The 50,718-nt window shown below is 37.9% G+C and overlaps 1 protein-coding gene across 1 annotated transcript; it reads left to right on the top strand.

Annotated features, from left to right (window-relative positions):
* Positions 1–7,567: 7,567 nt before the first annotated feature.
* On the top strand, positions 7,568–42,418 carry GAS2 (growth arrest-specific 2). The gene is made up of 6 exons (XM_009080393.1): positions 7,568–7,741; positions 15,664–15,788; positions 27,801–27,942; positions 36,374–36,437; positions 39,968–40,112; positions 42,233–42,418. The coding sequence occupies exons 1-6, from the start codon at positions 7,600–7,602 to the stop codon at positions 42,416–42,418; spliced, it is 804 nt and encodes a 267-aa protein (XP_009078641.1). The 5' UTR covers positions 7,568–7,599.
* The last annotated feature ends 8,300 nt before the right edge of the window (positions 42,419–50,718 follow it).

Raw genomic sequence — 50,718 nt, 5'->3', positions numbered from 1 at the left:
CGCTGCAGCTCCCTCCGCGCCCCAAGGGCAGCGGGACGAGACGCTTCTCGTGCCAAAAGCCACCCTCTCCCCGCTTCTTGCTCTCCTCTTCAAATCCCAGAGAGCAGAGTTTCACGTAGAGAGCGCTCTCTTTCTTCACCGTAAGGCATGAAGGTTGCGATCTCCCTTATCTGGGTTTGTCGGCATCCTGCTGCAGCGGCGTGTGTGAGCGGAGCCTGCTGGCTCTGCACGCACCTGGGGGAGAAGAGCTCGTGGGACACCAGCACGGATGCATTGCAGGCTCCCCAGTACAGTCCCAGCTTACTTCTGACGTTGGTTTGAAATTAAAAATGAACAAAGTATTATTCGTTTTCTATGTCCGTTAAATAATGGATTCTTATTCTTTTTTTTTTTTTTCCATCGCGAAGTAGATGCTCTGCCAAGTGTAATGGTTTTATGATGGTTTTGTGATGTGGATTGTGATTTAATAGGAAATTAGCTGACGTTCCTAAATTTGTATCATATGGTGCCATGGGCCATCTGATCAGCATTATCCTGTGGTACCACAGCCAAACCTAGATGGAGGTGGTGAGGTGCTGAAGAGTCACTACTATCCTCAAGTTCTAGCTCTCACTGACTTGAGCCTACTAGCTTATTTGGTCACTTTATTTATTTTACCCACAGTCTTATTTAAATTGGCACACTTAGTATCCAAAGTACCTCTTCAACTGCACTTTACACCTCTCAGTTAAACTTAACAGTAATTTCAGGACAGGATTTAGAAATGGAACATCATAATTAAAAGCAAAGCTGATGATTGGGAGGCAGCTTGTAATACTGTCTGCATAGTGTGCTTGCAGCAAGAGATGGTTCTACTCCTTGTGAGATGTGATATGTCAGTTTAAGTGTGTATTTTTTTCTAATTGGTGGAGTTTGAAACTTCTTTTGTATTAATTTTTCATAGCTATTTTGCTTAGACAGGGAGAAAAACATACAGTGAGTGAGTGCCAGGCAAAGAGGAATCAACCTAAAAGTTTTTGGACTGTGTTAGGATCAAGCTCAGTTTCCAGAAGTTATAATTTTATGAGCAAGTATATATTGAACATTCCTAAAGTTTTGGTTTGGTCTATGTGAGAAGGACTTTCAGATTTCTTTTTGGTAGAGGAGACATTATCAAGGCAATAAAATTGTTTCTACTAGGCATAGCCCTAAAAATATCTAGGCTTCCAATGATTAGATCAGATTTTTAAGTGCAGTTAACTTTGTTTTCATCTGGCCTCAGACCAAGGGCCTTACAGGTCTAAAGTATCAGTGAGTTGTTGTGCCAGGTTCTCTATCCTCCCCTCGAAGTTCTGCACACGTTTATAACACGTATATTCATAACGTAAAGGACAAAGGCTTCTTGTGATTAAAGTTTACTTTATCAGTGTAGATCACATTTTGATGTAAGCCCTGAAAAATTCTAATTGATTAATGAGTTTCAGATGGTGGTTCCCCTTCAGTGCCCCTCCCCCTGCTCCTAACATGTACAGTATGCTCCAAGTTAATCTGGGAAAGCTCCAGAAACCTTGGGCTAAATTGGTTGTGGTATAGTTTTATAAGGATAATAAAATAACTAGAGAAATTGAATTTCTTTATGAAGATATGCTTGCTGCATTTGTCAGCTGATGTTTTATTTGCTTGTTTGTGGTAGTGAGCAAACTAAAATTACAGGTATATGTATTTAGGATGATGTGGCCAAGAATGACCTGTTGTTTCTTACAGAAGGGAGAGCTCTGCAATAGCTCTTGAAGAGGAGCTATGCAAGGTAGCAGCAGAATCACTTTAAAAGTGATTGTGTATGTTTTTATGTATGTAGAAAGGGAAGATGAGAGTGTTTACTGTTTTGTAGTAAACTGGAAATTGCAGGTGGTAAAGACTGAGTAATATCTACCAGTGAGTGACAAGTCTGGGGTTTTTTTCCTGCTCCTTCTTTTAGTCTCTTTTAAGGATTTCAAGTAAGGGAGCTTTCACAGCTTCACTTGGGGAAATCATTCCACTGTCTAGCAGGTCTCACCATAGGGAACAGTTTCCTGACATTAAAAAGATCAATTACACAAGTTGTTAGTTACTTCTGTGGCTCTCAAAGGAAGGCATTCATATATCTTTTTTTCCCCTTTCTGCATATATGTGTGTGTGTATACACGTGTATATGGGCGAGAGGGTGGAAAAACAAGAGCAGTCTTTAGTCTGTAGACTACTAATGTTATACTCTTCAAATCTGAAAAACACTGAAACAGGAAAACTGAAATCAGTTTTAAAATATGAATGTATTTATGCTTGGTTGTGCTATGTCTGTGAAACTGGCACTTGATGATGTAAAAGTGATGATAGCAAGTATAGGTCCCAAATTGTGGGCAGCCTCATTTCTCCTTGCACAAATATGCATTTTGTTCTGCAACTTAATCTGTTATGAACACTGAATCTTTTACTTGTCTTTTTCACCCAACTTGCAGTTACAGTAAGTGAATGCTTTACACAGTCCACTTAAACTCCAGCAAAGTTTCAAAAGTTCTGTTCTTTTCCATCTGCTTGAGGTGATTAGAACTAGTAGGGAGATCCAGCAGAGACTCTTGCCAGATACTCATGAGCTCTGTTCTGGCTTTTGATCCTCTGTCTCCTCTCTTTCCAGGATGGCTGCTCTCCAATAGCATTACCTTCTCTCTAAGACAGCAGGAGATTGTCTGCAGTTAGAGCTGATACCCCTCTGTCAAATCCAATGTGCAGTCTAGTGCTCAAGTTCCAGTTCTTTCAGATAAAAACTTCTGCTGCTCTGGTTGCTGTATGCTCCCTGTACCCCTGACAGGAATGCTGTTGCACAGTTGTGTGCATGAGGTTTAGTTTCTTCTACAACTGATGGCTAATTTGCTTACTCAGTCATATTATTACAGTTGTCATTGCACAAGCTTAGAACCTGCATATTTAATTCTGTGAAGGTTTTATGAAAAAGTGTTTGAACCCAGGGTCTGAGGCAGAGTTTTGCCATCTTCTGTTCCAGTCATTCCAGCTTTGCAGAGCAGCTAGGCCACCGAACTGGCATATGTGCAAATCTTCAGTGCTGGATAACTCTGGTTTGGCTGCCAAATGCACAGAGCCAGTCAATGAAGTTGCCTGCTAGGCAGCAGTGCCTGGGTGGGCCAAACCAGATGTCTATGCACAGTGTCCCAGTCAAGCTGTCATGTTGCAAAGGGGACGTCATGTGGGACCTTTGCATCAGAGATGATTTGATTGATCACTGTGCAGAGTTCTGTCTTTGCTTTATGATGTATTTTTTCCCCTCCATAGATACTTTTAACATACTCTTTTCTAACTGAATCAAAATGCAAAGAAAAAGCGCTTGTTTTACTGGATACTTAATTTTTAAGGTCATAAAGAGCAAGTGAATGCAAGACTTCTTCCTCCCTGACCTGGAAGGATCGTATGTAGGAGCAAGTTAAAAGGAATGGTTCAGTCCTCCTTTTGTTTGAGAACGAATGCACAGCTGTAATTGGGAGCTAGGGTGAAGTGACAATGACACTCGTGTGATGCAGAGAGCACTGCATAGCCACCAGCTTCTCAGTCAAAGCTGTTAGGTATGTGTGCTGGAACTCAGTGGGTAATTTAGAGTAAAGACTTACTGCTTTATATGATTAGCTAACAGGGTGGAGCATGTCTGTTTTCTGTGCATCTATGCATACATGCACATTTCTAGATATAAATTTTTCCTATGTGGAATACTTTTTTCCTCCTGATTATGTTTGTTCTGTTTTCTGTGCATCTATGCATACATGCACATTTCTAGATATAAATTTTTCCTATGTGAAATACTTTTTTCCTCCTGATTGTACTTGGTTGAAGAAAATTATTGCCACAATTTTACAGGTAAGGAAGGTGGTTGGAATAGGAAAAGGACTTGAATCCTGTGATCTGCCACTGTGAGTGCTTCATTGTGCATCCAGTTTTTGTTTCTGGATTAAACAGTCTTTGCCTCCTGTGTGTTTTGAGTAGAGTGTATCATTCTTGATTCCTTTTGTTCTACCAGTTAAGCCCAACAAAAGCCAGTAGAATTACAGAAGGTCACTTGGTTGATTCTCACTGCTTTCACCTGGTGATCACTGACAACAATCAGCAGATAGTGTAAGTTACACTGCTGGCAAAATACAAGCACTGAGCTACAATACACAGACAACTAAATGCACTACTGTGAAGCAAAATAAAAACTTCACTGTTTGGTAGGAGCAAGCAGAGGGAAATAGGACTTTTTAGTGTGTTGAACCTGATACATGTCACTGGGTGTCCTGTAAACTATCCCACACTGAATTCTTAATCTAGACAATAAGTCTAAGAATTTGAGATGTCATCCTCTTTTTGAGAGAGGTGGAAAGAAAGGCTGTGCTGCATAAATATGACCTGTAACAAAACAGAATGGAAAGTAGTTCAAGACTGTTCCTTGTCTGCATTCCGAATAGTAGGGAGAAGAAGTTGCTTTAAAGCATTTAGAGGTAAGTTTTGAAAATGCTTCTGCATATCACGTCATCCTCAAGAGTTTATAGAGAAGTGTAACATTCTATAAAATATTTGACATGTTTGTGTTGGCTAGTTTTAAACAGCTGTATATATGATGATTTGATGTTGCTGTTGGAAATTAGTGAGATTAGGAAACCCAATATTTTTTGGCTACTTTGTTCATACTTTACGTCTGCCAAAAGAAAAGGATGAAATAGTTATTGGAGCCAGAGGTTTGCCTCAGCTGTGGTGATGTATCCCTAAAAGCTGCTGCCTACCTCTGAGGCAAGTTACTCCATCTCTCTGAGCAAATTCCTCAGTGATAATTGTCAATAAACTTTTCTGCAGTTTGCCAGAAAATAAATACGTTGAGACATTTGAAGGAGGAGAGTTGAAGGTATCTGAGTGGTGAATTGAGAGTCTTGACCACAGGTAGAATCTGCAAAGGGATTGAAGGAGCTCAGGACTCAGTTGCTGTTACCTTCACATAACTAACTCATTTCAGCTTCTTCACAGATCCCAGCTAGTATGTGATGAGTTCTGATAGTCTGTGTATGGAGTAGTGCAGTTGATGAAGTAGATGAACATTTTAATGAAACTCAGGTACTTCAGTACCGAAGTATTGTGGAGGCTTTAGTTAAATTTACAAGTTCAGTAGTGATCAGTGCTTGCATGAAGAATAATTGATAGTTTGAGGCTTGCAGTTTGATAATTGACCTCCAATATCACTTGTAGAGTTTGTGACAGGAGATACAAGTGACCAATTGTGCTCTGCTCCTTGACAGCTGATTTATTTAATTTTTTAATTTTTTAAAATTAATTTTAAAAATCCAAGGTAGGAATTTTGCAGTTTTGATTCTAACTTTTAAAAATCCAAGGTAGGAATTTTGCGGCTTTGATTCTAAACAGGATCTGTTTTTCTGAAGTGTAGGGCAGGTTTTCAGAGAAGTAGGGGGGAAAAGGAAAATTCATTTATTTCAGAAATGAAATTAACAAAAACTTACACAGAGGTAAGGTTGGATTGTATGTGGTTCATCTGTGATTCTTTAGGCTCTTTACTTTCTCATTCCACAGCCCTCACTGATATAATTTCAGAGATAATTCAGGAGAACTAACTAGTTTCAGCTCTGGGTCTCACTATCAAAGGTGTTTATAGACTCCAGAAATCAGACAAAAATTATTTGAAGGCTCTTTTTCTGGAAAATGTGTATATTTATACTTGATTTTTCCATAGACTCTTTGAAGACAATGTGGTGCCAGTTGTCTATCTTGCCTCTGTTTCCACCCAAAATGATTTGAGTGACTAATTTATGTGGTTCTGAGTGGCTTAGAGCAACCTTAAATATCCTGTCATTGAAATTCCTTATCAGTTAGTAGCTTCTAGTCTGAATCAATCTGTTTTGAGCGTGTCATTCCAGATTGATTTTTGCAGAGCAAACAGCTCAATTCTTCTCCCTCCCCTCCCTTGCACCCTGCCCCAAACGACCAGGTATGATTTGAATTTAATTAACCAGGAAACCATAAATCTAAGCTGACGTTTTTACAAAGTCAGTTTTCAGAGCTGTGCTTAAATTACATCTTTAAGTCTGCTCAAGCTCCTCTGCTTTCAAAGGAACTTTGATACGTGAGGAATTTATTTTTTGTTAGAAAAATTTTAAATCTATTCATAATTGAGAAATGTGTGTGTTTATACAAGAGAAAAAAAACTTTTTATGTCTATTTTCCCTTCTTCCCAGCTAGAAAAAGTCTAATTTCAGTAAGAAGTCTATTTGTAGTGAAAACTGTGTCTATCTCAAGGGCAAGTTAAACTTCAGGATTTGGGATGTGATACTGTCAACAAGAGCTTAAGTAGATATTTCTGTGAACATGGTAGGTTACTCAGAGTATGGTTAAAAAATACTGGAGTATTGTAATACAAGTACTAAAATATCCCATATAGCATCACATGTAATAGCATTACATAGATTTGGAAGTCAGTTAGAGCACAATTGTAAGGAAAGGCAATTGTTTTTTGCATTTAGTAAATATTCTCCTTTTTTTGGACAAAGTTTTCCGTTTTCTTGCTATTCCAGGCCACAATGGATGGTATAATGGACATACCATAATGAAGGGTGAGTTAGTTCTTCAGGAGCAGAGATACAGGTCTAGTGGTTCTAACATTTCTGGCTGCTGCAACTCACGATACTTGATATGTCCTGTGATAAATATTTGTTGTCTTAACATAAACTAAAGTTTCAGCAAGTTGTCACTGGAGCAGAGGAGTATTTGGGAAGTGGAAAGTGTGAGTGACCAGCACTAGCTGTCATGCTGCTTTCTGAGCACAGAATGCTATTCAGTCAGTATGTTTGGTGTAGGTTTTTTCTTTACTTACTCTGAAGCTGTAGATAACTGCTTCCATTTGGTTACAGCATTTATTAGTTGTTAGTAAGTTTGCTGCAGTAGTGTAATTTGGTCATTCCCATGTTTTTCTTGGGCCTGATCCAAAAATCTCTGAAGCTCTCCATTTAATTTCAGTGGGTATTGGATCAGGCACCACAGTGGGTTGTTAGCTTTGTGTTAAATGCTTACTTTGATCTGATTTTAATCATTCCTCGTGGAATATTTGCTTATGTGTTGGCAACATGTGTAGCTTGATGAGTGCAAATGAAGTTGACATCTATCTGTACAATTTGCAAAAGTGTACAATCTGTACACTTGCAAAAAATAAATCCGTTAACAAAACGAAGCTTCAGTCATTGATGTTTGCAACCATCAGTTAGATCCACATCCTTTGTCAGACATTGAATTTCTTGGAGTTGTAGTTACTGTTGTTACCATAGAATGGTTTGAGTTGGAAGGTGCCTTAAAGATCCTCTAGTTCCACACCCCACCCTGCCCTGCCATGGGCAGGAACACCTTCCACTAGACTGTGTTACTCAAAGCCCCATCCCACCTGGCCTTGAACACTTCTAGGGATGGGGACTACCTTCTGGATGGGATTATCTTCTACAATTCTAAAAGCCAAACTTGTGAAATTTTATTTGGTATAACGAAGTACATTTTTCTTTTTTTTTTTTCTTTTTCTGTAATGAAACAGGTACAGCAAGTGGCTAAGCAATGTGCACTGCCCTGAGCCCGAAGGCACGTGGGCCTGGCCTGTCCGACATGCATCAATACAGTCAGTGGCTTGCAAGTAGACACGAGGCCAACTTGCTGCCAATGAAAGAGGATTTGGCTCTGTGGCTCACAAACCTACTGGGTAAGGTACAACAAGATGGAATGCAGATACTGAGAACACTTTCCACTGTTAGCTGGGAAATTCAGTCCTTCAGATTTCTTTGTATTTCAAAAATAAAGGGAGTGATGATTAGGTAGCTACCTCCACACAGTGCAACTGTTAGCAAGGTCAGAAAAGCTAGTGAGTAATTTGCCTCTACAGTGTTTGTGTGAGTAGCATAATTGGATCTTATACATTTCATGTTGGGTTGGGTTTTTTTCAAATTTCCTTTGAATATTTTTTGGCATGTGTTTTCTGTATTAATACCATTAAGCTGAACAGTGCTAATTGCTACCATCACCTATATCTTCCATTTTTATTAGGCCTCCTAAAGAGTACAGGTGTACAACTGTCTTGACCAGAAAGAACCATTAAATAGTTCTTTGCTGACCAAGCAGTCTAGAAACTGGTAATTGTTGCCAAGGCAATGCATGTGAAGACTTGTGGAAGCTCATGCATAGAGGAGTCTGACCTAGTACAGCTGGGACCTGGGGATTTTCTGGTTGCAGCTGTACACCTTGGTGTGTGAAGCCAAAGCATGTTGTTGAGGAAAGAGGATGCAACCTAAAATTTAAGAAAGAAATCACGTGAAGGAGAACAAATGAGATTATGTCCCTGGCAGGAAGAACAGAGACAATTCTTGGAGATACACAACTCATTCAAGAAGGTGGAATTTAAAAACTATGAGCCAGGAAATAGTATGTTGTTTGTTGAGAACACTCAAGGGAAAAATGGGTTTTGAGTGATCTCTGTAAGTCCAGAGGATTCTGCCAAAAAAAGTGTATGATTTACACAATACCTCATCGAAGGAAACATGCCAGCAGTTCCTCTCATTAAACAAAGAGAAGAAAATATTTCAGAGAAGGTGATTGTTTACATGAAACTTCCGTTGATGTTATTTTGGGGGAAAGTTTGGATGAGCTCTTTTAAATGTGGTGTGTGTGGGTTTGGAGGATTTGTTTATTTTTATTTTTTTTTCCTGGAAGTCTGTTCTGGTGAGTCATGGGCAGTGTGATGGCAGGTGCTGTAGTTAAACAATCTCAGCCATATCACACAATAATAAAGTATATCCAGTGTCTTTCATCTGCATGTTCTACATTGCTGTGTTTTCCCTTTTTTAAGAGAAAGGGAAATATCACTTATGTTATGAGAGATGTGGTCAGTAAGTCCAACCCATATCAGTAGAAGGCAATACCAAAATATTTTACAGGTAGACTTAACCCATTTTAGAGTTGGAACAGTTGCAAATCCACAACTGCCAAAGTGACATGTGTTTTATGGGACATATTTGTGTGGTTCTTCCATTTAAATCAGTGAGTTTTGAATATAAAATTGTCCAGGCAATACCAGAACAAAATCCAGAAATCCTGACTTTTCATTACAATTACCACAAGACAGCAATCCAAACTCTTTGAATCAGCAGCAGCACATTCCATTAAGGATTCAATATATTGTTTAAACGTTTTAAACAATGAAGTTTTAGTGAGTCACTCTAACACAAATAGAAGCTTGTTTGCAGTTCATAACAGAGTTCTCACAGTGATAAGTTTAGGAATGAGGTCACTTTTTGAGCAAGAAAGTAGCAACCAGCAGGAGGTTCTGAAATGCCAACTATAATTAAAAATCTGATTTTTCATATGGACACCAAATTCTGCACTGGACAACCTTCTTTTAATTAAGCAGCATATACAGTTCATTTGCTTAATGCATACCCCCACACCTTCTCACACCAAGCTCTTCTTCTCTGAGTTTGTGCTGAAGAACTGAAATTACAGTGATTTGTTGAACTGCTTTGAATTCCTGTGTAGACAGTGTTATTCAAATTAATAATTCAATTAAGCTGAAATTCACATTCAAAATAAATTAAGTGTGAGTGAATGAAAATAATTATTATTTGTAAAAGTATATTAACTCAGAATTCAAAGTTGTTTTAATTAGTGCATAATTTGGTTCAGACAGAGGAGGAATGTGTGAACATGTTGCTGTATGGTAAAATAGATACGAATTTATAGATTGCTGTTACCTTGTTGTAAAAACCTCTTTGTGCTCTCTCATTTATCAGCATCCAAAAAGATAGAAGAATATGCAAGACTTTTTATGTTTGTTTTGTTGTGGGGTTTTTTTCCTACATGGGAGAATTAATGTACTTTGCACTAATGGTCAGTAGATTTTCACATTTGTGGATGTGCAGGTAACACAAAACACATAATATTGTGTATCCACACCCTAACTTGCTCTGTTCTACAACTTATGTGGCCTCATTGTGTCTTTGTGCCAGTTTTAATGCCATAGGACTTCTCAGTTTATAAAGAAAATGAATCTGCATTTCAGTTCATTGTTACCATTTTGGGTCATGTTTCGTTTAATCTGTATTTTAGTCATTCATTTGTACTATGACTCAAGGACACAAACTTTTCAAACAAATTTAGATTTAAAAAAAAATTTTTAAAGAGTATTTTAGGTAAGAATAGGGCTGAACCTCTTTGAGGTAGTTCGATCAACTGATGGTGTTTTAGGAAATTTATGTGGAGAGGCAATTATGTCCTACATAGTGTTACTGGAAGTTGGAATGGTGATAGATTTGCATCAGCAAAACTTCACATGGCTTTGAAATTACAAACTGGAAAACATTATCAAGATATTGCACTTTATAATATGATTGAAGAGTTTTGATATTAGATAGAAATTAGACTTAGCTAGAATTTGTCCTTACCCAATTGGTAAATGAGGAAATGGAGATACATGCTGCAGCTGGAAATAACACTAAGAATTTTAACCCTGAGACTTTGGATGTTTTATTCTGATTTAGCATGGATATTGTGGTGGTTGTTTGGGTTTTTTCTGTAATCACTAGTACTTTTGTATGCATTTTTTCTAATTATTTTAGGAACCACGTCAGAGAAACTCAGAACTTCTGAGAGGACAGTTTGTCATTACAGCTCCATTGCTGAATAGATTTTAGCTGTCTGTATTCTGGAGGTTGGAAAAAGGACAGTGCAGATGAAATCAATGTGTCAGTTAGGATTAACTCATACAGTATTGTACATTATAGCATTTTCTAAGAGGGACGTGTCAGCGTGGTGGGAGCTGTGGTTTCTGTGTTGGAGAGGAAGGTTGGAGCTATGTGTCTCTTATTCTTGCTTCCCTCTGGTGAGATTTGGTATCTCAGTTGAGAGTGGCAGTGACAAAGTTAAGGAGATGAGTTAACCTAACTGTCTTGCAAGTCATGATCATCTCTTGGCCTTGTTTTTGTTATGTATAGAGCCAATGAAGCACTCAGAAATGCCTTCAATGCTGACAAACTCCAAATTTGGTAGATCGTGTACATAGTTACTTTAGTAGAATGCTCTTGTGGATACTGAAAAGTTCTGTGCCACCTTGAGCAAGCTGCACATGGGAATTAGCACATTTGGGCCATGGTAATCTTCTAGCAGAGGCAAAATGACCATTTGGAAGGTTGGCTAGTCTGCTGTACTCCCCAGTACTGTCTTGTTCTCTCTTGTGTGTCAGCAGAAGGGAAAGGGCTGACGTGAGGAGGAGTGGGACACCACCAGCCTGTGCTTTAGGACAGATGCAGAGAGATGGTTTCTGTTTCCCCTTTGGCTCTTGTGTGGAGCTCTGATTTTTTTCCCCATTCCTAGAGTTCATTTACAAGCTGCAGAGGGTTATATTGTCTTATATTCCATCAAACTTGATTCAGCATGTGGACAATGCCTTGGACACATCTGGACTTCAGGGTTTCGGTGCTGCGGCCTCTTTTTAATTTCAGCATGTGGACAATGCCTTGGACACGTGTCTGGACTTCAGGGTTTCGGTGCTGAGGCCTCTTCTTAACGGAGCTGTCTGTGCTTGAGAAGGGGCTGGAGAATGCAAGATGATGAGGAATTGGATGTGTGAACACTGAATGTTGTTTAGGGCATTTAAAATTTGCTTGTGTGCAAAAGTGAAGGAGGCTTGGAGAAAAGGAACAAAGAGGTGAAGATGTTAGGAGAGGCACTGGGTTGAAGACCAGGCTTGGTACTTGAAGGTATGTTGAAGCAAGTGTAACATTTGAGGGTTGAAAAGTGGAGTCTTCTGCAAGAAAACCATCTTTGATTCTGAATTAAATATTTCAGCTTTTCTTGCTCATTTTGCTATCTAAGAGGGTTCTGTAACAGTACATTTATTTTCAGTATCAGTTTGTTCACATCAAGCCAGAGGGAAATGGTTTTAAATGTCTGATAGTTCCAGTGGTTCTTCTGGCAATGATACAGTTTCTTAGTTGAGTGACTTTATATTTTTCTTTAGTATCAATATGATTTAGGGATTGTTTATATGTCCCATTTCAAGTGGTAATGTCTCAATGCTTTCAAAACTGTTTCTTTTGCTGTCAACTATTGTAGGGAACAGAGTAGCCTTGTCAGAGGAGAACCAGTTTGGTTTGTGCATAAAATCATTGGCCTTTGTTTCCTATATTTTTATCACGTTTTCTTATCACAGGTTTAAATGCCACATGACTCAAGGGGGTCTGGAGGAGTTATCTCACCAGTGCCTCAGGATTGCAGATGTGTTTCAGAGATTCACCTGAGTGAAATATTTCTGTTGTTAAGCTACTTGTTTGGTGTTACTAATGAAATGCACAATTACAATAGCCCATCAGCTAGTTGTGAAGCTGCAGTCAGCCTTACACTGAAGTTATTTAACCAAGTGTGAAAGAACTCAGTGCAATAATAGAGGAACCAACTAAATTTTAGTCCTTTGAGATTTACAGTCTCTCCACCGTCTTGTGAAACCTCTGGTTGTCTGAGATGGTCTGTGGAGAATGTTTCATCTTCGACCTCTTGGGCACACACCCAGGACATGGGCTTTTTTCAGTTTTTCTTCCATTCATTGCCTTGAGTCCCCCAGGACTGGGTGGCCTCACTGATAGCTGCTCACAGTTTCCACGTGTAGGTGTTCAGGTGTCACAGTTTGTCTTTTCAAGGGGCATGTGGTGGTTGTGGTAAAAGAGAGGGTAAGCAATGCTTGTGAGGTTCCAGAAAGCCTGCACAGTCCTGGTTTTTTTCCTCATACTTTCAGTGTTGGGGCTGCACAGTCCTGGTTTTTTTCCTCATATTTTCAGTGTTGGGTTTTTTTTTTATTAGACTTAATGTTATTACCATTCTATAAAAACATTGCAACTGCTTTCTTGTAATTATAGGGGGAGTTATACATTTTTAATGGAGTTTAATGTTTTTTCCATACAAATATACCGAGTCATTTTATTCCTCAGGCTATGAACATTACTCTCATTTGAATCAATACATTTCAACTGTTAAATATGTCAGAGTGTCTGTTTTAGCAAAGAAATGCCACCTTTTGGAGCCATAAAATACAGTGAATTGAAAGCTGACACCTAATATACTTTTCATTGGATACAGATGTTCAATGCAAAACTCATTCTTTCAGATTTCATAAAGGGGAATAGAACTCAAATAATCCAGCCTAGTGTACAATATGCAGTGACCAAACTGCTAATGCAATTCTGCACTTAAAATAATATAAATGCATTGTTAAATAGCAGAAGAAGATAGAAGAATTTTTCCATGTCTGTGTAAGGAGAAAATACCTCTAAATAGCTTTTATGGGTTTTATAACTTTTTATTATTATGAAAGAATAAATCTATAAATCATAGGCCAGAATAGATATGTTTAATGTGATTAACTTTTGTACCTGTGTGAAAAAATTATGCTTTGTAAACTAAAATAAAGATGTTGAGTAAGTTAAAAATATTTGAAATGAATGTTTATAGAAGAAAGGAGTCTATTATAAAATGTAATGCTCTTAAAAAGAAAGCAGTTCCTGTAACATAGTAATTTTTCAAATTTAGCTTTCAAATGGCTTTATAACTCTTGCCAAAAATGCTGATGGGGCAAATAGGAAAATATATAGGCTAGAATGGTGGCAAAGGCTTCTGACATGCTGAGATGTTCAATTTTTTTATCACTGGGATATTAGAGTTTCAGTCCTGGTTTCATCTGAGCTGGAGACACTGCTGAAATATTATCAGTTGGGCATAAGCTAACTCTGAATGTCTGGAGTGTAACTGCTGCTCTTCTGCCTGGAGAAGTCATTTAGGTATACAGGAGCTATGAAATGGCCTATATGGCAGAAGAATTAAGGGGGAATAAAAAAAAGGGAAAATCTTCATGTTAAACAGATATTTCTGGAGTAGAAATGTGTTAGAATAAGCAAGTTAATTTCAATGAAAAATAGAAGTCTTCTGTATCTGAAGATGATTTGTTGTAAAGATATTTATCTTGGTTTTATCTGACTTTATTAGCTGCTTTTTTTTAACTGGCTGAACTGAAAAGACTTACATTTGTTTTTGCCCAAAAGATACTAAAGTATCTAAAGGTTTTCAGGCAAAGGCCTAGAAAAATCAGCTTTCCTATAGCATATTTTCAATCATATTGCTTTATAATGCTACTATCTTCAGTGTTGTGACATGGACTGTCAGATTACAACGTACCAGCAAGATGTGCAATATTTTTTCTTATCTACTTCATTTTTGTTACTTTTGAATGTTGGTTTTCCCCTCTCTTCTGAGTGAAAAGATACAGAAAAACTTTGCTTCACTTTTCTAATTTTCCTAGGGTGTTTTGACAGAGAAATGTAGTGAACCTGTTCTAAACAGATTCATATTTTCAGTTTCCAGACATCTCATGGAAGCAGGAGTGGATCCAGGTGGGATGAGGAACCACTCTCACTTCAGTATTGGGTTTTTTTTGTTGGGGTTGTTTTTTGACAGAGTAGACTATTGTTACTAATGTATGCTGTGTAACAGCCTATAAAAAATGAGTTTAGAGTTTTATTGCTGTTCCTAAATGACATATGTAAATGTAGGGAGGAGGGAATAAATCCTGTCTTAGTAGGAAGAGCAAGAATTAGTCCTTGATGTTCTCTTGTTATTACTAGAAGTTAAAAGTGCTGAGAAATAGAGCTGCTGATCCAAAAAGTGTCCAAAGAGAAGACAAATTTTTTAGGAGAAATGTGAAATTTAAAACTCCTCAATAAGAAATAGGTGTATTTTTACCTAGAAAGACATTAAGATCCTGGGAGTTCAGTCTAGGATGATAAATGATTCCCTGATCATCTTGTCTGTCCTGCCTGGTCAACCTGCACATCTTGTCATGAGACTAGGGATCCTCTTCCAGGGGGATGTAATTACATTTATTGTAAGGCTTTGGTCTGCCATAGCAGAGAGGGAAGCTGGTGGCAACTGAAGTACAATGTCATATAGAATGATATAACAGTTTAAATATTTTGAAATCATTATTTTGGCTTTCTTCTTTGAAAATTTTAATCTGCATGACAAGTAGATACATAACATGAAGCTTCACTCTCTCTTCAGTTTGTTTGTTATGTACCTAACTTTACTTCTGAAAAAGCACTTTCACAGTAGCATTGCAGACACTGTAATATCTTGCATATTTCTTGAAGGATCAAGACTTCTAAAAAAATGTAGTCCTTTCCCTCTTGATGTGGTTTTCTACTTCTGTTACAAAACAACCTGTTAGCAGCTCTTACACCACAGCTACACATTCACACTGGTGTGCACCATTTGCCTGCTGTACTCTCTTTTAAAACATCATGTTGAAAGCACAGGATTTTCATAAGCAAAATGAAATATGTGGAGTCTGATATGCTAGAATTATTTTTCAAGCAGCACATGCCTTCCCAAAGAAATCATGTTATTTTTTCATAATATCTACAGGTAAAGTAGTACTGATGTTATTCACTAAATATTCCAAGTAATGCAAGTTGCTCAGTTAAAGCATATTTCAAATTACTGTCAAGATTTCTATTGACTTCTCTTGGTCCACAGGAGCAGTCTGTACTATTCTATGCTTTCTGCCATGTTAACTTTCTGTTTGCTGTCCAGGTAGAGAAATAACAGCAGAAACCTTTATGGAGAAATTGGATAACGGTGCGTTGCTTTGCCGGTTAGCTGAGACCCTGCAGGAGAAATTTAAAGAAAACAGCTTTGATGCAAACAAGCCTGGCAAAGTAAGTGTTGGTCAATGTTCTGGCATGTAATAATGCAAACAAGCCTGGCAAAGTAAGTGTGTTGGTCAATGTTCTGGCATGTAATGTATGAGGTATCTGACCATTTTGGTACTGAATATTGTGCAGTTAAGAGATTTCATTTGTGGAGACAAAATGGGCAGGGAGGTAATTGCTCCGTGGAGCAAAATAAAATTGGGGAAATGATATTTATTTGGTAATTATTAAAGTAACTACATGAAGCAGATGCTCAAAAAAATCACTTGTAGCATGTGGAGGGTAAGACAGAACAAGATCTAGCAGTGGGATGTGGTAGCTAATGGAGAAAATGTGATCCTTGTATTTATTTGCAAGGGGAATATTGAGTAGCTGTGGGAAGTTCCTTTTCTCTGAAAACAGCTCTAGGGAGGCCAGTAATAAAATTCTATAGTTAGTTTTGGTGCTTTGAGTTTAAAGGTCCTGTTGGTGTACTGGAAGGGGATCAGCAAAGAGTTGCAGGAGTGATGTGGAAAATGTGAAGCTTAGAAGATAAGAAAGAGTTTGGAAGGAGAAGTTTAAGATCTTGCTTGAATGCAACCTCCCTTTAAGTTAAATTATTTTCAGAGGACAATCTTTCTGGGAGAAATTCAAGAGTGCAGAAATTTTCTGGGAGAAGTTGAATGAAACAGTTAACAGTTAAAGCCTTTACTGTGAAACTGTTTTTATTTTTATTGTTAAGTTCAGATACATCTTCCTTGAAAGCTAAAACAGGCAAATACAGAGCAGGTAAAAAAGAGCCCAGGAACAGAAATCATCCCATGCATATTCTATTCTTGATGTTTTCATAACTACTCTGCAGCAGAAATTAGGGCAGAGCATAAATTTTGTCAGCCATTCTGATAACTGACAGTCTGTGCAAGTTGTTTTTCTTGGTTCCAAGTTCATCATTGTTGTTGCAGAAGAAATTGTCTCCACTAAGGCAGGCTTTATTTGATTCATTCTTTGTAAAGTAAAAGGAAGAGATAGCTGAGAAGAAAGATAAGAGCTGAAGTAGAGAAGAAAGGAAGATTACCTCCACAAAGGAGGAAAATACAGCTGGAACTCATATTTCCTATTTCAAATTATAATCAAGACTTGGTTAGTAGAAGTACTGGTGACTCCTGAGTTCCTCTTTATAATATGGTCCAGCTTGTCTTTATCTAAATGTTGTGGTAGCTTCCAAGTTGAGAAAACACTTAGAGCAGTCTTTTTGATTGAGCCTAGGAACTAGCTAGGCAGAAAGAAGAGTTACCTGTTTTGTTTTTTGAACCTAAGTTACATTAGAAGCCTATTAGACATTTGCAGTCCTATATGTTGTCATTACTCAGGTTTTGTTTGTCCTTTCTTTGTCAAGGCTGGTGTAACTGACAATGCAATTAAAGGGGAAAAAACCTGCTCCACTGCTATTTCCTCATGTTTTATACTTAGTGTAGTGAGAATTCAAAGAAATGGCAGAGTAATAGATTTGTGTCATTGTAGACTATTAGGGAGCTATTCATCCTTTCAGATTTTAATTCCCTGTGTAGCAGCCTTAGGCAATAGGTCTAACCTACACATTGAAAAATTTGTCTTTTGGTGCCAAGGAAATTTATAAGAAGATTATACTGTATGGAGTTTAGCATAGTAAGAATTCCAGAATCCTCCCCTGAATCATTATTATGCACTCTGTTAATAATACATCTGGAATTTTGAAGCCATTTGAGCATTTCTCTGTGCACAGGAAAACAGAAACATGGTCTTTCACCTAGGTGCCCTGCTGAGTTCACTGGCAGCTGGAAGAAGCTGCTGATTCCTCCTGAGTTCAGCCTCTATCAAAATAGATAACACACTTTTATATCCATATATGTAACTCTAAATTTTTTTTGAATAGAAGCAGACTGATATAAAATGAGTGGCTGCCAGGAGAATCAGCTTGTAAGCAGCACCAGGTTGCAGCTGAGTGAGGAAGACTGGATAAGGCTGTAATTAATGGGGGGAGCCTGTATAATCTTCCTAAGGCCTTCCACAAACTTAAAGATTTGGTCTGTTTCATAAGCAAAGTTTTTCCTTGTATGCAGACTTCTTCCTAGATGGAAAAGCTCCATAAAATATTTTGGGTTTAGTTTTCTCTTCGAGGGAGTTCTGCTTGATACATACTACTGATCACAGATTCATTTGTGCAGCTCTTTGGGTCTCTCTGGCCAGTTTAGCAGCTACAGCAGTGGATGTAAGAAGATATTAAAAGATGATATTGCATGCACTGACTCCTTCCTTAAGAGTCTGAGGAAGGCAATGAAGTTGTGACTTTTTATGTGTGAAGGAGATAAAGGAGGCACTTTTTCTGAGTGGGTTAGGATTCTTGAGTGTGGAAAGAGGAGCATATGATGGAACCTGCAAAATCAGGAATGGCATAGTAGAAGTTCAGTTTCTATATGGAATCTATGGGATGTTGAATGAAGCCAAACAAGCAAAAGAGGGGCCTTGTTTACAAATCAGTTGGAAAATTGTCAAGGAATGTAAAAATTCACCTGTGTTCAAGTAAACACTGAATAAGGTAATGGAAGAGAGATCTCTTGGCAGGTTGAATACTAAGAAACCTCATCCAGATGAGGAAGGCCCTATAGATGAACATTGGAAGTTGAGAAGTGTAAGAGTCACTCATGTTCTGTGTGTTATCACTTCTTGGGGCTGAATACCAAGTTGTGCAGGCAGAAAAAGGCAAATTATCCTTTCGCAACAGTCAAACTTCTAAGAAATTATTTTAAATTAAATTTGTACTTTTTGTTTCTGTATAAAGCCTCTAAGCATCTAAAAATACCACCTGGATCATACTCTGCTTTGGAATCTGTTATCCAGGGGAGTAGTGTGTGATCTAGAGCATTGGAGTTTGGCAGCCTCTGGTGTTATTTATGCATTTATCCACTGAGCTTAATGCCAGAATAAGCACCTCTGGATATCACACTAGATCATCTGAATGTGTATTCCTTGTCTTTAACTCCTTAACCTTATGCTGTTTGATTTGTTAGTCATTCAGTAATAAGATATGAAAAGAATTTCAGTTTCCAAAAATGAAGCATTTAACAGTTGTTCATTTCAGATGATGGTAGGTGCTAGGTTCTTTTGCAAGTCCCAGAAGACAATTTTCTTCATTGTTAAGCAACTAAACCATGACTCAAAACCTGATCATTTGGAAGACATTGATGTTGCATCTGATCCTTTGCTGTAGACAGACAACTTTTGAGTTTTAAATTATAAGCAATTTTTAAACAGGGAGGGCAGTATTAGGCTGGTGTGACTACATGATATATTTTTAAGAGTAAAAATCTCCAAAAAAGAGGAAAAAATTACATCTTTTACAGTCACAAATAAATCTAACCATGTACATTTATAAAATGACAAGGAGATGACTGACATCAATCTTAATAAATACTCAAGATTTGTATGGTAGTAAGTTTTTGGAGCTACCTGTGCTGCTGCTGCTAATGATCTGGTATCTAGAAACTATAGGCTTATTATTATAGCAGCAGTTACTCCATAAAAGTAATTCATGTCACAGGATGCCATTTTGTAATTCTCTCCCATTGGCTTGGATTTCATCTCCATGCTCTCCTGGCAGTATTTTACTTTTCCTGACAGTATTTTACTTTTTCTGACAGATAGTTAATAGGAAAATTTCACAGCTGTACAAACAAATTCAGAGCATCAAGGCATGTGCAGTATGCACAGAGCCTTATGTTGGGTTGGGCTTAGTTTAGTGAGACCATTAATTAATACTGTGAAATAAACATAAATAGGGTTATTAGTTGGTACCATTTTTATGGTAGCTGTTGTGTAGAAAATAGTGAGTAAATTTTGTCCTTGGATGTGCATATGCACTTGCATTGAAACAGCCTATGAAACAACAATTTCTGTACACACAGAGTCCTGTATTTCCTAATTTCATGAGTTTCTGTCCACATCTTACCCAGAGTCATATTATCTGAAGTGTATTTTGAAATCATTCTGTATTCAAAGCTTTCACTTGCTCCTGGGAAATGTACTTGGTGAATCTGATGCTTGGTGAGCATAGATCACTGTGGCAGCATCGACAAGTTTGCATCAGATGAGATTTTTGGCCTGGTGAGGGTACTTTGAGGGTCATGTTATGCATTTGGAGAGTTACAATTAAGAGAGAGAAACAACTATTTGGGATGGAATTTTTTGTGTCTTTAATTAAGTTCTAAGGTTGCAGTTAGATTTTTCAGAGGTGAAACAATTCAGCTGTTTCACAACTGAAAACTGTTTTAAATTTCAAGATGTTTTTGTTTCTAAAGACAGTTATGTACATCTGTGGAAGTAGGGGCAGAATCCTGTAAACTACAAGACATGAAAAGCCAGGGAATGGACTCAAATTCTGTCAATATTGAAAGAAGGGGCAGGAGGCAAAAGAACAGGGTTATAAACTGGAGGCCCAGTAATTTCCCACCTCAGCTCTAAGCTTACTATTTGCTTTTGGGGGAATACATATCTGTGCTTTCACTTTCCACATCTGTACCCTGGGAATACTGTTCACTGTACAACAGTGACTTGATTTGTGAACACTGTGAAGGGCTTTGAGCACTTTGACTGTTGCAGCCCCATTTGGGGAGCTGTGATTACTGTCAGGTAGTTCCCATTCTGAAAAAAAATTATATTTAGCTCTGCTCATTTACAAGGAACATGGAATCTCATGGCTCACTAAACATAGGTGAGAGACAGATCTTTGCTTGTGGATCTGCTGCTTCAAACAGCTTTGGAGCCACAAGCAAATGTAGTGAATCTAGTCCTCCTGAAGTAGAGAATCTGGACCAATAGTTTAGGATTTGACTGATCTCCTTGAGTGAAAGTCAGGATTGAGTAACAGCTTTGGGGTTAGTCTGTCAATTTATAAGAAAAAAAAAATATGTTTATGCTTGTTTTACCTTTTCAGTCATTCCTTTGCCTCAAGAGAATTATGTGAATGGAGAAATTACTAGAATCCTGGAGGTTCCTGAGGAGTAACAAATGCCTCTGTCTCTCCAAGGCAAGCACCATCAAACAAAGCAAAGTGTCTGGCAGCAGTTTAGAAATGAGAAAACTTGTTTTTAGAAAATCTTATGTATCTTTATCTTGATATATTATCACATAGGTTAAATGACAAATGAATATGCTACTGTAAACCCCATTTGTCAGGAAGAAGGAAGAGCTGTTCAAGTCTTGGCCAAGGTGAGAGAGTTATATAGATACCATAAGGTTAAATTGTAGGATTTTTTCACAGAAGACCATACACTTGTGATGAATTGTAGAAGATAAAATAAGTCATGGTAGTATATGTTCACCTAAACTGATTGAATAGGAAAATAGTTACCAGTTTCCCAAGGCAGCTTGGCTGGTGGGCAGGAGGTAGGATCTGCATGGCATAATGCAAGGATTCAGTGGTTGGTCTGAGATCTAACTAAACCTCAATAAAGTAGTAAAGACCAAAGTATTTCTTTTGAAAATGAGAAGACTAGTAAAAAGGAGCATCCATAGATACAACAGAGAGGATTGCTTCGATGTCCTTATAAGTTTGGAAAGGGTATAAATTTTCATGCCTGAAGGTGTAACTCAAGTTCACATGGAAAGGACTAAACATAAATTTTCTCTTTGGACAATCTCTCCTACGTTTTGGTCTGCTTTGAGGTATTTTCCTTTGAAGTTTGTGGATCTTGCTGTTAGACTCTAGATGGCCAAGTTAAAAGTCTGAGTGGATTACCATGGTGGTTTTATTCACAGTGTAGGCTTCAGTTTCTCAAGGTTATCTGTGTCCTATAGATGGGATGGATATACAATATTGTGTAAACTTAGTGCCTTGAATGTGTCTGCCCAGTGTAAAGAGTTCTCAGCTGCAGCTGAGCCATGTTCAGCTCTTCTCTGTAAGTTACAAATCTGACTCTCCAGTCGAGAATTGCATGGATGCTGTTACACTACGAACAGATCCTTTGTGGTCTGGGGCAGCAATTTGCTTGTCTGCACACTTGTACTTTCAGAAGGCTTTTATTTTGCAATAAAAGCTTGTGGAGCCAATTTCTAATCATATACAACGTAGATATGGCTCTCATTTACTTGGGAGGAATAAAAAAATACAGCATTGTCTTTTTGTGTATTAATCTTTGTAGTGGCAGACTGATGTGGATATGAGAGGAAAAGAATCATCTTGCAAAATGACTCACAAGTGCTAATCCATCTGGAAGGAATCATTTCCACAAGACTGTAAAGCTGTTTGTTAGAGAATTTCTTGTACCTTTTTCAGACATGTCAATAGCTTGCTGAGCTCGTTCAACTGGATCGCTACCAGGTTTCTTGCAGTTACTGTTAGGATTTGCCTGAAACAAGTCATGTGCACAAACCTTCTATGCCTCAGCAAGTAACTCTCTAAACTAAAGTTTGTGCTTGCACAAGGATTGTGTGGTAGGATAGCATTTTGTTTCCCACCAGCTATGAAAGGAGATTTCTGAACAATCCTAGGATATTATGTGTTTGTCTGCTTGGCACCTTCCATGAGGACATTGAAGAACTCCTTAGAAGCTTTTAAGTGCACTTTGAGCCATGCACTGTGTTGGAGGAAGAGCTGTGCAATCCTGGAAGGAGCACCAAGATGTCATGTATTGAAATGCACAACTCCCTTGTCTACATTTAAATGACTTGCTAGTCAAATAATCAAATGTGCTTAAGCTGGTGGGTGAAGCTTCTGCCTTGCCACTTCCTGACTATATATATTTACTTCTGGGTATCCCAGTTATACAGTGCATTGTGTGTGGATTGAATCATCTCTTGTATTCCTCAGCTTTCTGACATGCTGCTGGAGGTTGCAGTGTTTCTGTTAAATACGTTTTTCATAGCTATTGCCACTATCTGTTTTTGAACAACCAATATTTTCATCCTTTGTTGCATGATGAATAAGTTGTGTCTTGGGCAGAGCACTTAGAAGAACAAAGCCATGAAAAAACTCTTGACTTCTAAAGTTCTATTATTAAATTAAACTTATTCTCCATCTATGCTTACCCTTAAGAGGGTAAAACTAATGCCACGTGGGACAACGTGTTCTACTCTGACACTTAATACCATGGCTAAACCATTCCCTTAGTTCTGTATTTATTTGAACATTGTAGCCTGTGTGTGTAGATAAAGCCTTGATGATGTTAATTATTTTTATTGGCATATTGTAAATCCGTTAGGGATTCCAAAGTATTCACAAGTGCTTTCTTAGAATCTAAGAAGTTAATAACGAGTGATTTTTGGCTTTTGATGATCTCTGCAGTGATTACGTAGGGTAAAAATCTGGTCCACACATGATCTTTAAACTCAAAATCCAATCTGCTATTGCATTAAAATGATCTATCTCTACAGGACTTGATATGGCAATGTAATTTCACCAATTTCACCAAAAGACAGTGTTTTGCCACTTGTGAATTGCCTAGAGGTGCTTTCTTTGTCATAAATGCAATGTTATTTTTCATTAATCTAGAAGTCATTTCTGGTTCCATGTCTTGAAAAGTTTGGCAAATTTTATTGGTGTCTCCTAAGCCTTCAAAACTTCCCTGTTCAGTTTTTTCTATTTTCAGTTTTCCTGGGTTTAATTTTTATTTTGCAGCTTTGGGAAGGCTGATGGGTTTATATTTCTGGGTCTTTTTTTTTCCTAGTGGGAAATGCTTAATTTTAAATTCTGTGTATGTATTTCCATATTCAGAATTCCTTCTATCCATTTTGCACATATATTTAGCATATTCTTTTGACTGTTGGTTCACTTGTTATATTTGGAAAGTGTTCCCTTCCATAGTAAATGGGGTAGGGGGCAAAAATAAAACTGGGCCCACCTTGCCAAGGAGGTATTTTTTTACCTTGTTGATATTAGAGTTTCATTAATGGAATGTTGAGTCTTTAGAAGTACTTGTCTGTACTTTATGGCTCTTCATGAAATCTGAATTTTACAAAGCAGTTTACCTTTTTCTAAGGTAAACTCAATTTTCCTTTGCTGAAATGAATGTCTGGGACACGACTTTCAGGATTTATAAATGGGATCTGAAGTATTTTATGTTTGACTTCATGAAGAATTAAGAACAGCAGCACCATCAAGGATGGTCTAGTGATATTGTCACTCTGCAGTGAGTAACAGCTCAATAAGACTAAGTTCTTGTAGCAACGAGCCCCAGTTCACTTATGTTTAGCAAATTAATGAAAGAGAGCACAAAATCATTTTTTGCAGAGAAGATTGTGGCAGAGCTTCTCTTTCGGATTCCCTGTCCTTAATAATTAAAGAGGTAATTCAGATTTTGTGAGGGAAGGAAGGCTTTTCTAAGGCAAAAAAAAAAGGAAGAATTGAAGAAGGAAGATAATGGCTCCATGGCTAGTAGCAAAGTTAAAGGCAAAATTGTAAAAAGTTCTGAAACAGAATCATGTTCTGTCTAGCTGATCTAATCACATTTCAGTATGAATTTATGTTCATCTAACACAAAATGGCTAAACAAGAGACACCACTGCAGTCAGCTACTGCCCTCTGCATAGTGTAATTTTTCCCCCATTTTGGTTAACGTAGGTCATCAGGCAATAAAAGCAAATTTTTCCTATGTGTACCTAGCTAACTAATCCTCTTAGCAGGCAAAATTGCTCATCTTTTTTTGAATTCAGGCATGACTGACAGTTCAAAAAGTTGTGAAATCATCCATTGAAAGAGCAATATTGCTCAAGCCTAAGTCTGCTACAAATAAATGGAGTTTTGGTGTATATTTGTGGACCCTTGTTTTGAAAAAGCAGGACAAAAATCACATTTTTCCATGTGATTTCATGGTGTAAGAGAGTCCCTTTTGGGTTTAGAAGTGAACCTGACAGCATTTTTCCAGCATTGCATCATATGTTTCACTCACACTTTCACATCCTGCATTAAACCACATGCATGCACGTCAACAAGATTGTAAAAGGAGTGTGACTGGGGAATTGTTTTCATGATACTTGATAGGAGTAATTGCAGCCACTGCTGTTTCAAAGCGACTGTGGTTATACTACACTATGTCAACAAAAGTCAGTTTTGCCATATGGAAACCTAATTACTTCAGAATGATCTGTTAGAGAGCACTTTTGAGATAGTCAGGCCATTTATACAAACCAGTAAGAAATATTTGTGCACAAAACCTTTCTTAAATAAGAGTTTTCATGTGTTAGAGTTTGAACATTGTGGTGACAGTCCTAGAAATATAAAAACAGTAGACTTCTATTTAAAAGGTGATAGGAAAATATATTAGGTGATAAGAAAATATGAGTATTTCTCTATGATTTGTGTGATATACTTGGTGGTGCTATTGAATAGAAAAGAGGGTGAGGTTTTATTTCTGTTCTCTACAGCAAGACCCTAATATTGTGGTAAGTGGGATGAAATGTAGAATGCTACGTTTTGGTGAAATCATGTGATGGGAGGGATATTTCCCTGTCTAGTATTTGCTTCAGAAAATGCCTTAAAGCTTTTTATTTTTTTTCTCTCCTTCAATAATGTATGAGTTTTTCCCTTCTGCGCTCCAGGATATGTCTTTGCTTTTATATTTGGGTGTTTGTTTGTCTCAGTTATTTGGTGCATCTGTTAATCAAACATTTTTTTCTGTCACTGTGAAACTAGAGTATATCCCAAATTTGCTTAGTTAAGTGTGATGTGCCTTACTTAGACTCTTAGTATTTGCTCCAAGTAGCTCTTACTACCAAAATGTTCTTCTAAAAGACACTGTAATCCTTACAATTGTAGAAGGAATGTTGCAAGTTCCACAAATGTCTAAGCTTCATAGTCAGGCTAGGTTGACTGATGTGTTTAAAGGTCTGTCTTAGTTGTCAAGGTATGGAAGTGTAATTTATGGATAGTGTGTTACGTGCATGAAATTTCAGATGGTTTATTTGCTGACTCGAACTGCAGAGATTTCTGACACATAAACCATCTGTTCTGCATTGCTTTTCTTGAAAGCAATTCTATATTCAGTCATTACAATATACCTAAATCAAAAGGCATAAAATATTTAGAACCAGATTTATTAACATGTTGGTAGTACTGGGGAGCAGCAGTGGCCCAGGGGAAAACTAGGCCCTGCCAGGCATTGCAGTGCCTTCCCCATGGCTCCTCAAAAGAAAGGCAGTGTAGGTTCTCCTTGGCTCCCTCCTCACTTTGAGCTGCTTTTGGACTGCTGAAGGCATCTGTGCCAAGGAGCAGCTTCTGGTCCTCAGGACCAGTGCTCCAGGCTTGCTCATGCCTGGTGGGCTGAGGGCCAAGCAGAGCAGATGGAGAGCTCAAGTCTCCTCTGATTGTCAGATGGCAGCCACCAGTCATACAGCACAGTAATTCTATTTTTTGTGCTGTTTTGTTCAAATGTTCTGAAAGAATGTGAAGGGTTTATCGCAGACTTCCAGAGCAGTGTTTAATACCCTTAGCAGGACATGAAAGAATAGAGAATATATATCAGGGGTTGTGCCAGGGGAAAAAAAAAAAAGCAGTTTAAAAGGCACAGAATCATCTGGAGTTGGAGCACTGAGTGGAAGTAAATAAACAGGGTATGATTTCACCTGTGATGCCCTTCAGAGCTGTTCCTGGCTTCAGAAACAGTTTCTGTCTTGGAGAGAAGACTCATGAGTTTTCTTCAAAGGCAAGGCTGAGAGCAGTGTAACACATGGACACTGGAAAAGCCAGAGATGAGTGCTGGACAGTGAGCTGGGAGGGGACATGATTTGACACTGCAGGTCTGTTCTCACATGTAAAGCAACTGTAGCTTATCTCCTTTCCATGCTCTTCACAGTACCTTATGCACAAGTCTGTAAATTCCAGGAGTACTGGACCTGGCTTCTTGTCATCTTCTTCCTGTCACAGTGCTAATTATGCTACTAGAAGCTGTTTTAAGGGGCAGCCTAGTTCTGTGTCTTTTTTTTTTCCCCTTTCCACATTTTCAGCATAATGTTTTTAACTGTCAAAAGCAGAAATTTGGAAATAGAGCTAGGAACAGGTAAAGACACCATATTTTCAGTTTTCTGCCTCTTAGCTCACTTTCTATTGAGTAACTACTGACTCCAGAATGGAAGCAAATATTTCATAAATCATCATTGGAAAAGCAGCACATTCAAACCCACGTCAGGTCTGAATTCCTCCATGATTTAGAGATTTCTAAAGTTACAGAACAATGTTTCCTTTTGATTTCATTTTGCCATGAATTACAGCTATTTTTTTGTGTGAAGAAAAGAAAGCTTAAATGAGAGCTAAATGCTAACATGTTCTTTGTGTCTCAGTAAATGCACCCAATACAAGCAAAAATCTTGCTGTGGTAATTACTGTGTTTGGCTCAGATGCTGATGCTGCACCAGTAGTGCCCTCTCTGATAGTGATACCATGCAAGTAGAACTGCTCTGGTAGAGAGCCTGTCTCTGTGTTAGTTAGACCTCGACCTTGTAGCTGCTACATTGACATTTCTGTGCTGTGCACAGGAGGTTTCAGTGTGGTGTTAAACATGAGACAGTTGCCTTTCTGAAGTGTTTGTAGTGTTTGGGCCTCAAGGCCCATTGGTTTACACTATCATTCCCTTCTAACTTAGACCTGAAAGCAATTCACCCTTAATTGTGGGACAGTTCAGTTCTTAGTTTAAAGTCTGTCTTTATAAAGTGTTTGTTTCTTCCCTTTTTTTTTTTTTTTTGGTTAAGTCAGTGAGCTGGACCAAACACTAGATTCCAAAACTGTAGTTGCTAATACTCCTACAAAATAGCTAATATTGGTTCAGTTCTCAACTTGACGTCATGTGGTCTATAATGATGCTGTTGGAAAGACTTTGTGGTTGATAACTTCATGCTCCTAAATTCCCTTCTCATCCTTCTTTGCTTGGGATTCTTTGGTGGCCAAGGCAATATGTTGGTGGCAGTCACCCATCTATGCAAAACCTGTGTGATGATTTCATAACACTTAAGCATTATGCTAAGATGTGTCATATCTCTAAATAGAGAACTTCTGGTTTGGTTTTTTTTCCTCAGACCTTACCAGTTCGGAAGATTCCATGCAAAGCCAATGCTCCTTCAGGGTCTTTTTTTGCACGAGACAACACAGCAAATTTCTTATCCTGGTGCAGAGATGTAGGTGTGGATGATACCTGCCTGTTTGAATCAGAAGGTTTGGGTATGTATTTCTTTATGTAGTACTAGTGATTTTAAATAACTTTTCTTCCGTGTTTTGCCTTAAAAGACAGAATGGCTCTTAATAGATCCTGACTCCAAATCTGACCTGTGTCTGGCTGTTGATTCTGCCTCTCATCTGAAGAATGAACAGATAAAGTACATATTGCATAAAATTCATTTAAGTCAGTTTTAAGAGGCACTTAAATGAGAGAAAAATCATGCTGTGATTTCTTGCATGCAGATGATTTTTCACCCTGCACACACTTCTTTTTTGGGCATGGAATGCTGTTCCTTAGTTCAGTGTATAAGATGGTGCTTTTCTGTTTTGGGAGAGTAGGATACAAATACTCAGTTCTGGCTGCAGACATTTGGCTATTTCTGCAGATATAATGAGTTGCACAGGAGGCAAGACACAAAATTTTTCTGCTTCCTATGCTGACTGTTTTTTCCAGCTGTTTCCCTTGTGCAGCTCAGGACAAAAACTATCCAACATTGGTGCTTCATGGTGTTCCATCAAAAGAATTGGACTGCTTGGGAAATTGCTGTTCTAATACTACATATTCTTCACTGTTTTAACTCTTCTCTCTTCAAAGGAAAACTTGTGAATCTTGCCTAGAGTTTTTCAGCCAAATCTCATGAAATTAAGAGGGTCAAATCTTTTTTATGTGAACTCAGATAAAAGTGTAAAGCAGTTGTGACAGATCAGTTTCTATGGAAGACAGATGAACACACTGTACTGAATCAAGAGGCTTCTTTGTTCTGCTGCTCAAAAAGTCTTTGACTGTCCCATTGATGTTCTTATCTGTGTTGTGACTGATCTATTCTCCTTCTTTTACAGTCTTGCTCTACTTCTATAGTCTAGCACAAATATTTCCCAGGCAATTTCTTTTTTTCATTTGTCTGTTCTTTTATCCTGCGAAGTTTTCTATTTTCAGTATTTTATATGTCCAGGAGAAAATGGCAGAGGAGAAATTAGTATCACAAAGGTGACAAATAGTAAGGAGGATATATGTAATGACTCTGTTTTGTTAATTAAATCCTCAAGACGAAATTTTTATTTGATACGGTAAATCAAATGGAAGATGAGTGATAATTGTAGTTTCAATGATTTGAAATGATGGAGAAGTTGGACATTGCCTAGGACCAAGAAACTTATAAACACCAGAAGGAGACACAAACCTCCAGTGCCTGAGGTAGGCAGAAGAACCTGTGGTTAATGGAACACTTAGATGTATTTAGAGTTTGTACAGCTGTGTTGAGCCCAGCTGTTTAACCATGGTTCCAATAATAAGTTAGGTGTGTATTCATAGCATGTTTATAAGGAATTTTCTAGTGCATTGTGAAAAAGCTAGATCTTGTTGAGAGATGGAATTGGCATAGCTGGAATACTGACACTTTCTGGTAAGTTAATTTTCACACACACACACACACACAGTGCCTTGCCTGCCACGGTACAACACTGAGTGCAAACATGCCTGGATGGCTGGTGGTCAAGAGAACTTCCTCTCTCAGAAAACTGAATACACAGTGCTCAAACCTCTGCTCTGTCAGATTTGTCTCATTACTGACTTATTTTCTTTGCTGATTAAAAGCTAAGTTCTGTTTTCCTTCTCTTATTATAGAATGTATTAGTAGAAAAACTTTATGATGCTGGAAATAAGATTAGGACTTGATCATATTTTGACCTCTTTCTGTGAACTTGAGTAGGAGATGGTGACCAAAAAAAAAAAAAAGATAAATCCAGTAGCTACTATTCTTAGCTGGTTTGAGCTATAACTCAAAGTTTTGATTTCACTTAAAGTATTTTTAATGCATCAGAAATAATGATAAATCATAACAGTTGCCAATCTAAAGCTTCTATGTTCCTCTCTCTCCCACAAATCTCTTTGCCACTGCATAGGAAATAAAAAGTTAGCAGAGGTAAGTAATATCAAAGGTTCTTTTCAAAGTAGTGAGGAACATCTGTGAATGACATCTAAGTGTTCTCACTGCATTGTGGAATTCTGTGTGTTTTGTAATAAATAATCATGGTGAAATTATGGTTGTAGAGATAACTGGGTTTTGTGTTTTCTTCTGTTTTGCCCCATGGCTAATAAACTGTGTAAATTCCTAGTGATAAAGCAACTGTTTTCTGTCTGTATTGGAGGAACTTGCTGTGTCAATGTTCTTAGTGAACTAGATTTTTATCCACTTCTTTTACTCTATTCTGCCTGCCTTACTGGATGGAAATACTGTATTATTTAATTAGATGCACATAGTGATATATTCTTCATGCCACTGTATCACATGAAACATTCCTGAGGTCTTTTTTCTGACAAATTTGTATTCTAACATAAGAGCAGTTCTGAAGATAGAGTGCACTGAAATATTTGAATGATGTATTTATGGCACTATTGATTTACTTTTTTTAGAAGTAACGAGTTGATTAGAGAATCAGCCAAAGAAATCTATACTAGCTAAAAAAGTCATTAACTGCTATTATTTCTCGTTCCTTAAAAATGTGTTCCCATCATGATGAGTTCTGAAGCCTTTGAAGTCATGCAAATAGAGCTGCACACAAATGCATCCAACACTCCCAGCTTTCTAGCACTCAGGCTGAAGTGATAGGAAGGTATTCCTCACTGGAATGGAGCTGTGTCAAACAGACACTATGGATAGGGGCTGTCCATGCCTGATGAGTGTGCAGGGAAATGATGTTAATGGGAATCTTGAGTATTCCTAGAGGTTTGGTCCTGCAAAGGGTTAACATTCTAGGGCTGATCCAGACCAGCAGGTGAACAGACCTGCTCATGTCACTTTGTTCTTGTCCTTCATTGTGGACTAACTCAGTAATTCATGCAGTTATTTGAAGTTAAGCATGGGTTCACATGCTTTGTTGGATGTGGGCTATTCAGCTGAGCTAACCAAGGAAATGTGATCAAAGTCTTTCTTCAAAATAAGTAGAAGGAAAAACAAGTAGAGGGGGAAATAGAGAGGTGCTTGCTGTGCTGGTAGATAGGATTGTGCCTTCTAATCATTGAAAGACAACAATACAAAGTTTGAAGACAATGCATTTGTACTACCAACTAGTGTTAGTAGTCTATAATGTGATGTATTTTGTCTTGCTGAAGGTTATCATGCTTTAACTTAGGTTAAAATGAAAATAAATGGGAAATCCAGTTTTCTGTTGAGATTTATAACACAGCCAGAGCTGAGATTGGTAGCAGTCTCTCTCTTATTTACCCTCTGGACCTGACACAGAGACACAGCAGGAGAGTCTCAGAGTTAATGCCTTTGCAAAGAAAAGGTGGGTGGTATATCTGCTGTGTGAGCTGCAGAAAAGACATGAGGATCTGTAAAAATTACAACAACAAAGTACACGGGGATAATCTTGAATCCTACAAAGTAGAGGGAGACTGTGCATGCTCCCTGCACTCTCTGACCAACACAGCATGTTTATCAGTTTCTTTATTTTTACACTTGGTGTATTTCAGGAAGAAGGAATTAGTTTTGTTAATACTAAAGAGTACAATCCTAAGTCCAAACTTTGATTATTTGGGCAACTCTTGAGATACACTGTCTTTGAATGGTGTTTGTAGATGTATCAGAGGTCAAAATTTGTCCCCTATGTAGGACTGAGAATGTGACACACTATTCTTTGCAGTGTAAGAACAGTAATACTGTCTGTAAATCCTCTGTTCCCATGATATGTATAATTTCTAAGTTCCCCTTCATAGATTTTGGGGGAGCAGATCCATACAGCTATAGTAATTTTATTTATGGAAGCATTCTAGGTGGAGATATTGCAATTGTCGTGCTCAAGCCTGAAGAGTCTAATACTCGAAGAAAACTCTTCTTGGCCAAATAGTAAGAATGGTAAGATTTCCTGTGATTGCTTTAGTTAAGTGATCTTAAAGCATAAGTTCTGAACTCTCTGTGGTAATGTAGTGTTGTTGGATGATTATAGGATTTGGAGCCAGTGAATATTCTGCATCTCTTCCCTGATAAAGTCCACCCAGCAAGAAAAGGGTTTGCCACCGAGTGTGCCAGCATGCTGCTGTGTGTCAGTTGTTTGGGGAGTTGGTGGATGCTGTTGATGTATTCATGTTTTGTGCTTGTATATTCTGTGAGTGTGTACACACAGTATGAGACATGGTCTTCTTTTGATGCAACTGATTGGAGTTTAATGGGCAAGTTCCCTAAACAAAAGCATCAAGTGTTTCAGTGAAGGTAATAGAATATAGATTAGAGGTGTTTAAGTCTAACATTGTTGGTTTAAAGGGTTTTTTTAAAAAAAAACCTCAAATGTTGATTGCTTAAATATACCTTATGCCCAGGGCAAATGATTGTTCTAATTAATACTCTAGTTTATCTGATTTCACACTACAAGATGGAAGCGTTATGTCCATTCTTTTACACTGACATGTTCACATAACATGCTAAAATTTACATGAAGTTGCATCAGAATAAGGTTTTTGTCCCATCTTTCACAACACTTTACTAAACAACTCATAATATTATTGAATATGTCTTGTTTTGAGGACTATAGAAGCATTCTGGACATTGTGTTATTACCATTGGATTTGCATCTTAAATTAATGAATTCCAGTAAATTATTAGTGTTTAGATGATCTCTGTATTCCTTCTAGATTAATTCTTTACCATCCCTAGATCTCCTGTGTTTGACACCTCAATTGTTTTGAAACTTCCATAAGTGATAGTGCTGAAATGGTTTGGGGGTGGGAGGAAACAGCTCCTTGATTTAAGCATGTTACAGGATAACTCTGATGCAGCAGCAAGGATGTGTTTGGGATAAATTGAATGGTGTTGACAAAGCAATGTTTAGCCAAAAAAACCCAGCCAACCAACCCAAAAAAAGCTGCTGTAGGTTCAGAGTAAGAGGTATTAAGGAGAAATTGAGAGACCATAGGAGGAGGATCAAAGGACCAACCTTTTGGAAAACTTTCCCTAAACTGGTGTGAATTCTGATGGCAATTAGAAGGCTATGATAATAACTACTAAGCCACTTTGGAAAACTCTTCACTTGTAGTGAGCTAAAACATGCTTTAAAAACAGAAATCATGTTCAATTCATTTGATTCAGCTATGCCTGATACCTTTAAAAATTAAAATTTAAAAATGTAGCTTATGTTTGAAGACAGGCTGACTTCACTAAGATTATTTATAAAGATGTTAGGAGCCAAGATTTGAAACTTGGCAGGAAGGTGTGAGAAGTTCATTCCTGTATCGTGGCTGGGCATTCTGCTAATTTTAAAAAAGCAAACACAAAACCACAAACAAAACAAAAAACCTCAGTGTTTGTTATTGTGAACTCTCAGTTCAATGTGCTCAGCAAACACGTGGGCTCCAGTGCAGTGTGTGTTCTCTCTCCTCACAGCCCCAGGTTCTATAGCACTGGAAGCAGAGGCTGTTCCTTCTCTGCTTCTCCTGGTAGCATCCAAGCACTGGGGAAGGGAGCACTGAAGGCTGAGGAAATTTGGTGAGCAGTAGGTAGCAAAGAAATGGAAGTACATGGATGGAGCACAAAGGGTGAGTGAACTGAAGAGGAAAACCTGTACAAGGACAATGGGGCAGCAACAAGGTGGAAGAAGTGTGGAGAAAAGTTATTGCCAGAGAGAAGCAGGAATAAAAGCTTGCTGGGAGCTGAAAAGCAATTATTATTTAAAAAGAGTGGCTGGAGGCAGCTTGAAAGATGCAGGCAGTGAGGACAGTGGGTAAGAAGTATTTGAAGAGATGAGCTGGAAAGTAAAAGGGTCTGGAATTGTCAGGACACCTAAAATAAGCAATTTCTGAAGCTTCACATTGTGTTCTTGTCAAGCAAATGTCATCAGTGAGATTCTCTAGCAAGACAGGCACTTCCATTCACCTGATGCAGTAGATCTGCATAGTGTATGTGTCTTGTGTATTTACAAATTCCCACTTGCTTATAATCACCTCCTCAGACAATTCACCTTGCTAGGGCTTGACAGGGGAGACTGGACAATGATTGTTTAGGAATAATGTTTTCTTCCCTAGATGAAAGCTTGAAAAATTATAGTAAATTGCATACAAAAATTGTATTCATGATGCAAAGTGAAGCACTTTGGGCTAGAATTAAGCCTGGCTGGGCTAGTTGTTATGATACATCTCTCAACTTTTCTTGTCACCTAGAGGTACAGCAGTGTACAAAATAGCATTTGTTTGTCTCTGAAGCCCCCAAACACATATGCTGTATAGTCCTCAGGAATGCTAACATTTTCTTGCTAGAAGCACTTGTGTCACCATCTTATCAGATGACCAGCTGTTTGTTTTTGTGGTTGGTTATTGCCTGCACAGTTCTTCATCCTCTAACAATGATTTCACTGTGTCACATTGTTCAGTGTGAAATGCATGAAATGTGTCTAGGGTATGTTGAGTCAGATTTGCTAAAGGACTTGGAATTTTGTTTGGGTAGAGCATCGACAGAAAAATGTTTTACATTTTTATTCAAATTCTCTTCCAGTTATATTATGGATCTTTTTGCATATAGCAGTTGATCTTCCCTTTTTTTCCTCCCTTCCAAAGTCATTCAGATGTGCAAATGTATGAAATGCAATTCAGAAATATTTGCCTCCCTTTGACTATTTCACACCTAGTTTATTCCATTTACATTTTGGGGGATGCCTTATTTCTTAAAATCTAGTTTTATTTTGGGACGGGGATGCCTTATTTCTTAAAATCTAGTGTTACTTTGGGGGAATCCCAACTGGTTTAAAACCAAAGCAGCAGAATGAATTTCTAGAGTCATGAATTAAACATTTTAAAAATACTGATTGCAAGTAATGGGAAATGTTTAATGAAATTAGTGTTGTGGCAGTGAAGAATATTGAGAACAGAGGAATGTCCAAGTTTGCATTGTTTACATTCTTAGTAACAGAAGGCTGAAGGAGGAAAATATTTTTCCTAGGGCAGTGCCATTTTAGTTTTCATGCTCTGCAGTTTCACTTCTGGAAATCTGTTTTGCTGAGATTAGAGAGAAAGAATGAATGCAACTCAAAGGGCTACACAGACACTAGGAAAAGTTATTGGGATGAGCATTCAACTAGCAACACTCACCAGACATTTACTCATGTCAGCAGAGCTGGAGGGTGAAGTTGCAGAAGCTGAAGGTTTGCCCCAGGGTGTAGGTTATTTAGAGATGTCTGAGTCTGTGCATTCCTGTTTTGGATCTCATACATACAGTATAGGACAAAGTAATTACCTTCAGAGCTTTAACTAGACATTGAAATATCTTTTTCAGGTATGCTATTTTTTTCTTCATGCATTTGGGTTAGGTGAGTCTTTAGATTACCAAATGTTTATGCAGCTGATGTCTTGACCCTAACTTATTAAAAGCAAATCAATTTTCATGCTGTTTGTTTATTTATTTTTTTTCCTGATTTATACAAATATTCACACAATTACTTTTTGGTGTCAATTCAATCTGAAGTGTAAAGCGCAAATCTTGTGATTATTATGAAGACTTTGAAAACCTGATTTTTTTTTATCCACAACCTGAGGGTTTTACAGCAATAGGTATTTCTGGAGAGTAGGTGACAGTGTACTCATAATTGCTTTATTCTCTTCTATTTTTACTTTCTTTTTTTTTGAGCTTGGGGCAGTTAATTATGCAAACAGCCACAGACCTTTCTTGATTTATTGATTCTGGATTTTGCTTATATGCCTTGCTGAACTTCTTTACAGGACATTTATCTGAATGGGGGGAAATTATATTGGATTATTGTGGTATTTCATAATAGAAGTTCAGGCTGTGTCACAGCTGCTTCTGAAGCTAAAAAATTACATGTTCTGTGTGGAGTTCAGGCATGAAAACTTGCATATATGTATACATGTATAGAGAAGAAACATTTTTGTTTCTTTGGGATTTTTTTCCTATGATGAACTGAATCCCTAAAGCATTCTAGTTCACATTTGCTTTAAGAGTAGATGTATAAAAAACTCAGAACCAAATTTATAGTAAGATATATCTTTGCTAATGCAATTTTGTTATTTTTGTGACTTAGATTGCCTAAGAAACACAGTGATCTAAAGGATATGAATTCTCTTAGTTTGTAGAAAGAAAAGTATCTTTAATAACTCTGATGTTATTAGTTTAGTTTTGACATTATGCTAATTTCAGGGTTCTGCCAGAGCTCTTGATTATTTTTAAATAGTTCTGAACTGCTTGCAGATTGCCAATTAGCTCAAGTAATGACTCAGTTATTTAAATAACTAAATGGAACTTCCTAAATCGTCTGCACCACTCCTCAATCCTATCCTTTTTATTCCAGTAAAGCTCCACTGCAAGCCAAAGAAAACTAAGTTTTATCCGAGTCAAGAGTTACAGATGTTGATGATTAGGTTCCATTCCATCACTAAAATCTTTAAAATAGCTTTTATTTATAAATGTTTTCCATCTTCATTTTGCCTTTCCAGTACTGCACAAGCAGCCAAGAGAAGTGTGCCTTTGTTTGCTGGAACTTGGAAGGATTGCAGCAAGGTAGGTGAAACTATTTCAAGAATGATGAAATATTTACATTCTTGACAGCAGTGGCTATTGAGAGTTTTACTAAATCAGCACATCAGAAGCTAAATTCTGTGCTCATTAGGGTCCAGGAGTGCTTGTCTTGATGTCACTCAAGGATATCTTGAGGGCAGTTGTTAATACAATAAAATCTCTGTACCATCACCTCAGTGAAGATGTTTGTTGGCTCTTCTCGTATTAGGAGGGCAAAGAGTTGAGATTTTTTTTTCCTAATTAAAGCTTTGAACAGTCAGATCTCTGTATAAACAACTGAGATTTAAGTAACTTTACTGGCAATAAATTGATTTTCACGTTTCCAAAACCTCACAAGGCTGGACCTTCAGTACATTGTAATGTTATCTTTGACATCAAGGCAACAGTGACATTTGCTAGACAATCAAAATGACAGTAACTGGAATGTGATTTTCCCCTTTTTGCAGATGCAGATTTAACCAGTATAGTGCATAAGATTTGCTAAAAAATGTATGAACAGCAGTGCTGCTGCCCAGTCTTGCATGCAAATTGCTGCTGCATTCATCCATGTATATAGAATTGGAGTGCCTTGTGATTCACAGTTTTGTCAATTTGAGAACTCCTTGTGGTTACAGTCAGTGTCAAGGAGATCCCTGTTCATTCCTCATTTAAGAACTAGTATTGGTCATGTTATAATTGAGTTAAGTGTATTCATATTTTGTGAATGAACTCAGATGGGAAGCTGCTCAACTAGTATTCTCTTGGTCATGTTTCAGTTGCTGTCAGTGGAAGTTTGCATAGGAACAGCAGTGGCCAGGGAAATAGCTGATTTCCAGTTTTCAGGAATTTTGTTATCTCTACAACTTGGATTCAGTCCAACATGGGAAAAAAAATTACCTTCCCATGAATAAGAAAGTATTTTCATAGAATCATAGAATTTCAAGGTTGGAATGGACCGTACATATCTTCTAGTCCTGGGCAGGGACAGCTCCTCACTAGATCAGGTTGCTCAAGGCTCATCCAGCCTGGATTGAACACCACCAGGGCTGGGGCAGCCACAGCCTCCCTGGGCAACCTGGGACAGTGTCTCACCACCCTCACAGGGAAATCTTTTTTCTAATATCTGACTGAAACTTCCCCTCCTTCAGTTTGAACCCATTACCCCTTGTCCTATCACTGCAGTTCCTAACAAAGAGTCCCTCTCCAGCTCCTTGTAGGCTCTTCAGCAATGCTTTTAGCATGTTATCTCATAGTGTCCTTTTAGCCAAATTAGAGACAGATGGACTTGAGGGATGAACTGCACAGTGAGTGGGAAACTGGTGTGATCACTTGGCTCAAAGAGTGGCAGGTCAAAACCCAGTTACTAATAAAGATAGAGTTGCCTAATAAATTATCCTGGATTTCAGTTGTCTATGAAAACAAAATTCTGAGATAATCTGCAAAATTTCAATAGTGAAATGGGTGCTTGTGTGCACTGGCAGATGTCACATGGATACAGGGAGAAGATTTATGAGAGGGGGAAGTGTCCTAAAGGATAAAATTGAGCATTGATGATACACAGGACTATGTCAGTGTATTGCACAGGTCCAACATTCTCCCAAAGTATTTGAAAGTCAGAGTTTATACAATGGAATACAGCTAAATTATCTTTCCTGGACAAAGAAGGAAGTTCTTGGGTAACTATTAAACTCTGAGGGTTAAACAACACCCACAGGTCTTTTGGAATTACTGTTGAGCAATTTCAAGATCTTTCTGCTATTTTATTCAATTTTACTTTGGTAAAAATGCAAAGTGGTGCTCTAAGTCTATCAGAGATCATGTTACAGTCCAGTGCTGCTTCATTTGTATTTGTGAGAAGCCAGGCTAGAAAGGAGCAGAAAAGGAAATTCTCAGCATACCTTCCTGAACAGAATTTGCACCTCAGCCCCTCCCAGAAAAGATATGATTTTTACAATTTCAGCTTTCCAACAGCTTTGCCTCAGGTTCATACAAGACGTGCCTGATAGTACAAGTGTCTTTGTTTGTCCATTGATTTTATTTTTCAAGTTTTCACTGGAGGAATTCAGAATTCTGGAAGTACATTGGAAGTGCTTTGTCCCAAAGACAAAAGACTGGAGATTATGAAAAGCAGTAGAAGCAAAGGAGCAGCATTGCTTAGGGTGGAAGAGTTTGATTTGATGAGTAAGGCTGTGTGCAGGAGTAGGCTTAGAGCCCAGTGGGAATTTAATGATTTACAGCCTGTCAGCATCTGCAGACAGACAGGAAGTAAATGGATTGGATATAAGTGCTTGCTTCAGTGTTGGCTGACTTTTCATTAGGCAGACTGCACCAGTTAGAAGCCAATACAAGCAGAGATTTGGTTCTTGGTTTTCTTGATATTAATTTACTAGGCAGTAGTGTGACTTTTAATGTAAAGTTATCAGAAAAACACAAAAGCTAGTGTATGTGCTTATGCCTTTTCTCTGAACACTTCTAACAGTCTTATGGTATTTAGCTTAGATTTTCCTAGTATGTATTTGTTACTGCTCAGTATTTTAGTGTCCAGATCTTTACCTAGATAAGTCAGTATAGTTCTGCATCTGAGCTATGGACTTTTCTATTATATAAGGAAATGTGGTTTTATTTATGCAAGCAGTTTGCTATGAGAAGCCTACCTGGCATGGTAACTTCTCCATGCTGAAGTCCTTCTCTGATAAAGAAACTCTATTTTTCTGGGTTTTGTTCAGGGTTGGCAAATAAAAAAACAGAAGGGAATTAGCAATCATTAGGAAAATGGGATGGGCTTTTTTAGATTTCTGACATCTGTCCAAGCTCTGCTTGCTGTGAGATATTGACTCAGTCACTTGCCATAAAGCTTTCGAAAGCCCTTTCAAAAAGAGCTCCAAGTGCTCTGTTTGTCTTGCTCCATGCTGAAGATGCATATATTTTGTTTTAGCTGGAGCTGCAAGTGTTTTGCTACCCTAAACAGAGATCTGAAGTTTGGCTGTCAAAAATCAGTTAGAAAAAGCACTAGCCACTTCTGAAAAATATTAGCCATGTTTCCATTTCTTTACCTATAAATTCAGTGCAATAGCTGAGACCAGGATAACCTCTAATCCCTTTTCATCTGGATTTCTTTGAAAAATACCTACACAAACTATAGATTGTCAAGTAATTTGAAAGGATGTTATTCAGAAAGGAAAGTAGAAAGCAAATGTGCTGAACTTCCCTCTCTCCTGTATGCTATAGCAATTTTTGAGGTCTAGTGTTGTCCATAAATTAGTTATTCACCAACCTGTGTTACCAGACAGAGAAGTTAGAAAAGCCTCTGTTTTTCCAGTAAACCTGATTAACTGAGACTCCATCTAAATTCATTTTTCCTATTAATTTGGAATGATGGCATTAATGATTGATGTATTTTATACACGTTTACTAAAGCATGTGCCATTCTGATTTTGCATGGTAGTGCAATACAGAAAATAGGAATTCTTCCCACTGTTTTATTTTAAAAGATGTCATACTTGGTAAGTAATTTATTTGCATGTTTCCAAAAGGTTTGGGGTGGAACCTCCTGGATTAATAAAGCTGGAAAAAGAGATTGAACAAGAGGAAACACTTTCAGCTCCCCTTCCATCTCCTTCACCATCACCAACAAAATCTCCTGGGAAAAAGAGCACAGGGAAACTGTTGGACGATGCTGTAAGTTGTGCAGGAAGCTTTTTCCTATCTGATCCATTCTGGTATGCACTTGCAAAGCACACACAAGCCTGAGTTTAACATCTCACTGTGTTTTAAACCTTTGCAGGCTGACAGAGTTAATTTCTTTTTGACCACGATTATTTATGCCTGAAGCATGTTAAAAAAAAGAAGAAATCACAGTGTGTAGGAGCTCTGCAGCTTAGCCTAGCTTTGTGCTTAGGGCCACGTTCCCTTCTTGCTGCTCCTTTGCTTCTTAGTCACCAACTCCCACTTGGTGCTTTGTCTGAGGAAGGACTGAGTCAGGACTAGCAGATTTGGCCCATACTGACTTGTACTGAATTTTAACAAACACTTCTCAGATAGCTCAGCCTAATTTTTATGCTGTTGCTCTGCATGTTTCTCACGTGATAAAAAAACCCAAACAAGCATTGTTGTCCTCATTGTTGGAACAAAAGTATCTTGCTTTGACATTCATTAAACTCGTCGCAGCATACTGAGTGTTCATTTCTCTGTTGCAAACCCATAGGGGTTCATTTGAACCAGCTGGAATCAGATGAAAAGGACACATTTTGAGACCATGAAGAGGTTAAACTTGCAAAGTACAAAACTAGCCTGTAAAAAGAAGCAGTTGCCATAGTAACTGCTCCATTGCAAGGTAGATGTGCCACCTGGGAGTTACAAAGCACTTGAAAAATCCATGTGCCACTTTTCTCTTACAAAGAGCAGATGGAATATAATGTTCGTGCGTTTTATTGAAACCCTTTTTTTTATTTGATGTATATCATTACATTGAACAATTTTTTTAATGTTTTGTATTTCTTCCTTCACTTTGCAAAAGCACTTGCATTTCGACAGAATTGAGGAAGAATGTATAGAAGGAGAATGGTGACTGCATATCTTGTAGAAGCAGAACAGAGTATGAAGGTTGTCTCCAACCACCTCCTTTAATTTAGAAAGCAGTAGGGCTAGAAACAGAATGGAATTCATCCAGCTAGATTCCTGACCCTCACTGCCCCAGACACTCACACCATAAAATAGCAGCAGTGCTTATATAGTCCAGACACAAAATAAAATAGAATATAATTCTTTCCTCTGCTTCCTTATTTGATTTCCAAATTCCACTCAATATAATACTTCTGTGTCCTTTGGGATAGTAAGGCAATGGAAGCCTCAATAGCAGGATCAGCAGTAAAGGTCTTATTATCCTCTGTTTTACACCAGTATAAATCTGTTGACTTTCATTCTCCACAGGCTGAAGATGGCTCTATTTTGCTTATACAGTTCAAAACAACCTTGAGCATGTTGGGCCTGGCTTAGCAAGCAAAAGCCAAGCCTGGATTTTTGCTGCTAAGAGGAACTCTGGTAGACACAGCATTAAGGCTGCATCTGATAGTTCACACTATCCATTGCCAGCTTCAAATTTCAAGTGTCTCCAGAGGTGATAAATGCCACAGGATATTATGTCAGAAATTCCTGATTATCCCAAGGCATTCAGAGGGCCAAACAGCCCCCTAAGCACAATCCCAGCCTTGGTGCCACATTCCAAGAGATCCAGCAATGCACCTTTTTCATCCTCAGCAACCTGTGCTTGGACTCAAGGCATCAGCCACTGATTTCATACAGAATCATGGAATCAACCTGTCTTTTTTTAAGGCGTCAGTGCACAGTTTGAAAAGGGCAGGGCCTCTTGTTAATCAGCAAGATGCTTGTGTATTTATTACATATATTTAGCAGGGAGAATGCATCATTATGACATTTTCATTTTGCCTGTTAGCTATACTAGAACTTTGAGCTGATTCAGCATCAAATACTGAGAACATGTCCACTAAAGTTTGATGCTGAACTCAGAGTAACAAACTGTTTGGCTTCAGTTAAACAATGCAGATTTGGTGTTGAACTGTGTTACACATCTCTGTTTTTAACTTACCTCAGCCCCTAAATCATTGCTGATATTGGAAGCACCATAGGGCTTACAGAAATGTTAAGAACATGAGGAAAAAAAGAGAAATATCATCAATTAAGACTTGCATTAGTGATATGTTCTGACAAATGTCTTACTGAATGGTTTGCTGCACATGGTATTGTACACAGTTTCTATTAATAACATCTGTGTTTTCTAGGTTAAACACATTTCTGAAGATCCACCTTGTAAATGCCCTAATAAGTTCTGTGTGGAACGTCTTTCACAGGGAAGATACAGAGTTGGAGAGAAGATCCTCTTTATTAGGGTAAAGGTTTTGTTTTTACTTTGTAGTGAATTGCTAGGATCTGCTGACTTTCACTTGGAAAATTACATCACCAATTAACAGGAGGAAATATTTTATTGTTAAGCAGCACTGTCTTCTCATTTTTAGGACACTGTTGGGGAATAAATAAACTACAGTGTGTTAACTGACGCAAGGAATTATTAGTATGCAGTAGATCCTTCTGCCTTTAGGGCATTGAATTTGCTCTCTCCTTGATCAGTGGCAATCAAAAGAGAAGTTTTCAGAAATGGACTTGATGACTTCCTCTCAGTTTGGCTTGAATGAGCATCCACTGCATTCAAAGAGCCTTTCTCCCACTTTGTTTTGACTGATATGATTTGACAGGTCAGGAAACAGATCAAAGACGTCATGATCACTGAATTGCCAAGTCATGGCTAAGATCTATTGCTAAAGTAGGATGAGTAAAACATTAATGTCCATAGTCCTTCATTTGATTAACAGATATTTCCAACCCAGAGTTGTATTTCAGACTTCGTATGTACAGTATTAACTCGCTTAGCATGAAGTTAATCAGGAGTATAAATATTTTCTAGCATTACTATCTGGCTGAATTGAGCACAAATATGCTTTCCAAGCTTCATTTTGATCTGCTTAATCTTCTCCATACATGTCTATGGTAATAATAATTGAAAACATGCTAATTCTATAGTAGTGGGCTAAGAATCTGATTCATGCTGTGCCTCTGTCCATTTTCCTCTCCACATGCACTATTTTTGAGTAATGTCTTGACAAAATAACAGCTCTTGCTCACAATTGACTGTTATCCCTAATTAGCTGAAGGCACATAACTGTGACCTGATAAAACTGATGATTTAGCATTTGTGAGAACAGAAGAGGTCAGAGGGACTCCTTCCCATCTGCAGAAGTCAAGTTCCTAGTTCAGCAGAACACCAGAGTGCCTGTCCACTCATCAGCTTATGCTTAACATAATTTACAACAAAGTCAAATCCAGATAAGGATTTGGGTTTTCTCAGGAGTGTGAAGTTGAGGACATATATAATTTCTGTGCTGAATAAGGATTGAAAACTCCCAATTAATTCAGTGATAGGTCAGAAAGAAGAAGGAATAAAAGATTTGTTAAATCTCACAGATAGTTTGTGATGTAACACAGTAGTATAAAGGATTCATAGCTTTTCTGTTTTGTAGCCAGTGAGACTTCTTTTAATTCTGCAGTACATTTAAGCACCAGCTTTATACTAGCTGCAAATGACTTTGAAGAAGGTAATGATCATTAACCAAAGACCTCAGCAGTCTGGCACAGTTTAATACTTATATTTTCTTCCTTTTGATTTTAATTTCAAAAAACAGTCTCAAAGTATTTTTAATCTTCGAGTTTTGAGAAACTTGAGTTCTGCCAGAATGGTGAGTGTCAAATTCCCTTTTGCTGGCTTCTTTATTGTGCAGCCTAGTCCAAGCCAGACTTCATTCCAAGTTTGCAAACAAAACACCCTTTTCATATCATGCTACCTCGTTCCAAGTTGAAGTTTGCAGAGAAATAACAGTAATATAGATTAGATATTAAACTGCAGTATTAGAGATCATTCCTACAAAACTGGTATCGATGGAAACTTGCCATGAATTTCAGTAGGAGCAGGTCCATATTCCTAGATTCTAAAAGTCAGTTGTGTCTTGTTTTTGGTTGGTTTGAACCTTGTTCTGGAACACCTCACTGGATCACAGTAAGTTTTGCTCGTCGTTCTATATGTTCTCATCGCATACATAACCCTTTCTTTGGAATCCTTTGGACACTTGTGGAAAATCTCTGGAGATGTCATTGATTTTAGCTCTGTTGATATTTGGCACCCTATTTGATGCTGCTGAGATAGTTCCTCCCACATTGTATGTTCTTTACACAGCAGGACACAGCCAGAAACATCCTGTTTGTTTATAACCCAACATGTTTCAGTTGAGTTGAGATCAACAATTTCAGTGGGTTTAGCTGCCTTAGGTATACCTAATACTCTATTACTCTATTAGCTTTCTCCAGCAACCTTGGTAGGACTTAAAACCTCTATGGTTTCAGTGATGCTACAAGTATGCCATGAGATTGGAGTTAACACCTATTAATTAATGGTGAAGGGATTTTTTTCCAGAAATTATTAATAATTTTGAATTTTGAAGGAATCAGTTGTCTGCATGTATTGCTAACTGTGTTTTATTTTGTTACAAATTCAGGTGTAGTGTACCTAATTTACTTAGGGTTACTGTCTTACTGGCCTACTTTTAGAACCTACTTCCAAGTGAGAATAATTAATAGCAAAGGGATTGGGTGTTTGGGTTTTTTTTTTAATTAGATATTACCATTGAAGTATTCAGTCTTGACCTAGCCCTGATTCTCTTACAAACAGTGCCCAAAAAATTGAAATCTCTGTGAATTAAAGTTGGTTCTCAGTGTTTCAGCACAAAAGAAAAACCCTAGTAAGGATAAGTAAGCAGCCAGTGGCATTGGATCTGAGTATGCATGGAATGGTAGGGGAAAAGTCTTTTGATAAATGTGCTAAGCATCCACATCCCTTCTTCAGGCTGGTGAAATGCATTGCAAAATGTCTGTAACACACTGTCTGGGCTTGTGATGGTGTTTCTCTAATTCCTCAGTCTGCTCTCTACTGTTGTTTCCATTTAGTCCAAAAAGCTCACTGAGGGTTAAGCCAGATGAGATGCCTTAAAGCTCAAAGCTTTATGCTGTGTACTATGGTGTCTGTGGCATGAAATGTTTGCTGTAGGAAATGTGGAGATCAAGTGTTTGATCCAGGTCTGGCAATCTATCTGTTTCTGTACAAAAGGTTGGTCAATGAGTTATTCTCTGAAGTCAAGAGTCTGGCTGGGCTTGGCTTACAGCCATCAAGTGATTTTTTGCAGATTCTAGTGAATATTAATGTATTGACATTTGATACTTAAGGAGTTGTTATGTAATATCCCCATTTTGCTAATACTGAAGAGGCTGATACAGAAAAAAAAAAGGAATATACTGGTGATGAAACATGATGTTGATGTGAAAATAGAAATAATTATGGGTTTACACTGTCATCTTCACAAGAGGATTTCTTTCATGCTTCTTAGCTGTCAAAATTCATAATACCTGCCCAGGAGGTATTTTGAGAAGAAAAGAACATGGAAAGATTTTCTAAGGGCTGGTGCTTAGAATTAGCAAGACTTGTCTGAAAGGAAGATTTCTGTAGCTTTGTCTCTGTCTAGACCTACTGCTTGAGGTTATCCATGACCACAGGAAGTTAAAACTACTAGGCTTGTCCAAACAATTCTTTTTCACTTTCAAGATTAACATAACAACAAAAGCTTTTTGAAAGAGTCTTTTTAGAGTGGAAGCTAAAACTAACTTAATAGATTCTCCAGTCTGAAGAAACTTTGTTTTACAACCCATGATTATTTGGCTTTATTCATAATACAGAAATGGAAAAAATGCTACAAAGATATTTTATGACCTACCAACTTAATACACATGTTTGCATTCAGGAACTCTCATCTGCTTTATAGCCCATGTTACCTGGCCCAGTGTATTTTATGTGAGGGTGTGTGTGTGTACACAGCTACACATGGGGGTGCACAAACACATGTGCCACACTATTGGCTGTGACACCATAGCCCTCTGACTAAATATTTATGTGATGTCAGCTCAAAATACATCCAAGAGGGGTAATATCCAGCTGACAGCCTGATTTGCTGACCAGAGGCTGCAGTTGAGGTCAAAGCATAAGGCAGACACTGATTTGGAACTTCATGTCAGGCAGCAGCTTCACTTACCATCTGCACATTCACACATGCTCCCAGGTGTAATTCCTGGGTGGTTCTGTGTTTGCATTCTGTGCTGGACTTTGGTGGTAGCAAAGTCTGAAGGAGCTTTTGTGAACTTTAAGAAACAGGATGAAAAGATAAATTGAAATATAAAAATTTCTCATGCCTTCTTCGTGCTTGAAACTCACCATTCCTTCTCCAGTCACTTACCATTGATTTTTAGTCATTCTTCCTGTTTCTCAATCTTAGAATATTTTTCTTCTGGGAAATAGTTCTTGACCTGTCTTAAAGGCTGGGGATTACTGCCCTAACTAGTCCACAAAACATCTATGGCTTGAAGCAAGTCTGATTGATTTAACAGACCTGTGGAGTCAACTAAAGTTTTTAGAAACTGCAGCAGTGGTTCCTTCTAGTCAATGCTGACCACGTTTAGAATATGAAGTAGATGTAATTTTGGACACAAGAGGTTTCTTGAATGTCCAGATGGAGTATGCAGCTAGAGCTGCTGTGGTGTCTCTGCTGTGAAAACCTGAAAGTAAGAGGAGAGAGAAGGTTACATGAAAAAGTGTTGATATCTCATGGATTAAGATGTGACCAGGGCAAACCATAGAGATGTAGAACATAGGAAGCACCATCTGCCCCACAGTTCAGATGTAGCACCAATGAATGAGAGACAGTATTAGAGAAGGCATTTGGGCCAAGAATGTTTCCATAGCTTTTTCAGGCTTTACTGAAGCATCACTTGATCAGCTTAACAGATAAAAAACCCACCCCAAAAAACAACCCAACAAAACCAAGCCCAAACCCTAACCCTCCCAAATGACCCCAGAACAATGTCATCGTTGTGCAAAGTCATCTTGTAACCATTGATTAAATTCTGTATTGCTCCATTGGAACATGATCCAAGGAAAATCTCTTATGCTGACAGTAAAGTAGTTGTCTGAAGGAAGTGAATTCTAAGGATGAAGTATTGAAGTATGTAAGGGTATTTGCATATTTGAGACTTAAATACTAGATTTGTCCAAAGGTAGTTCTTCTTTTTGCTACACCTTTTTGTTAAGGAGTTTTACATAATACTTGCCATTGCAATCATGATTAAAAAGCATACATGGAATAGAGGTACTGTTGCTGTTGCTGTTGCGTGTACTTGCTCTGTCTCCTGCAGTGTAGGACTGAATGTTATAAAATTTATTCATGCTTCTGAGTAAGTGAAAATTGGTTTGTGTTCTATAGGACAACAGAGTCACATATGGCCTTGCTATACACAAATGAGCACTGAGGAAAACAACTTTGCCAGGAGTCAGTTCTAAATCAGAAACAAGTTCACATATTAAAAGGGAAAGGATAGAAACCCTGGGCTACTCTGTTAGAGTAATCAGTGCCTTTTTGGCAACTAGCACATTTTCCCATTCCAAGATCTTCGCCAGAACCTAAAAAGATCTTTCTTCTGGTATTTGCAGAAAGATATAAAACTGATGAGTGCAAAGAGATCCAACATACTCCAATATGTACAACAGGGGGTTTCCATGTGACTGAATGGAAGTGCCATCAGGTTACAGCTGGCAGCTATCAAAACTGAACTAAATTACTAATACTACTGTTAAATAATTCATCCCTGTGTCAGGAGAGTTATCGGGGTTCGAAAATTATTAAATATCCAACAGAAAAAACAGCACTACATGAAAAATCTGTGCACTCTCTCAAGTCTGATTGCTTTAACCCCATCCATTCTTTATCTGAACTTCCATGCCAAGGAAGTGGAGGGTTTTGTTGGTAGCACTCACAGCACTTTAAATGGATTTCAGGGCTTGGAATCTGGTCAGCCACTCACAAGTGTTGTGAAAGTACAGTAAACTGTCCTGGAAAGCATTCCAAAGATAAACTTGGCATTCTGCAGAGCAAAAGTGATAGTATTACCATGATTTTTTCCTGGATCTGTCCCATGGAAAAGTGAGGATTAGGCACAAAGTTAATATCAGATGTGCTGTCAAAGTAGGGCTGAGAAGAACAAGAACATCACTATTTTCTCTTTTATTGCCCAAATTTACCAAACTGGTAAACATTGGCAGTTTCATGTCTCTGTGAAATGTATTATCTTGTGTCAAAGCAATAAAAAATCAACATTAATACCTCAAATTAGGTGAGATTGATTTCAGCTGAATTTTACCTTGTGCTAAGCTGTTTTAAAAGAAAATTCTGAGTAAAAATAATAAATCAGAAATTATTCATATGTGTACAGATTAGAACATTAGAAAGATTTGTTAATGTGGCTGAGAAATGAAATACTTGTAATTTGTACATTCAGTTCCATAGTTATGTTTGCTATTGCTGCAGTAATAGTGTAAGCTATAACATGGGGTGTGGTAAGGAGGTTCCAAAATGGGTGTCATGACTATGACAAAGTGGGGATGTGTTTGAAATGAAACAGCTTCAATATGGAAAATTCATCCACTTTGTAAGCTGAAATGCAGATCCTTCATTTCTCTGTGGTCCTATAATTTGAGAGCAAAACCATTTTAGGTTCAAATACGTTGGAAATTTGATTCAAGATGATGGCGAGTGCTCATCTGATCCCAGCAAGAAAGGTCCATTCCAACCTCTAAAATTCTATTTTACTGTGATTCTATGATCTATACTCTGATGAAATTTGGCCCAAAGACTTCCATGCAAGCTGCAGTTGCTTGAGCTAGGATGGATTTGAATTTATATAATATACTACAGGTGGCACTTGACTAGATTTGCCTCTATAGCCAAATATGTATGTGTATTTGGATCTATAGTCAAGACTAATGATTGCAGTCTTGGATAAATAACTTCTGATCTGTAATACCTTAATTTTATTCAAAATTGTTTATTCAATTCAGATTGTTTCCACAATTTTTAACACATTACTGTAGCTTTGGTTCGTTACTGACAATGCTGCTTTCATATATTTGCAGTGATGTAATTTCATTCCAACTTTGTAACATCATGCCCCATAGACTCACACTGACATAATTTTGAAAACTTTGAGAGGATGCTTTGTACTATGAAAAGGAAATTAAGCCTCAGTATAAACATTATTGAAATTATGCCACCCTTGTTCTCCCCTTATTGCCCCAGTGTAAGTTAGAAGACATTTTAATGAATCCCATGCAGTTAAATAAATTTATTTTGGGCCTGTTCATTTTAAAAGAATAACTTCTAGTCTTAATTCAAGCAAGATCTGATAAAGCAATCTGTCTCTAGATACTTTCCAAATGTAATTTTCTTGGTTATGCATGTAGCTCTGTTGATTTAAAAAACAGGGGATGGAGGTAGGAGGCAGTTTCCAAATATCAGGAAAGAGTATGAAAAAAGAGTATGAAAAAGCATGAAATAAAATATATAAATGATGCATTTTTCAAAGACAATTGCTCTATAAAGAAAAAAAGCCCATAAAAAATCATAGATTGGCTTGGGTTGGAAGATAATCTTTAAGATAATCTAGATTCAACCCTCAAGCCATGGGCAGGGAAAAGCTGGAATTAATCAAAATCAGCTGTTAGCATGAGTGTATAACATAGTGATATTCAGTATAATTAAGCAATGTTAAGTATCAGTTGTTAATTACTGCCTGTTCACCAGATGTACAACAAATAATAGAGCAGATATAGACATATGCATATCATGACCTTTAATCTTAAATATTGATCAGCTCATGCTTTGTCTATGCTCTGCCCACAGGGCTGAGGAATCTACAAAGCTTTGAATCTAGGAGGGCATTTTTCAAAAGAGAAAAAGGACTCCTAGTTGAATTAAGCTGTAGAAATGGAACTGTATAAATACAAGAAGAAAAAGGAAGTCTTTTTCTTAACTATTCTGTCCATTATTTGTTCTTCTGTGCATGTAGCATTCTTTATTACACACTGCAGCCCAGGATGAGGCAGGAGTGACACTGGTCTGGAGTCCAGAGTGAAAGTTATTGTGCCTAAGTAGTGAGGAGGAAAGTGCAACTCATCAAGGGAAGCAGGTGGAGTCTGGAGTGATGGAGACATAGACCAGAGCCTGAGTGGGAGGAGATGGGATTACAGCTCCTGCTGCTCTGCTCAGCGAGGGGAAATAATTGGAGGCCAAGACTTCACTCCATGGTCCAGAACCTTTTGGAACAGAGTCAGACTAGAAGATCTGTTTCAGTACATTGGGAATTAATTTACCTCTCTATAGAGCTGCATTATGCAACTTAGGTTTATGGGCAAATTAACCAAGTTACTTTTAGGATGGAAGTTAGCAGCATGTCAACTACTCCACAACAAATGTTTGCATGCTGTCTTTCACCTCGGGGGAAATGTTAAGCAATAGTCCCTACTGGACTGGTACTAAAAGTGTACTGCATCTATTTGAGGAATATTCTGGCCTTGGAATACCAGACATCTAGGAGACAGGGATGAGAACAGCTCCCTGTTGTCTCCTCACCCTTTTGGAGTACTGGAGTGCCATGGGGCACTCGTAAAGAGAAGGTTTGTACTCCTCTCTGTTTCTGTGCTTGTTCCTTTGTGCTTCTTTGGCAGGTTTTAATTTTCTCTCACCTGTAATGCAGGAACAGACTTCTGTAACACTTGTAGGTTGTA

Source organism: Acanthisitta chloris, unplaced genomic scaffold, assembly GCF_000695815.1.
Source record: "Acanthisitta chloris isolate BGI_N310 unplaced genomic scaffold, ASM69581v1 scaffold27248, whole genome shotgun sequence".
Taxonomy (NCBI): Eukaryota; Metazoa; Chordata; class Aves; order Passeriformes; family Acanthisittidae; genus Acanthisitta; species Acanthisitta chloris.
The sequence above is the reverse complement of the archived record's forward strand: the minus strand, read 5'-3'. Positions and strand labels throughout refer to the sequence as shown.

What these genes read in the sequence shown, in the direction of transcription:
- GAS2 (XM_009080393.1), top strand. Translation starts at nt 7,600, where the DNA reads ATGTGCACTGCCCTGAGCCCGAAGGCACGTGGGCCTGGCCTGTCCGAC. An exon ending in CTTGGAAGGATTGCAGCAAG is followed by an intron (nt 36,438 to 39,967) that starts GTAGGTGAAACT and finishes TGTTTCCAAAAG; the next exon opens with GTTTGGGGTGGAACCTCCTG. An exon ending in GGAAACTGTTGGACGATGCT is followed by an intron (nt 40,113 to 42,232) that starts GTAAGTTGTGCA and finishes TGTGTTTTCTAG; the next exon opens with GTTAAACACATTTCTGAAGA.